The sequence below is a fragment of the Chrysemys picta genome, chromosome 12 (assembly GCF_011386835.1).
Source record: "Chrysemys picta bellii isolate R12L10 chromosome 12, ASM1138683v2, whole genome shotgun sequence".
In the NCBI taxonomy this organism is placed as follows: domain Eukaryota; kingdom Metazoa; phylum Chordata; order Testudines; family Emydidae; genus Chrysemys; species Chrysemys picta.
The window spans coordinates 28,493,176-28,564,198 of NC_088802.1; the positions used below are offsets into that span (position 1 = coordinate 28,493,176).

Consider the following 71,023-nt stretch of genomic DNA (forward strand, 5'->3'; position numbering starts at 1 on the left):
ATAGGTCTTCTCTCCTGTGTGGATTTTATGATGTGTGACAAGGTTTGATCTCCAACTGAAGCTTTTCCCACAGTGAGGGCAATTATAGGGTTTTTGTCCTGTGTGGACTCTCTGATGTTGAATAAGGTATGAGCTCCTACTGAAGCTTTTCCTGCAGTCAGGGCAGTTATAGGTCCTCTCTCCTGTGTGGACTGTGTGATGCGTGATAAGGTTTGAGCTCTGACTGAATCTCTTCCCGCAGTCGGGACATCTGTAAGGTTTCTCTGCTGTGTGGATTCTTTGATGTTATAAATTCCTAGTGATGTTTTTCCCACAGTCAGGGCAGCTATGGAGTTTCTCTCCTGTGTGAATCCTGTGATGCAAAATAAGCTGCGAGCTCTGACTAAAGCTTTTGTCACAGTCACCACAGTTATAGGGTTTCTCTCCTGTATGAACTCTCTGATGTGTAATCAGAATTGACCTCCGACTGAAGCTTTTCCCACAGTGAGGGCATTCATAGGGTCTCTCCCTCCTGTGAGTTCTCTGATGTGACAAAAGGTTTGAGCTACGACTGAAGCTTTTCCCACAATCTGGGCAGTTATAGGGTTTGTGACGGGTTGGATCACAGAAACCCCCTTGGGAGCTGCCACCCAATGTGCAAAGACTACCCCTGCTTCTGCTTTCCCTGCCAGCTCAGGACTCCAGCACCCTGTCTTGCTGAGCCAGACACTCCCGTCTGGCTCCAGACACAGATCCAGGATCTGAATCACTTGTCCCAAAGCTGCAAGTTTACCTGAAAACAGCTCACAGTAGTGTGCTTGTCTTTAGCACTCAGATGTCCAACTCCCAATGGGGTCTAATCCCAGATAAATCCGTTTTACCCTGCATAAAGCTTATGCAGGGCAAACTCATAAATTGTTCGCCCTCTATAACACTGATAGAGAGATATGCACAGCTGTTTGCTCCCCCAGGTATTAATACATACTCTGAGTAAATTATTAAATAGAAAGTGATTTTATTAAATACAGACAGTAGGATTTAAGTGGTTCAAAGTAGTAACAGACAGAACAAAGTAAGTCACCAAGCAAAAATAAAATAAAATGCGCAAATCTATGCCTAATCAAACTGAATACAGATAATCTCACCCTCAGAGATGCTTTAGTAAGTTTTTTCTCAGACTGGACTTCTTCCAGGCCTGGGCACAATTCTTTCCCCTGGTACAGCTCTTGTTGCAGCTCAGGTGGTAGCTAGGGGATTCTTCATGATGGCTCCTCTCCCCCTCTGTTCTCTTCCCCCCTTTATATATCTTTTGCATAAGGCGGGAACTCTTTGTCTCTCTGGGTTTCCACCCCCACCTCACTGGAAAAGCACCAGGTTAAAGATGGATTCCAGTTCAGGTGACATGATCACATGTCACTGCAAGACTTCATTACTCACTTGCCAGCACACACATATACAGGAAGACTCCCAGGTAAATACAGCCATCTGCAGACAATGGGAGTCATCAAGATTCCAAACCATCATTAATGGTCCACACTTTACACAATTACAATAGGCCCTCAGAGTTACATTTTATATTTCTAGTTTTAGATACAAGAGTGGTACATTTATACAAATCAGATCATCATACTCAGTTGATTATAAGCTTTGTAATGATACCTTACAAGAGACCTTTTGCATGAAGCATATCCCAGTTACGTTACATTCACTTATTACCGTATTTTCTCTAAAACTATCTCAGTTACATTATATTGACTTATTATCAAGTTTTTATAAAACCATATAGACTGCACAACGTCACAGGGTTTTTCTCCCATGTGGATTCTCTGGTGAGTAATAAGAACTGATCTCCAAGGGAAGTTTCTCCCACAGTCATCGCAGATGTAGGGTCCCTCTCCTGAGGGGACAGTTTCTTTGATTTTCTTGACCTGTCTGCTCCTGTGAGTGGATTTACCCTGACTCTCCCCTGTATGATTTGTCAGCTGCCTCACTGGTCTGTGCTGACTGTCATGGGCTTCTCTCTGCTCAGAACTCTCAGAAACATTCTCTTCAGCTGTTTCCAATATAATCCCATTGGATTCCACTTGCTCAGAATCTTCCTGCTGAAGATTCTCCTCCTTGTTCACACTCACCATCCCATCACCTGATGGGTTTGAGAGAGAACCTCAGAAAGGGGAACAGGAACGGGGGAAACAAACCCAAATAACTGCTGGAGAGAAATACTAGGAGCTGATTCCACTCTCTTCCCCACAAAACCCTTCCCCAGAGAAGAGAGGAAGGGATCTATCTGTCCTTCCTCCCTATCTTTTGAATACAGATAAAGGCAGGGGCTGAAGGCTCAGACAGACTTGATGAAAATGCACAAGTGACATTGTCATGAGGATACAGTAATTGGTTTCCGAGTCAGTTTAGCTGACTCCTCACCTGTGTGAACAACTTTCAAGTTCTCCCTTTCCTCATAGCCCCAGAGGTCTGGGACCCACGGCTCCTTTCCTAATTCCAGCTGGGAGATCACATGTGGTTTGGATATTGAAAATCCTGCATGGGGGCAAGGGAACAAATGTTGATCTTTTTCATTAGGGTCAATGCTATTACTCCTTGCAGACCCAGAATATAAGTAGCCCACCTAGAGAGGATTTTTCCTCTCCACACCCCCACCATCTCAGTACAAGATCCCATGATGCATGCATCTGGAGCCATGGCTGGGGGCACATCTCCTTTCCTCAAGGTTCACCTCCCCCCTCCCTCTGCCAGGCAGAGCCAGGGCCCGGCTACAGCCCTCCAGGTATTAGAGAAAGCGCTGGGGTCACGGGGTGAAATCCTGGGGCTCCCAGGGTAGCAGTCAGAATCCCTCCCCGGGCAGTCAGAATCTCCCCCTTGGGAGATCATCTCTCTTTCTCAGGGTTCACCTTCCACCTCGAGTAGATTCTGAGTCCAAGACTGCTACCCTGGCAGCCCTGGGACTTTACCCCATGACCCCACTGCTGTGAGACTGCAGCTTGCGTTAACCCCAGAGGGCTGGAGGAGGGCCCTAGCGCTGCCTGTTAGAGGGAGTCAGGAGGTGAACTCTGAGGAAGGGAGATGAGCCTCCAGGGAGGAGATTCTGAGTCCGAGACTACTACCCTGGCAGTCCCGAGACCTGAACTCCTAACCCCGGCACTGTGAGACCGCGGACCCCAAAGGCCTGGAGGTGGGCCCTAGCGCTGCCTGGCAGTGGAAGGGGGGAGGTGAACACTGAGGAAGGGAGATGAATCCGCAGGGAGGATATTCTGAGTACATGACTGCTATTCTGGAAGCCCCGGGACTTGACTCTGTGTCCCTGGCGCTGTGCGACTGCAGCTCCCGGATGGCTGGAGGGGGGGGGGCCCTAGCTCTCCCTGGTAGAGGCAGGGGAGGTGAATCCTGAGGAAGGGAGATGAGCGCCCAGGGAGGAGGTTCTGATTCTGAGACTGTAACCCTGGCAGCCCTGGGACTTGACCCTATGACCCCACCAATGTGAGACTGCGGCTTGCACTAACCCCCCAGAGGGCTGGAGGCAGGCCCCGGCGCTGCCTGGCCAGGGGATGTGAACCCTGAGGAAGAGAGATGAGCACCCAGGGAGGAGATTCTGAGTGTGAGACTGTAACCCTGGCAGCCCTGGGACTTGACCCCGTGACCCCAGTGCTGTGAGACCACCGATTGTGCTAACCTAGTAATTCTCAAACTTTTGTATTGGTGACCTGTAATGACCACACCGACTCACTACTGTGGGAACAAGCAGTCAGTTAGTCCCGAAGCTCCGGCTCTTTGGTGCAGGGGCGGAGCAACGCCGACAGTCAGCTCAGGGCTCAGGCCCTCAGGTGCAGGGACTGAGCAAGCAAACAGGTCAGGAGCCCAGGCCCTGGATCAGGGCGGGGCACACACACAGGGGTAGCTCAGGCCCTTGACTGCAGGGGCGGAGCAAACACAGTAAAGCTCAGGCCCTTGACTGCAGGGGCGGAGCAAACAGTAAAGCTCAGGCCCTTGACTGCAGGGGCGGAGCGAGCAAACAGTTCAGAGCCCAGGCCCTGGATCAGGGCAGGGCAAACACAGTTAAGCTCAGGCCCTTGGTTGCAGGGGCTGAGCGAGCAAGCAGTTCAGGAGCCCAGGCCCTGGATCAGGGCGGGGCAAACACAGTTCAGGTAAGGCACGCCTAGGCTTTCTGTAGCCGAGCGTTGGGTGAGGGGGAAGCCTGCCACCCGTGAGCGGGGGTGGCAGGGGGGAACGCAGGCCCACCCACTCCACTGCGTTCCAGCCCGGGGCCCTAGCAGCGGTTACTGCCGCTGCTGGTCAGTGGGGTATCCAGACCGCAACACACTGACATTGGCTCACACTCGGTTGCAGCCGGACCGGGGTCGGCTACCCCCGGGCTACTTCCACGATCCCCCTCAGAGCCTACCTCGTTTGCCGCGCCGGGCTCGGGCCAGTCCAACTGCATAGGCGCCTCTCGTCCAGGGCTCGGTGGCAGGTCCGGTAGCTCTGCCGGGAAGTCCAGCCAACGGTCCTCTGGCGGCTCCTCTGGATAGCAGCAGGGGCGGAGGGGTTCGGGTGCAGTCTCACCCTCAGGTGGGGTGGGTGGGGTGGGGTTCCCAGGGATTCTCCCAGTGACGGGAGCGGACGGGCTCCGGCGGCTCCTCCTCGTAGCGTGCCCGGGGTAGCTCAGGCCAGCTAGGGTCTAGGCCTCGGTCTTCGGCGGTCTCCTGGCCGGGAGCTCCCGGCCGCACGTCTGCTCCCTGTGGTGGCTGGCCGCAGACTGAGCTCTGGCGGCCGGCCTTTATACTTCCTGTCCCGCCCCTTGACTTCCGGGGGGCGGGGACAGGCGGTGGTGGTCCCACCCACTCTGGTGCCCGCACGTGGGATCCCTCTTCTGGGTAGGAGGGGAGCCACACCGACTCACTACACACACACACCCTTAAGACTGGCTCCCGCGTGTCGGGGCCAGGTCCTTCCATCTCCCCAATGCGGGATAGGAAGTCCGCGTTTGAATGGTCCTTGCCAGCCCGATGCTGAACCGTAAACGCATAGGGCTGTAAGGCGAGGTACCACTGCATAATGCGGGCGTTATTATCTTTCATCTGCATTAGCCACCGGAGGGGGGTGTGGTCTGTGATGAGGGTGAACGGGGCCCCGAGGAGGTAGAAGCGAAGGGCATCGCAGGCCCACTTCACAGCGAGGGCCTCTTTTTCCACACGGCGTAATTCCTCTCGCGGGGAAACAGTTTCCGGCTGAGATATAATACGGGGTGGTCTTTTCCCTCCACTTCTTGGGACAAGACTGCCTCTAACCCAACCGCGGAGGCGTCGGTCTGCAGGATGAATGGGCGTTTAAAGTCCGGGCTATAGAGAACCGGCTCCTGGCAGAGGCACTTCTGCAGTGTCCGGAAGGCAGCTTCACACTCTGGGGACCACTGTATCTGCCGGGGACTGTCGTTCGTCAGAAGCCCAGTTAAGGGTGCGGCTATGGACGCGAACTGGGGGATGAACTGTCGGTAATACCCAACGAGGCCCAGGAACTGCCGAACGTGCCGTTTGGTCGACGGGGTGGGGCAGTCCAGGAGGGCCTGGACTTTTCTGACGAGGGGTTTGACCCGCCCGCCCCCGACGGTATAGCCGAGATAGGTGGTCTCTTGCCAGGCAATACGGCACTTTTTGGGGTTGGCGGTCAGGCCCACCTGTCGTAGGGACCTTAGGACCGCCGCAACCCGGGGCAGATGGTCCTCCCAGCTGCGGCTATAGATGACCACGTCGTCTAGGTACGCAGCCGCATAGTCCTGATGGGGCTGCAGAAGATGGTCCATCAGTCGCTGGAAGGTGGCTGGGGCCCCATGGAGACCAAATGGCATTCGCGTGAATTGGTACAGCCCCGTTGGGGTGGCAAAGGCGGTTTTCTCCTTCGAGGTCTCTTCGAGGGGGATCTGCCAATAGCCTTTGCTGAGGTCCAGGGTGGGGATATACTGGGCCTCCCCCAGGCGGCCCAGTAACTCGTCCACACGGGGCATCGGGTAGGCATCGAAGTGCGAGATGGCGTTTACCCTTCGAAAGTCGATGCAGAAGCGGCGGGTGCCGTCTGGCTTGGGCACCAGGACCACCGGACTACGCCACTCGCTCTGGGACGGCTCAATGACGCCCAGAGCCAGCATGGCTCTTACTTCCTCCTCGACCGCATCCCGCATCCGATAGGGCAGGGGCCGGGTCGTCTCTCGAACCACTTTCCCCGGCTCGGTCTGGATTGAGTGTTTGACTAGGGACGTGTAGCCCGGTACGGCCGTGAAGGTTCTCTTGAAGGCCTGCAGAAGGCAGTTGGTTTGTTTACATTGCTCCTCCGTGAGCGATTGTCCTAACAGGGTGCTGGGGGGGTCATCCGTCGAGGGTACGCGGGGTCCCAATTCCGGCTCGGGCGGACACGGGTTAATTAAGAGGCCCTCCCGGTCTTGCCACCGTTTCAGCAGGTTTACATGATACCGTTGGGTCCCCTTCCGCTTGTCTGGTTGCCGCACCTCGTAGGTGACAGGACCTACTTTACGCACGACGTCGTAAGGCTAACAATTTTGACTCACTGGATGGGAGGAGGAGTAGGACACGGTCTCCTGGTTGGAACTCCCGGACTTGGGCTCCCTGATCATAGGTTCGTTTCTGCCGCTCCTGCGCCGTCTTCAAATTTTCGCGTGCCAGGGCTCCGGCCTGGGCAAGGTATTCCTGTAACTGGATGACATATTTCAGGAGGCCCTGGGCTGGGGAGGCCGACTGTTCCCAGGTCTCTCTCATCAGGTCTAAGAGGCCCCGTGGTCTGCGTCCATACAGCAGCTCGAATGGGGAAAATTTCGTTGAGGTCTGCGGGACTTCTCGGATGGCTAACAGCAAGGGTGGAAGGAATTGGTCCCAGTGGCGGAGGTCCTCTGCTGGGAATTTCCGCAACATGCCTTTCAAAGTGCGGTTAAACCGCTCCACCAACCCGTCCGTCTGCGGGTGGTAAACGGACGTCCGGAGTTGTTTGATGCCTAAGAGGGCACAGACCTGTCGCAACAATTGGGACGTGAAGTTCGTTCCCTGGTCGGTTAGGATCTCTCTAGGCAGTCCTACTCAGGCGAAGATTTTCAGCAATTCCCCCGCGATGGTCCGGGCGGTAATACTCCGCAAGGGGATGGCTTCCGGGAATCGAGAGGCATAGTCCACCAGAACCAGAATGTATTGAAACCCCGCGGCGCTTTTCGGGAGGGGGCCCACGAGGTCCATGGCGACCCGTTCAAAGGGCGTCTCCATCACTGGCATGGGGACCAGGGGTGCCTTGGAGATCCCGGGCGGGGCGACCAGCTGACAGTCTGGGTAGAAGGCGCAATACTCCTTCACCTCCTGAGAGATTCACGGCCAAAAGAAGCGCGCCAGGATTCGAGCGAGGGTCTTCTCTCGCCCCAGGTGCCCGGCGGCTGGCACATCGTGGGCCAGCTTCATTACCGCCCGCCGGTGACACAGGGGCACCAACAGTTGGGTTTGTGGTTCCCGGGTGCGGGGATCACGGTCCACGCGGTAGAGCCGGTCCCGGCGCAGCTCAAAGTGGGGCCATAGGGTGGCCCGCTGGGGGTCCACAACACTCCCGTCTACTGCTGTGAGCTGCTCGTAGAAGCGGCTGAGGGTGGGGTCCTCTCGCTGGTCCCGACAGAATCGGTGTCGAAGCGGGGCTGAGGGGCGGGCTCCGGCTGCGGCCCCACTGCGTCCGTGTCGTCTATCTCGGTCGCCGGGCCCTGCTCGGGGGTCTCGGATGAGGACCCCAGCCGATCAGCCTCCAGGGCCGGCGTGGAACATAGGACTTCCTCGAAGGCCGGCCAGTCCCAACCGAGGATCACAGGATATGCAAGATGGGGAGCTACCCCAACCACCAGGTGTCGGGTGACCCCCGCGATTGTAAGGGGGACCCGGGCGCTGGGGTATGGTCGGACATCCCCATGGATGCACTGTAGATGGATGCACCCGAGGCGGGTATCGCCCTGCGGTACCAGGTCCTTACGGACCAACGTCTGGCCACAGCCTGAGTCGATCAAGGCCCGTGTAGTCCGCCCTCCGACGGCTGCCAGGACGGTCAGCTTGGGGTTCATGGCTGGCTGGGCTCGAGTGTGGCCCGCCCACACTTGCCCATAGCTACAATCCATCTCCGGACAGTCTCGCTGGAGGTGCCCCATCTTCCCACAACCGAAGCAGGGACCGAGTTCAGGTAGTCTGCTCCGGGGGCCCTCTCGGCTTGGGCTCCGGGGGGGCTTCGCCGAGCCCTTGGGGGCCCCTGGCCCGGGGCCATTGGTCCGGTCCGAGGAGCCGGGTCCGTGTGCCGGATCCGGGTCTCACAGCGGGAGTCGGGCCTAGGTGCGGGGTGTCGTGGTCCGCTCGGGGGTTCCCCTTTCTTTTCGCCACGGGCTGGTTCGGGCCCGGGCCTGGGGCGTCGGAAGGTGGGCCCCACTGCATTTTCGGCGGCTAGGAAGTCCTCCATTAGCGACACTGCCTGGGCCAGCGTCGCCGGCCGGTGGCGAACCACCCAGGCGCGCCCTCGGGAGGGTAGAGTGTGCACAAACTGTTCTAGCACAACCTGCTCGGTTACCTCCTCCGCCGTCCAGGTGTCGGGCTGTAGCCACCGTCGGCAAGCCTCTTTTAAGGTCTGGGCCACTACCCGCGGTCAGGCCCCGGCGGGGTAAGTCTGGCTCCGGAACCTTTGTCGGAAGGTCTCGGGACTGACGTCAAGGGCGTCCAATATCGCGGCCTTTACCAGGTCGTAGTCCCGGGCTTCCTCAGCCGCCAACCCACGATAGGCCACCTGGGCCGCCCCCGTCAGGTAGGGGGCTAAGAGGGTAGCCCACTGGTCCCTGGGCCACCCGGCGACGAGGGCTACCCGCTCGAACGTGACCAGGAAGGCCTCAGGGTCATCGTCTGGGCCCATTTTAGTCAAACGAAGGGGGGCAGCTAACCGCGGCAACTCCGCAGCCTCCCCCGCCGGCCCCGGCGCGGGGCGAGGGAGCGTAACCAGCAGCTGCTGCAGCTGGACCCCCAACTGCCGCACCAGCTGCTGCTGTTGCTCGAGCTGGGCCGTGTGCTGCTCCTGCTGTAACTGGAGTTGGGCGGCATCTCGCTGCTGTTGCTGCGCGAGCTGAGCGGCCTGCTGTTGCTGTTGCTGCTGCAACTGGGCCGTCTGCTGCCGCTCCTGGCTCTCCGCGAGCAGCTGCAACAACCGCTTCATATCCATTCCTTAGAACGGAGGGGGTGCAACGGCCACTCCCTCTCTAGCCCCTTCTCACAGGGGCAGGGGCTCGTGCCCCACGTTGGGTGCCAAATGTAATAGGTCCTAGCCGGGGCTCGACCCTTCCGGGTAGGAGGGGAGCCACACCGACTCACTACTGTGGGAACAAGCAGTCAGTTAGTCCCGAAGCTCCGGCTCTTTGGTGCAGGGGCAGAGCAACGCCGACAGTCAGCTCAGGGCTCAGGCCCTCAGGTGCAGGGACTGAGCAAGCAAACAGGTCAGGAGCCCAGGCCCTGGATCAGGGCGGGGCACACACACAGGGGTAGCTCAGGCCCTTGACTGCAGGGGCGGAGCAAACACAGTTAAAGCTCAGGCCCTTGACTGCAGGGGCGGAGCGAGCAAACAGTTCAGAGCCCAGGCCCTGGATGAGGGCGGGGCAAACACAGTTAAGCTCTGGCCCTTGTTTGCAGGGGGCTGAGCGAGCAAGCAGTTCAGGAGCCCAGGCCCTGGATCAGGGCAGGGCAAACACAGTTAAGCTCAGGCCCTTGTTTGCAGGGGGCTGAGTGAGCAAGCAGTTCAGGAGCCCAGGCCCTGGATCAGGGCGGGGCAAACACAGTTAAGCTCAGGCCCTTGTTTGCAGGGGGCTGAGCGAGCAAGCAGTTCAGGAGCCCAGGCCCTGGATCAGGGCGGGGCAAACACAGTTCAGGTAAGGCACGCCTAGGCTTTCTGTAGCCGAGCGCTGGGTGAGGGGGAAGCCTGCCACCCGTGAGCGGGGGTGGCAGGGGAGAACGCAGGCCCACCCACTCCACTGCGTTCCAGCCCGGGGCCCTAGCAGCGGTTACTGCCGCTGCTGGTCAGTGGGGTATCCAGACCGCAACACACTGACATTGGCTCACACTCGGTTGCAGCCGGACCGGGGTCGGCTACCCCCGGGCTACTTCCACGATCCCCCTCAGAGCCTACCTCGTTCGCCGCGCCAGGCTCGGGCCAGTCCAACTGCATAGGCGCCTCTCGGCCAGGGCTCAGTGGCAGGTCCGGTAGCTCTGCCGGGAAGTCCGGCCAACGGTCCTCTGGCGGCTCCTCTGGGTAGCAGCAGGGGCGGAGGGGTTCGGGTGCAGTCTCACCCTCAGGTGGGGTGGGTGGGGTGGGGTTCCCAGGGATTCTCCCAGTGACGGGAGCGGACGGGCTCCGGCGGCTCCTCCTCGTAGCGTGCCCGGGGTAGCTCAGGCCAGCTAGGGTCTAGGCCTCGGTCTTCGGCGGTCTCCTGGCCGGGAGCTCCCGGCCGCACGTCTGCTCCCTGTGGTGGCTGGCCGCAGACTGAGCTCTGGCGGCCGGCCTTTATACTTCCTGTCCCACCCCTTGACTTCCGGGGGGCGGGGACAGGCGGTGGTGGTCCCACCCACTCTGGTGCCTGCACGTGGGCTCCCTCTTCTGGGTAGGAGGGGAGCCACACCGTCTCACTACAGGGTGGGATCGGTTGCCTGGTGCTGGAGCTCTCTGTGCTCCCTTCTCCCTCCCTCCCTCCCTGGCCCTCTCCTGCTGTTGCTGTTGCTGTTGCTGTTGCTGCTGCTGCGTGAGTGAGTGAGTGAGTGAGTGCGGTGGGGGGGGCCTTGCCAGCCTGCCCCCCCCTCGCCTCCGGAGGGAGAAGCACCGGCCCCCCAACACCAACACCAACTGGGGGCCCACCTGCCTGCCTGCTTGCCTGCCTGCTTGCCTGCCTGGCCGGCCGCCTGCCACTTGCTGCTGCTGCTGTTCCTGTATGGGAGCTGCTACCTTCGTCGCGGAGTGCGAAGAGACTGCGTTCCTGAATCGGGAGATTGTGGAGGGGATTGTTTAAGAACTGTGTTTTGAGTGACTTTGCCATCTTTGCTCCTGGGGTGGTGGTGCCTCCAGTTGCGTTCGGAGTGTGGACAGACGTGAGCCACTCGCTCGTAATTCCTCGGAGTGGAAGCCATCGCTTGCCAGGAAGCTCTGAGGTCAACTTGGGATCCTTCTGTCCCGTCCCCTGTAGCGGACTGTTGAAGGGGGCGCGGGGGGGGGGGGGGCGCGGTGCCCTCCCCCCCCTTCGTCCATCTGCTCCCCCTCTGCCACCACCCCCACCGCCGACAACCCCTCCACCGCCCCGCGTGCCACCTGGACCTGCTCTTCGCCCCTCGGCGGGGCTGTTTGCTCCCCCCGCCCTCTTCCACCGTCCGGGACTGTTTATCTGCAGCAGTGAGCGGCAGAGCCTACGCTTCACGAGCGCCGTGGGTGCACCTTTTCCCCCGCCCTGGCCTTCTCCTGCCCCCCAACTGCGTTTAGCTGGTGGGGTCCCCTCCCTGTAGCCCCCCTGTATTAGTTGGCCCTACCCTACCCCGCCCCTTTTAAGCCCCTTCGGTTTGTTCTTTTGGTGCCCCTTCCCTCCCCCTCTTCCCCCCCTCGGTTCCTAGCCTGCTAGCTGTGCTCCCAGCCCTGTCCTTGGGCTGCGGCTGGCTGGAGTTTTTCCTCCTACCCCCGTCCTTGGGCTGCAGCTGGCTGGAATTTTGTTCTGTTCCTGAGCCGCTGCTCTGGTGTGCCCACCCCCCCCTCCCCCCGCGCGCGCTTGCGCCCCCGTTTCGTTGCCCCCTTTTGCACTGTTCACGCCCCCTTTTACTGTTGTTGTGGTTCCCCCCCCCAGTGCAGCCGGAGGAGCCGGCATTCCTTTCTGGCACCTGTGCCCCCCCCCTCTTTTTTTGCCCCTGTGCGCCCCCTCCGTTGGCACCCTCCTCCCCAGCCTGCAACCTAGCGGGGAGGAGTGGTTGCTTTTTCCTCGTTCCCCCATTACCCACCCCAGGGGCGCCCTCCTCCCCTTCCTGTAGCCTTGTAGGAGGGAGTGGTTAGCCCCCTTCCCCTTCTTCCCCATTTTCCCCGCCCCGTTTGCTGGACCCTCTTACTCTGTCTTTTGCCTAGAGGGGGGGAGCAGCTGCAGGTTGTAATGGCAGGGGACTCTGCCCCTGTCCCTTCCCCTGCCCCCGCCCCTGCCCCGCTCCCTTCCTCTGCCCTGTTGCCCCCGCCCGCCCCAGTGGCCGGCCCCTCGGCTGGCCCTGTCCTGGACACTGCCGCTGCCACGGCTGCCCCCTCCACCGGCAGGAAGGGCCAAGGGAGGAAGAAGGGCAAGGGCCCCGCCCGTGGAGCCAGGCCTCCTGCGGGCGGGGCTGCGATCCCCGCCGCGGCCCCGACACCGGCCGCGACCCCTCCCTCTCCTGCCGTCCCTTCCACCAGCTCTGGTGGCGCTCCGTCTCGGGCCCCCAGAGCGTACGCCCAGGTGGCTGCTGCCCCTCTGCATGCCGCCGTCTCGTCCGCCCCGACCTCCGCCTCCGGACCCGTCCCTGGTGACCGCGGCCCCTTCCCCTCACTGACTAGGAGGCACGGCGTCCGTTGCCACTTGGTGCCTGCCTCGCCCCACATTGAAACTTACGTGCGGGCGTTGGCGAGGGTGGTGGGGCCTAAGGCCATCGTGGCGGCCTCCAAAATGTACGGGAAGGCCGTGTTCTTCCTGGCGTCGGAGGCCGCCGCGCAGGAGGCGGTGGAAAGAGGCCTGGCGGTGGGAGCCGTGTTTGTTCCCTTGGAACCCCTGGAGGACCTGGGTGTGCGGGTGGTCTTGACCTCCGTCCCGCCCTACCTCCCCAACCCCGCCCTGTTGCCTGCCCTCTCCACCCTGGGGAAGCCAATTTCTATTCTGAGCCCTCTCTCGTTGGGCTGTAAGGACCCCGCCCTCCGGCACATCCTGTCTTTCCGCCGGCAGGTCCAGCTCCAGCTGCCGCCGGCGGCGGGTGCCGGAGTGGCGCTCGAGGGGTCCTTCCTGGTGCCCTACCGGGGGGCCCACTACCGGGTCCACTATTCGACGGGGGAGGCCCGGTGCTTCCTCTGCCGGGCGCCGGGGCATGTCCGGAGGGACTGTCCCCTGGCCCGGCCAGGAGGGGCGTCTGGGACCCCCGGGGCCCGGGAGGGTGCTGGCCCTGTCATCGCCAGCGACCCTGGCGGTTCGGCCACTGCTGCTGCTGCCACCCCTCCTCCTTCTGCCGCGACTCCTGCTCTGGCCACGGAGACGGCCGAGCGGGCGGGCCTTGCCGTCGCCGACCCTAGTTCGGCGGGGCATGTGGAGGAGAGGGCGGGGCGGCTTCCGCCAGCCACGGGGAAGAGCCCGCCCCAGGGGGAGGTTTTTCTCCCCCCGCTGTCCCGCCCCTGCCACCCCAAGCCCCAAAACCATCGCCCTTGCCCTCTGGCCCTGCCCCTGCTGACTGGCCCTCCACCTCCTCTTCCACCTCGGGGGGCTGGGTGACCGTCCGGGGGAAGCGCAGCGCCCGCAGGTCGCGGGCTCTCTCCCTCCCCTCCGATGAAGAGGGAGAGCAGGCCCCCCAAAAGATGTTGCGGGGGGCCGAAGTTGCTAGTTCTGTTACCGCGCCCCCGGACGGTGCCCAGCAGGAGGCGCTGGCCATGGAGACCGTGGATGCCGTGGCAGCGGCTGGGGAAACTCCTGTCCCTTTTGTTGAGCCCACACCTGAGGAGGCTTCGGTAGCGGTTCTCCCAGCCCTTGCTCCGTCCGTGCCCCCCGCCGCCGCTGCCGGGGCGGCCTTTGTCTCCGTGACTGGCGGGGAGGTCGCCGGGGCCGAGGGGACCGCTTTCGCCTCCATCTTCGATGAGATCGAGGCCCTGGGTCTGACCCCGGTTACCCAGGGGGAGGACAACCCTCCGCCAGCAGGCCCCGATCCGGGCGCTGGCTTGGTCCCGCCCCCCTCTCCTGGTCCCTGTTCTTCGCCCCACTTAGTCCTGGGGGAACCCTTGGCTCTACCTGCCAGCCCGGCCGCGACTACCATCTCGTGCACAGCCGCCGAGCCCCTTGGGGCGACGGCTGTTGCTGAGCGGCCGGTTCCTGCCCCCGATCCCGCCCCTTCCCCCGTTCCTGCCCCTGAGGCTTCCCCTGTCCCTGCTGCCTCCGTCCCCTCGGCTGCAGACCCTAGCCGAGGGGAGCCGCAGTCTAGCGGCTTGGCAGCGGGAGATGGGGAGCCCGTTCCCATCCCTGGTCCTGTCCCCTCTCCTGCCCAAGTCCCTGTTCCCGCTTTGAGCCCCGCCCCTACTCCCGCCCTTATCCCTGTTCCTGTCCCCAAGGTGTCTCCTTCTGCCACCTCTGGTTTTACTGCTGCCCCCGGGGTTGTCACATTTCCGATGTCTGCAGATGACCCTCAGGGGGCGGTTTTCGTGTCTCCCCTTTCCGCCACTGTAGGGGCTGTGTTGTTCCCTCAGCCGCCCTCTCCTTTGCCGGGGATGGGGACGGGCTGCCCGGCGCAGCAGCGCCGGAGCTCGGCCCCTTGTTTGTCCGTCACCGTGGGCCGCGAGGACCCTTCAGGGGCCCCGCCGGAGGATGGCGGCGGCTTGGCCGCTGCCTCCCCCTCCGCGCTGCGGGATGAGCTGCGCCTCTTTCTATCGGATACCCGTGGTTCAAAGGGTAAGGTGCAGCTCGCCCTTCAGCGCTGGGGGGACTTCCATCTCGTCCTCCGGGCCGTGAAGGCGCTTTTGGGGGAGGGGCGGGGGTCCGGTCGGCGGGACATCGCGGCCTATCGGCGGGCCCACAAATTCCGCGACTCCCTTTTGACCTTCGGAGTTGAGACCGGGATCTTGCGGGGAGCGCTGGGGGCCGATGATCCCTCTGCCCGTGAGGATCTGCCCCAGCCCTCCGCATGACAGCTACCACCTTTGCATCGTTGAATGCCCGGGGCTGTAGGGTGGGTCTCCGTAGGAGCCAGGTGCTCTCCTTCCTTCGGGAGGGGGGGTACTCTGTGATTTTCCTGCAGGAGACCCACACGGCTCCGGCCGTCGAGGCTAGCTGGTGGCTGGAGTGGGGAAACGGGGTTTATTTTAGCCACCTCAGCGCCCATTCGGCTGGGGTGGCCACCCTGTTCTCCCCGGGGCTGCGGCCTGAGGTGCTGGGGGTTGCCGAGGTTGTGCCGGGCCGCCTGCTGCACGTCCGGGCCCGTGTGGAGGGGCTGGTTCTGAACTTGGTCAACGTCTATGCCCCGAACACGGGCCCGGAACGAGTGCCTTTCTATCAGCGGGCGGCGGCCTTCCTCGGCACTCTGGATTCTCGCGAGTGCCTGGTCCTTGGCGGGGACTTAAACACCACCCTCGAGGACCGGGACCGCTCCGGGCTTGAGACTTCCCAGGCAGCCGCGGGCGTCCTCAGGGAGATCATAGACCATCACTCCCTGGTGGACGTCTGGCGCGAACACCACCCGGACGACGACACCACCTTCACCTATGTCCGGGTGGAGGACGACCGGTCGCACCACTCCCGGTTGGACCGAATCTACCTGTCCCGTTTTCATCTGGTGCGGGCTGATGCCTCCAGCGTCCGGCCGGCCCCGTTCTCGGATCACCATCTGGTGACCGTGACGGCCTCTCTCAGTTCTGAGCGGCCGGGGCCGGCCTATTGGCATTTTAATAATAGTTTGCTGGAGGACGTGGGCTTCGTGGCGTCCTTCCGGGAGTTCTGGCTGGCCTGGCGGGGGCAGCAGCGCGCCTTTCCCTCGGCGCGGCGGTGGTGGGACGTGGGGAAGGTCCGTGCGCGGCTCTTCTGCCGGAACTACGCCCGGGGCGCCAGCCGGCAGCGGGATGCGTTGATAGGGCAGTTGGAGCGGGAGGTCTTGGAGCTGGAGAGGCGTCTGGTCTCCGGCCCCGAGGATCCACCCCTCTGCGCGGCGTACCGGGAGAAGCGGGAGGAGCTCCGAGCCCTGGAAGACCACCGGGCCCGGGGCGCGTTCGTTCAATTCCGCATCCGTCTCCTTCGGGAGATGGATCGCGGCTCCCGCTTCTTCTACGCCCTGGAGAAAAGGAGGGGGGCCAAAAAGCATGTCACCTGCCTCCTGGCGGAGGACGGCGTCCCCCTCACGGATCCGGAGGAGATGCGTGGCAGGGCCAGGGCCTTCTACGCCGCTCTTTTCTCCCCGGATCTGACCGACGCCGAGGCCCGCAGGGTGCTCTGGACCGGGCTCCCAATGGTCAGCGCGGGCGACCGAGACCGGCTGGAGCTGCCTCTTTCTCTGGCCGAGTTCTCGGCAGCCCTCCGGCTCATGCCCACTAACAAATCTCCGGGCATGGACGGGCTGACCGTGGAGTTCTACCGCGTGTTCTGGGACGTCCTCGGCCCAGACCTCGTCACTGTCTGGGCCGAGTCCTTGCAAAGCGGGGTCCTCCCTCTCTCATGCAGGCGAGCCGTGCTCGCCCTGTTGCCGAAGAAGGGGGACCTCCGCGATTTACGAAACTGGCGTCCCATCTCGCTCCTCAGCACGGACTATAAGGTCATGGCGAAGGCCATCTCCCTGCGGCTGGGGTCCGTGCTGGCGGACGTGGTCCACCACGACCAGACCTACACCGTCCCGGGCCGGAGCATCTTTAACAACCTGTACTTGGTCCGGGACCTGTTAGAGCTGGGACGTAGGGATGATCTGTCGTTCGCCCTCCTGTCTCTGGACCAGGAGAAGGCGTTCGACAGGATGGACCACGGGTACCTCCTGAGCACTCTGCGGGCGTTCGGCTTCGGGCCCCAGTTTGTGGGCTTTCTCCAGGTGCTGTACGCTGAGGCGGAGTGTCTGGTCAGGCTCAACTGGACCCTGACCGAGCCGGTCAGCTTCAGGCGGGGAGTACGGCAGGGGTGCCCCCTCTCGGGCCAGCTGTACGCTCTGGCGATCGAGCCCTTCCTCTGCCTCCTCCGCCGGAGGTTGGCGGGGTTGGTGCTTCGGGAGCCGGAGCTGCGGCTGGTCCTGTCGGCGTACGCTGATGACGTGCTCCTCGTGGTCCAGGACCCAGAGGATCTAGTGCAGATGGAGGCCTGCCAGGCCGTTTATTCGGCCGCCTCCTCCGCCCGGGCCAACTGGGTCAAGAGCTCTGGCCTGGTGGTCAGGGACGGTTGGCAGGCGGGCTCCCTCCCACCCGCGCTTCAAGCCATTCGGTGGAGCGCGGGTCCGCTGCTCTATCTAGGCATTTACCTTTCCGCCACGCATCCTTCTCCGCCGGAGAACTGGCAGGATTTGGAGGCCAGGGTGGGTGAGCGGTTGCGGAGATGGACAGGACTGCTCCGGTGTCCTCTCCCTGCGGGGGAGGGCGTTGGTGCTGAACCAGCTCGTCCTGTCCATGCTCTGGCACCGGCTCAACACCCTGAGCCCGACCCCGGGACTCCTGGCCAGGCTCCAGAGGATAGCCCTGGAGTTTTTCTGGCCAGGACTGCACTGGGTCTCTGCAGGGGTTCTGAGTCTTCCCCTGGAGGAGGGGGGACAGGGCCTGGTCTGCCTTCGTAGCCAGGTCCATGTCTTCTGCCTCCAGGCCCTGCAGAGGCTCCTTTATGGTGCAGGTAGTCCGGCATGGAGCACGTTAGCGCGCGCCTTCCTCCGCCACCTCCGAGGGCTCCGATACGACCGGCAGCTCCTTTTTCTTCACCCGAGAGGTCTTCCGCGAGACCTCTCGGAGCTGCCGGTCTTCTACCAGGACCTTCTCCGGACCTGGAAGCTTTTCTCGGCGACCAGGTCCACTGTGGCCACCGAGGGCGCGGATCTCCTCGCGGAGCCCCTGCTGCACAATCCCGATCTTCGTGTGCAGGTGGCGGAGTCACCCTCGGTGAGCCGGAGGTTGGTCCTGGTGGAAACCACCAGGGTCGGAGACCTCCTGGACTACACCAGGGGGGACTGGGTGGATCCCCGCGCGCTTGGGCGGCGCATGGGGCTCTCCACCCTCGCGACCCCTCTGCGTGTACTCCAGGAGGTGGGCGCTGCATTGTCACCTTCTGCTCTCGGCTTCCTGTGGCGGGCCCTGCGGGAGGGCGCTCCCCACCCACCCGTCACCCCGGGCCCTCCGGATCTTTTTCTCGGGCCCCTGTTCCGTGAGCCCCCCCGGCTCCCCCGTTCCCATAATCCGAGCCGGCTGCACGCTCTGCAGCCGGTCCGGTTTCAAACCGCACCCAGAGACCACCTGTACACGCTCGTGCTCCACACGTTGCATCACCTCACCCTCGTGTCCCGCCCCGACACCAAGTGGAGGGACTATCTGCTACCTGTGGAGGGTGAGGAGCCCCGGTGGGCCGGCCTTTATTCCACCTTAGTTCCAAGGCCCGCCGGGGACATTGGTTGGTGGCTCCTTCACGGAGCCGTGAGCACGGGCGTGTACTTGGCGCGGTTCACCCCTATTCCCGAGGCCTGTCCATTCTGCGGCATCAGGGAGACCCTGGCGCACGCTTACCTTGAGTGCGCCAGGCTGCAGCCCCTTTTCCGGCTCCTCCAGAACCTCTTGTTGAGGTTCTGGCTGCACTTTTCCCCACACTTGTTCATTAATGCACACCCTATCCATGGCCCCACTAAGTCGCGAGACCTCCTCGTCAACCTCTTCCTGGCCCTGGCCAAACTTACCATCTATAATACCAGGGAGAGGATGTTGGACGAGGGGGTGCTCTGCGACTGTGGGGCCTACTTCCGTACCTCTTTGGTCTCACGTCTCCGGGCGGAGTTCCACTGGGCAGCGTCCGCTGGCTCCCTTGCCACCTTCGAGGAGCAGTGGGCGCTGTCCGGGGTTCTCTGCTCGGTGTCCCCATCCGGTTCCCTGATTTTGAACCTTTGACCGTCACCTTGCTCCCTGTTTTTTTATTAGTTGTCCCAAGTAATCATTTGGTACTGGGTCCAGTGGTCCCTCCCGCTAGGTTGAGGGAGGGGCCTTTAGTAGTGGGCGGGTGAGCCCGCCCACTTCCCGGTTCGCCAATACCGACTCACTACATGACCCCTTTCACACAGCAAGCCTCTCAGTGCGACACCCCCCCGCCTTATAAATTTAAACCTTTTTTTTTTTATATTTAACACTATTATAAATGCTGGAGGCAAAACGGGGGTTTGGGGTGGAGGCGGAGAGCTCACATCCCCCCATGTAATAACCTCATGACCCCTTGAGGGGTCATGACCCCACTTTGAGAACCCCTGTGCTAATCTCTGGAGGTGGCCCCTGGCGCTGCCTGGCTGAGGGAGTGGGGAGGTGAACTCTGAGGAAGGGAGATGAGCGCCCAGGGAGGAGATTCTGAGTTCGACACTGCTACACTGGCAGCCCCGGGACTTGATCCCGTTGCTATGAGACTGTGGCTTGTGCTAACATGCAGAGGGCTGGAGGCGGGTGTGACGTTATTGACATAAACTGGGACCGTATAGATCATTGTTGCAACCAAGGTCCTGTAGTGGCACCCAAATCTTGTATAAAGGGGGTCAAATGGGGTGTCTAGGACAAGGTTATGGTTTACTGGTTATGATTATGCTGTCTATATGTGTGTATCAGTTTTGTAGTTGAAGTTATGAATATTGGCTCTATACTGTCTGTATGGCAAACTTATGCTATGCTTCTGGGTGACATCCCAGACAAGCTGAGATTAGCTCTGCCTAGCCTGCTTGATGGCCCATTAAGGACCATCAGCTATACAATGGACCCATTGAGAGAAGGCAGATAAGCCTTGTAACTCAGCAAAGTATGCAGGGACTGGCCCATGTGACTCCAGACTCCATTTTGCTGTAATTTTCCACAGTAAGAACAAAGAGGTGTTCTTACACCTGGAAAAGACTATATAAGGCTGATGCCTCATCTCCATCGGGTCTTCAATCCTGCTTCATACCTCTGGAGGAACTTTGCTACAAGCTGAAGCTTTGAACAAAGGACTGAGGACCCATCCCAGCGGGGGATGTATTCCAGAGACTTGATTTGAACCTGCAGTTTATTCCATCGCTGCTGCAAGCCTGAACCAAGAACTTTGCCATTACTGTATGTAATTGATTCCATTTAACCAATCCTAACTCTCATCTCTATCTTTTTCCTTTTACGAATAAACCTTTAGATTTTAGATTCTAAAGGATTGGCAGCAGCGTGATTTGTGGGTAATACCTGATTTGTATATTGACCTGGGTCTGGGGCTTGGACCTTTGGGATCAGGAGAACCTTTTTTCTTTTACTGGGGTATTGGTTTTCATAACCATTTGTCCCCATAACGAGTGGCACTGGTGGGAGTACTGGGAAACTGGAGTGTCTAAGGAGATTGCTTGTGAGACTTGCGGTTAGCCAGTGGGGTGAGACCGAAGGCCTCCTAGTCTGGCTGGTTTGGTTTGCCTTAGAGGTGGAAAAAACCCCAGCCTTGGGCTGTAACTGCCCTATTTGAGCAATTTGTCCTGAGTTGGCACTCTCAGTTGGGTTCCGCCAGAACCGCATTGTCACAGCGGGCCCTGGCGCTGCCTGGCAGACCTCTTCTTAGGGAATGGTCCTAACATATTTCCCAGGAGAGCTGAGCAGAGTCACTACTTTCTCCCAGTATCTGAGGTACAATTGTATCTCCACTACTGCTAACTATCCCTGCCCCCCCCCGCCCCCACCTCCCTCCGCAACACAGAGCGGAACAGGTCTCAAACCCCAAGGACTCCACCCACAAAACTCCTGATTGGGGGAGGATGACATTGCGGGGTGCAATCCAGACAGTGAGGGGCTGTGTCACCACTTGCCCTGCAACCTGGGGTGCCTCTCAGTCATTTGCTGCTCTAGTTCTCAACGTGGGCTCCTCCTAAACAGCCAAACAACCTGCAGATCACACCCTGAGTGTGTGTGTATAGTCACAGCCCTGGTCCAACAACTCTGACCCAAGCAACCTGGCAGAAAATACCACCACACTCTGGCTCCCAGCAGCCTTGGTTACTACTTGTAGGGTGACCCCCCCCACACACACACACACTCCCACTCCCATATTTTCACCCCAAAAAACTGTGTTCTGCACTGTCCATCCCTCTTCTGGCCACAGTGAGAAGAGCACAGTGTGATGAGGTGATTGCGTCCATCCTGGCGACATGGCTGAAGACAATGCAACACTGCTTTTGAATATCATGATCAACTGAACACCAGCTCAGCTCACTGCAGTGCTAAGAACCATGGGACAGGCCCCTAGAAGTTTCAGAAAGACACGTGGGAGACCACAGCATCAGTGAGGTCACAGTAACTCGGGCAGGGTTTTGGAGGGTGGCTGCTCACATCCCAAGTGCTCAGACCTGATGATCATCTGAGTTAAATCCACAGTGAGAGCATATCCTGAGTTTCTCACATACAATATACATTTGCACACACACAGCCAGCCACACCCTGGACTGGACACAAATGTCAGAAACACCAGATCTGCACTGTCCTCAGCCCAGAAGTGCCACTTCCTACTTCAGGCACAAACCAGAACTCTCCCTTTCACAAGAATTGCTCAGTTCATCCACTCACACTACCCTGTGCGCCACAGACAAGGAAACATGGAGGCGCTGCTTTATTCCCCCATAGGCTTAAAACCAGACACAGAGTCCTGCTAATCCATGAAGAAGCACTGGCAACAGCTACAAAGGAATGGAGAAAGGTAGGGATGGGTTACTGATGAGCAGAGAGAGAGGCTTGAGAATAAGGGTTTGTCTACACTTCCAGCGCTGCAGCAGAGCAGCAGCCCCTGCTCAGCTGCGCCATTATAGCACTTAGCAAAGATGCCCCTACACCAATGGGAGAGCTTCTCCTGTCGGCACAGGCACTCCTTCTCCCTGAGAGTTAAGTCGATGGGAGAAGCCTTCCGGTCAACATAGCACTGTCTACCCCAGGGGTTAGGTATAATGATGTCAGCTCCTATCACAATGAAGAAGCATCATTTCACAGAGATCTACCAGAACTAGGAAAAGACACTAGGAACACCATCATCTTTCCAAGAATTCAGCACACGAGCATGAGAGGTAGCCTCGGAGGCACTAATGGCAGCTGGACCCAGCCCCATGACACTGGTCCGTGCCCTTCCTGACTGGCAGAACAGTAGAGAACATCCATAGACTCCTGCTAACACAGCTGCCCAATATGGAACAACAGGAAGATGGAGGTGAAGGGCATTTGAAAACCTTGGTTCTGGGAAGAGCAGCACCATAGTTATGTCCCTGAATCTCCTGTCCCACGGGAGGAGGTGTGGAGGGCACAGTCTCTCACTCACAGGATCTGGGGACTTTTGGGGCTGATTCCCCTGAAATCTGGGGGACCAATGAAAATATCTGCACAGAAGCTGATGCAGATGATTCAGAGCCCGCACAGCCCCTGATACCCAAGGGGACAGGAATCCTTACCTAGTGAGGTCAGAGTCTCATAATTCTCTTGCATGACGTCCTGGTAGAGGGCTCTCTGACCTGCGTCCAGAAAAGCCCATTCACCCTCCATGAAATACACAGCCACATCCTCAAAGGTCACCAGATCCACTGCAGCCACTTCCTTTCCCTGCATCTTGAGGGGATGGGATAACCTGGAGCAAAACGTGGATGTTATTCTGCATCTGTCAAGGTCAGAAGGGAAACTGGCATGGGGTCAGAAGGGTTTTAGCCCTTTTCACACCACAATTCCCCCTAGACTCTTTCCCTTCTGGCAGATATTCTAGACTGTCATTTTTGAGAACTATTTGAGTCAAGATATTTAAAAACGACCTAATGTTAGATCCCAAATCCATATTCATTTATCTCAATTAGTGGCTTGAGTTTCAAAAATACCAAGCATGCAACATTGCAATCGGGTTCTGCATGTTCTGCTCAAGATTCCCCTGTTTATGCATCCCAGGATCGCACTAGCTTTTTTGACCACAGCATCACGCTAGGAGCTCATGTTCAGCTGATTATTCACCACCATCCCCAAATCTTTTTCAGAGTCACTGCTTCCCTGGATAGCGTCCCCACCTTATAAGTAACATTCTTTGCTCCTAGATGGATACATTTACATGTACCTGTATCAAAATGCATATTGTTTGCTTCCCTCCAGCTTACCAAGCAATCCAAATTGCTCTGAATCAGTGTCCTGTCCTCTTCATTATTCACCACTCTCCCAATTTGTGTCATCTGTAAACTTTATCAGTGATGATTTTATGTTTTCTTCCAGACATTGACAATAATGTTAAATAGAGTAGGGCCAAGAATTGCTCCTGTGGGACCCAATGGAAATATTCCAAGACCATTCCCCTTTTACAGTTACATTTTGAGACCTATCAGTAAGCCAGTTTTGAATCCATTTAATGTGTGCCATGTTAATTTTAGATCGTTCTAATTTTTTAATAAAAAATGCCAGGTGGTACCACGTCAAATGCCTTACAGAAGTCAAAACTATTCCTTTATCTACCAAATGGTAATCCCAACAACAAGGATATCAAGTTAGTTTGACAGGATCTATTTTCCACAAACCCATGTTTATTTGCATTAATTACATTACCATCCTTTAGTTCTTTATTAACTGAATCCTATATCAGACGTTCCATTATCTTGCCCAAGATCGATGTCAAGCTGACAGGCCTATAATTACCAGGGTCATCCTGTTTCCCCTTTTTAAAGATGGGCACATTTGCTTTCTTCCGGTCTTCTGGAACTTCCCCAGAAGTGCAAGACTTATTGAAAATCAACATTAATGATCCCATGAGCTCCGCTGCCAGTTCTTTTAGAAAGCTTCAATGCAAGTTTTCTCAACCTGCTAGTTTAAAACGTCTAACTTCAGCAACTTCTGTCTGACATCCTTCACAGCTACTAGGGGAATGGAAAGAGTGTTGTCATCACCATCTGAGACTATATCATGTGCTTCCCCCCCCCCAAATACTGAACAAAAATATTTATCAAACACTTCTGTCTTTTCAGCATTATTATTAACAATTCCACCAATGGATCAATCCCATTGTCAGGATTCTTTTTGTTCCCAATATATTTTTTAAAAACTCCTTCTTATTTGGTGTCAAGTATCAGGGGGTAGCCGTGTTAGTCTGGATCTGTAAAAAGCAACAAAGAGTCCTGTGGCACTTTATAGACTAACAGATGTATTGGAGCATAAGCTTTTGTGGGTGAATACCTACTTGTGTCCAGGGATGCCCGGGGGGGGGAATGGGGGCGGCAAGTGGGGCAATTTGCCCCAGGCCCCGAGAGCCCTGGCGAGAATCCCTTCCCTGGCTACTCACCCGGCGGCAGTCCGGGTCTTCGGCGGCACTTCGGGAGCGGGTCCTTCAGTGTTGCCGAAGATGCGGAGCGCCGCAGACTCGGAGCGCCGCCCAGTGAGTACAAGTGCTGCAGCGTGGCGCCTTTTTTTATGTCCGCTCCCCTTCTTTTCCCCAGGCCCCCTGAATCCTCTGGGCGGCCCTGCTTGCGTCTGACGAAGTGGGTATTCACCCACGAAAGCTTATGCTCCAATACGTCTGTTAGTCTATAAGGTGCCACAGGACTCATTGTTGCTTCCTTCTTATTGTCATTAACTCTGTTGACCAGAGATTTCTCTTTGTCTCCCTTGGCTTCACATATCAATTTTCTTCAGTTGCTAACTTCTGATTTGTATTCCCCTTTTCCTATATTTGTTATATACACAGTACTTAATTTGTAATGAAAGAGGTGCTGGGACTCAAGCAATTAGGTGCCGGAGCTCGACAATTTTTTAACATTCATAATTCATGTAGCAAGCCCAGAGATGCCGGGGCTATGAACTGCCAAGCCTAAAGGTGCTGGGGCTCAGCGGTGGCATAAATTAAGCACGATATATACAGCTGCTTTCATTCCTCCTCCAAACCAGGCTGGTTTTTAACAAGCACAGCCTTCTTCCCTTTGTAGCATTTTGGGCATCTAATAAGGCCCAATTTTTAAATGATTCCCAATTATCATTCGTATTTTTCTGATTCAATTCTTCCTTCCAGGTGACTTGGTTCATAATTGTTTTCAGCTCTGTAAAATTGGCCTAATTAAAGCAGCAAGAATATAACTGAGCAGGACTTTGTTCTTCTAGCACATTAGAAATGTGATCAAGACAAGATCACTTGTACCTAAACTACCATTAATTTTTAGTTCTATTATCTGTTCATGTTTATCCATTAGGACAAGATCTAACACAGAATTCCTCAGTGTTAGCTGCAACATTTTTTGAGTTAGGAAACTGTCATCTGTTATGATTTTTTCCTGCACATTGTAGATAGCTACATAAGGAGGCAGTCATCCTGTTCTGTAGAGTAATTTGATGGTCTGTAGCAGACACTAACTAGTACTCCATTTTGTGCTTTCTGTATTAGGACACTGATCCATAAGCATTCAAGATCATTTTCTTCTGAGTTATCAGTGACTCAGAAAAAGGTACTGCCATTTTGACAGAAAACACTACTCCCCCTTTGCCCACTGGATCCTTCCTAAATATATTAAAAACAATTATTATAACCTTTCAATTCAGGGAATCATCTCACCTGGGTTCAGTAATATCAACTACATCAAATTTATGTTCACAAATGAGCAATTTCAACTCTGTTGTGTATTACCCAGGCTCCTACCACTGGTGCATAGGCAATTCAAAAATTTCTTCTCTTCATGTCCTTTCATTCTTTGATTAATTTTCTTCTCCACATTTCAAATTTGTGCTGAATGCTCATATCTTCCCTCCTTCTCACCTCTCCTTTTGCTAGTAGTTTAATCCTTCTCTCCTTCCTGAAAAAAAGAACCTTAAGAGCAAATAAACCAGAGACAGAGTCCCAGAGAAATGTGCCCCGCAAGCATATGTTGCTAAAAAAGTGGAGCAGAGCTGGAAAATGAGAAGAGAGAGATGGACAGAATATGTGGAGGGGGTAAAAATGTGTCCAGAGGAAGGTAAAACTGGTGGAGGCAAGAGAAGGGGAGGTGTAGATGGGAAAAATCAAGGCCAAGCAGCAAAAGCCCTCTTATCTGCTGTTCTGATTGCCTGAGTTTGAGGTTGTTGGTCCCGCCTGTGTTCACGGAAACAGGACTTGGTAAATGAACAGAACTGCATCAAAGGTGTCAGACTCCATCATGAAATTCTCCTCCCACCTGAAAACCACAGGCCCTGAACTTTAGCTATTCACTCAGGTCAAAAGGGGTAACACTACCTTACATGAAATGCCTCTCAAAGACAAATTTCTACTGTCATTTTTGCTAACCATAGATATACAGTATTGATAACCCCAGGAATTCAAATAGGAAGTCATGACCTAGCCCGGCTGCCGTTGCTGCGGCAGGGATTTAAAGGGCTCGGGCAGTGGCGGGCGCTCCAGGCCCTTTAAATCCTGGCCCCAGCCCAGCTGCTGGAGCTGCGGCAGGGATTTAAAGGGCCCGGAGCTCCGCGGCGGCCAGAGCCCCAGGCCCTTTAATTTGCCCCTGAGCCCCAGGGGCTCCCAGCCACCTCTGCAGCTGGGAGCTCCGGGGTGATTTAAAGGCCCTGGGGCTCCCAGCCACAGCCGGTGCCCCAGGGCCTTTAAATCTTGAGAGGCCCCGCCTCTTCCGGTTGAGGCCATGCCTCTTCTGGGTGAGGCCACGCCCCCGCTCAGGACTCCAGCCATACCGGTAAGTCCTGTAAGTTACTTTCACCCCTGGTTAGCAATAAAACAAGTATGTGGGGGTAGCTCTTTCCTCTCCCTCCTGAAACAGTTTGGACTCCGCACAAATTCTTCATCTCCCTCCCCTCCAATTTGTTCCTTCTGCCTCCCTTTTACCTCTGATTTTCAAGAGATAGCAGAGTCTGATGGGAAGTAAGGGCAGGGTGAGGGCAGTGGCTTCAGAAGATATTACTGAGCATCCTCAGATCATTGCAGCCCACTCAGTAAAACAAGGCAGCTAAGCCTGCTGGGGAGCTGACTTTGACACTCTACCCACCTGGCCCCTGGCAGCCTTTGTCTGGACATACCCAAGGAAAAGGCCCCCCCCTAGGTGCACAGTGACCAGGAATGTGGCATCCTTTCCCCAAACCTCCTGCCCCTCTCCATCCCTGGAGTCCTACCACAGCTGTTCTTGATACCTGGAGTCCTGCTCCCCATATCCTAACCCTCACCTTATACTTCTTTCCCCCATATGCCCCATGTCCTAGCCTACCTCCCACCCCAACCCCCATGGGTCTGCCCCTTTTACCCCACAGGGTCCAGCCCTACCATGTCCAAACCTTCACCCTATCTGCACCTGAGATCCTGCCTTCTCATGCCTGTGGCCCCCTTCTCTAGCATCCTGCCCCATCTGTCTCCTGTGTCTTATCCCCCCATCCTATCTGCCCCATGATCTCCTCCTTACCCAGCTGCTTCCTATGTTCTAGTGCCCCCAACCCTATCTGTCTCCTGTGTCCTGGTTTCTCTCCCTGGATCCTGACCCCCACCTCCACCCCATGTCCAGACTTCAGTCCCCCCTGTATTATCTGCCCCATTGTTCCACCCATGTATTGCATGGCATCCCCTCCCTCCAGTCTTATGCTGGGGACCCCCTTCTGGTCTAGTGCAGCTGTCACTGCAGCCTAGGGGGCCTTTGGATTGACACCCAGGGGGCTTCAGTCAGGATAGGGGGCAGATGGATCCTCACAGCATAGACACTCAATGCAGTGCTGGCAGGGCCGCCCGGGGGGGGGGGGGGCAAGTGGGGCAATTTGCCCCAGGCCCCGGGACCCACAGGGGCCCCGCGAGCCCTGGCCTGGTGGTGGTCCGGGTCTTTGGCAGCATTTCGGCGGCGGGTCCTTCAGTGCTGCCAAAGACGCGGAGCGACTGAAGGGCCCCCCACCGCCGAAATGCCGCCAAAGACCCAGACCGCCGCCGGGTGAGTACAAGCGCCGCAGCTCCCCCGCTTTGCCACAGGCCCCCTGAATCCTCTGGGTGGCCCTGAGTGCTGGGCAGGGATGCTGGCTGCTTGGGGTGGGGGATCCCAGTGGGGTCCTTCCAGAGGAGCCTGTTTATGGAGAAGCATGTTGCTATATTTGCTGCTCTGTCACACCCCGACAGGGGAACTGACTTGGGGGGTCAGGAAGCCACAGGGGTCACTCCTATCTTCATGTGCGATCCCCTTTGAAATGTGGGTGCTGTTGTAAAGGAGACGCTTTAATCCTATACACTTTTACATCAGATCCCAGGAGGGAAGGGAGGTCCCTGGGGTCCCTCAAAAACTTTTACAAACCCAGAGCCTATGGAGACCGGTTGGGCTGAGACCTATGGGGCAGGCTGGGCTGGGGTCCCTAATCACTGTGCTGTCAGTATCGCCCCCCTCTTCCTGCCTGCTGGACAGGCAGCAGCAGCAATGGACTGGGACAAAACTGAGCATAAAGCCCTGGGCTGGCCATTAGTAAGACACCCCTCTAGACCTCCCACTTACGCCTCAGGATAGGATGGGCCACCACCACCTCCAGGTTGAGACTGGCCTGGGAGCCCCCCACAAGCAGCCACGGCCTCAGTGAGGAGGCTGAAGCAGGGAGGCTGACACAACTTTGCCAGACCCGCCAAAATTTTCTTAAATGATGCCCCTGCTTTGAAAATCCACGGATTTTTGTTTACTGGCCATCCCCTTGCTCCTTTGCATTGGTCAGGAAACCCTCGTTCCACTGCTGTGTCTGCAGTGATTCTAACCCACGTCCCCACAACATGACACACGGGCGGGGCTAGTGACAATTCCTCAATACCATCATTAATAACAATATCCCTGTCCTGTTGTCCCACAGTTCTCCCCCACCCCCTTCTCACAGCCCCCTCCCCACTCTAGCCCTGCAGATTCCCTGCTTTTCATTTCCATAACGTAGTGTGGGTCTCACTTCCCTTCCCTGTTCCCGGGGCGTTCTCTCTCCCGGAGCTGGCTCGGCTCCTGCAGGCGCTCAGGGGGGCAGAGCCTGGGGGGGTCAGGGAGGGCAGCAGCTCTGGGACTCGCAGACCCCGCCCCCCCTGGGAGCGGAGCTAAGGCGAGGAGGGGCTGTTGAGTGACGAAAGAGTCACTTTCCTGCCCGGCCCCAGCCCTTCCCCGGGGTCTCTCCCCTCACCTGCAGGCTCCGGCTCAGGGGCTGGTGTCGACAGAGCCCGGGGCTGCCCCAGGGGCTGGTTCCAGCCCCAGGAGAAAGTCCCCCCGGCTGGGCACAGAGGGGCGTAGGGAAGGGGCTCTCCCCGCACACACTCCGCTGGGGAGCAGCAGCGTGTGACCTGGGAAGTTCAGCCCCGGATCTGCGGAGCAGTAACAGCTGCTGAAGCCGCTGCCCTCACTCTGCCCTTGCTACCACCAGACTCTGCTTCTAACAGGGGAAAAACAGAAAGGGGAGTGGAGGAGGAAATCAGAGGGGCGGGATGGGCACGGCGTGTGCAGGGCAGACTGGTAAAATCCGGGGACAGGAGCTGGGGCTAAGTAAGGGGGAGGCGCCGCTCTCAGAACCCCCTACCCCGTGGGGCTTGCCTTTTGGCAGTAAATGGTGTATTACGACTGTTAGCCGTCCTATTACAAGTCGGGTCATCGCACGTTAGCAGAGTCTTTCCTGAGCAGCCAATTGTGCAATAGGCCTGAAGACCATCGTCATACACCGCCCTGTATTTGCTGCCAAGCACCCAGAAAGATGCCGAGGGCTATCAGTCACGCTGCACCGTCGTCTTAAGATGTAAAAAATAGATTTGCTCTGTATTCATTTGCTTCCCCCTCCCTCCGTCAAATCAACGGCCTGCTAAACCCAGGGTTTTCAGTTTAATCTTTGGGGGGGACCATTCTGTGTGACAGTTCTTTGTGTCTCTCCCTGATGCACAGCCACCGTTCTTGATTTTAATTCCCTGTACCTGTACGCCATGTCGTCACTCGGCCCGCCCTCCCTCCTTCCCCTAGTCCGTCAGATACTACGTTTGCGCCACAGCTCAGAGAGCCGAGAAGCGGTTCGCGCCTTTTCTTTGAATTCTGGGTTGAGATCCCAATGCCCGGATGATGCAAAACAGTGTCGCGGGCGGTTCTGGGTACATGTCGTCAGGCCCCTCCCCCCTCGTCACAGCAATGGCAGACAATAGATTCGCTCCTTTTTACCTGGGTTACCTGTGCAGACAACATACCACGGCAAGCATGGAGCCCGCTTAGCTCAGCTGAGCTCACCGTCACCATATGTCCTCTGGGTGCCGGCAGACGTGGGACTGCATTGCTACACAGCAGCAGCTGCTAACTGCCTTTTGGCGGTAGACGGTGTAGCATGAGTGATAGTCGTGGGGCTGGCAGCCGTAGGGCTGCATTGCACCAGCCCCTTGCAGGCGATGGTATATTATGATTGGTACCCATCGTCGTCATACTGGTATGGCTGTCAATCATGGCCACCTGGGCAGACATGCTACTGTTTTGATGATGATGGTTACCAGTCGTAATATACTATTTTCTGCCAATTGCCCAGTATTGTCTGCTAAGCACCCAGAAGAGTCCGAGGGCGATGCTGGGTGCTGGCGGACGTGGGGCTGGCAGACGTGGGGCTGCATTGCTACACAGCAGCAGCCCCTTGCCTTTTTGCAGATGATGGTATTTTATGACTGGTATCCGTCATCATCATACTGGAGAGGCTATCACTCATGCTGCACCGTCGGCTGCCAGCTTAAGATGTAAAAAATAGATTTGTTCTGTATTCATTTGCTTCCCCTTCCTCCGTGAAATCAATGGCCTGCTAAGCCCAGGGTTTCCAGTTTAATCTTTGGGGGGACCATTCTGTGTGACAGTTGTTTGTGTTTCTCCCTGTTCCTGTACCTGTATGCCATGTCGTCACTCGGCCCTCCCTCCCTCCCGCCCTCCCTCCTTCTCCTGGTCCATCAGATACTACTTTCGCGCCTTTTTTCTGACCAGGCGCCATAGCTAGCACTGGGATCATGGAGCCCGCTCAGATCACCGCGGCAATTATGAGCACTATGAACACCACGCGCATTGTCCTAGAGTATATGCAGAGCCAGGACATGCCAAGGCGAAACCCGGACCAGCCGAGGAGGCGATTGCAGCGCGGCGACGAGAGTGATGAGGAAATTGACATGGACATAGACCTCTCACAAGGCACAGGCCCCAGCAATGTGGAAATCATGGTGTCACTGGGGCAGGTTGATGCCGTGGAACGCCGATTCTGGGCCCGGGAAACAAGCACAGACTGGTGGGACAGCATCGTGCTGCAGGTATGGGACGATTCCCAGTGGCTGCGAAACTTTCGCATGCGTAAGGGCACTTTCATGGAACTTTGTGACTTGCTTTCCCTTGCCCTGAAACGCCAGGATACCAAGATGAGAGCAGCCCTCACAGTTGAGAAGCGAGTGGCGATAGCCCTGTGGAAGCTTGCAACGCCAGACAGCTACCGGTCAGTCGGGAATCAATTTGGAGTGGGCAAATCTACGGTGGGGGCTGCTGTGATCCAATTTGCCAGGGCAATGAAAGACCTGGTGATAGCAAGGGTGGTGACTCTGGGCAACATGCAGTCAATAGTGGATGGTTTTGCTGAAATGGGATTCCCAAACTGTGGTGGGGCCATAGACGGAACCCATATCCCTATCTTGTCACCGGAGCACCAAGCCACCGACTACGTAAACCGCAAGGGGTACTTTTCAATGCTGCTGCAAGCCCTGGTGGATCACAAGGGACGTTTCACCAACATCAACGTGGGATGGCCGGGAAAGGTACATGATGCTCGCGTCTTCAGGAACTCTGGTCTGTTTCGACAGCTGGAGGAAGGGACTTTCTTCCCGGACCAGAAAGTGACCATTGGCGATGTTGAAATGCCTATCGTGATCCTTGGGGACCCAGCCTACCCCTTAATGCCATGGCTCATGAAGCCGTACACAGGCAGCCTGGACAGGAGTCAGGACCTGTTCAACTACAGGCTGAGCAAGTGCCGAATGGTGGTGGAATGTGCATTTGGACGTTTAAAAGCGCGCTGGCGCAGCTTACTGACTCGCTCAGACCTCAGCGAAAAGAATATCCCCATTGTTATTGCTGCTTGCTGTGCGCTCCACAATATCTGTGAGAGTAAGTGGGAGACCTTTATGGCGGGGTGGGAGGTTGAGGCAACTCGCCTGGCCGCTGATTACGCGCAGCCAGACACCAGGGCAGTTAGAGGAGCACAGCAGGGCGCGGTGCGCATCAGAGAAGCTTTGAAAACGAGTTTTGTGACTGGCCAGGCTACTGTGTGAAACTTCTGTTTGTTTCTCCTTGATGAGCCCTCCAACCCCCCCCCCCGACCCGGTTCACTCTACTTCCCTGTAAACCAACCACCCCACCCCACCCTCCCCTCCCGCTTGCAGAGGCAATAAAGTCATTGTTTTTTCACATTCATGCATTCTTTATTAGTTCCTTACAGAGGTAGGGGGATAATTGCCAAGGTAGCCTGGGATGGGTGGGGGAGGAGGGATGGAAAAGGACACACTGCATTTTAAAACTTTAAGTCTTATTGAAGGCCAGCCTTCTGATGCTTGGGCGATCATCTGGGGTGGAGTGACTGGGTGGACGGAGGCCCCCCACCGTGTTCTTGGGCGTCTTGGTGAGGAGGCTATGGAACTTGGGGAGGAGGGCTGTTGGTTACACAGGGGCTGTACAGGCGGTCTCTGCTCCTGCTGCCTTTCCTGCAACTCAACCATACGCTCGAGCATATCAGTTTGATGCTCCAGCAGACGGAGCATTGCCTCTTGCCGTCTGTCTGCAAGCTGACGCCACCTATCGTCTTCAGCCCGCCACTTGCTCTGTTCATCCCGCGATTCAGCCCGCCACCTCTCCTCTCGTTCATATTGGGCTTTTCTCATCTCCGACATTGACTGCCTCCACGCATTCTGCTGTGCTCTATCAGCCTGGGCGGACATCTGCAGCTCCGTGAACATCTCGTCCCTCGTCCTACGTTTTCTCTTTCTAATGTTCACGAGCCTCTGCGAAGGAGAAACATTTCCAGCTGGCGGAGGAGAAGGGAGAGGTGGTTAAAAAAGACACATTTTAGGGAACAATGGGTACACTCTTTCATTACAAGGTCGCATATTTTGGCTTGCAGGCAGCCATGGTAGGCCACAGTGTTTTGGCTTTTTTAACCTTCTTAACATGCGGGAAAGGTTGCAAACAGCAGCGCATTTCCCATATCAAGGATGAATTGGGTTGTCCATTTAAAATGGGGTTTCAATGTAAAAGGAGGGGGCTGCGGTTTCCCGGTTAACATGCGGCACAAACACAAGTAAACCACCCCCCCCCCCCCCCACACACACACACACGATTCTCTGGGATGATCACTTCACCCCTCCCCCCACCGCGTGGTTAACAGCGGGGAACATTTCTGGTCAGAAGAGCGGGAACGGGCGCCTCTGAATGTCCCCTTAATAAAATCACCCCTTTTCAACCAGGAGAGCTTTCTGGAGATGTCCCTGGAGGATTTACGCTCCATCCCCATACACGTTAACAGACTTTTCCAGTAGATGTACTGGCCGCGATTGCCAGGGCAAAGTAATCATTAAACACGCTTGCTTTTTTTTTGTAATGTTTACAAATAGTTACAAAGTTACACTCACCAGAGGTCTCCTGTGTGCCCTGAGGGTCTTGGGTGAGTTCGGGGGTTACTGGTTCCAGGTCCAGGGTCACAAACATATCCTGGCTGTTGGGGAAACCGGTTTCTCTGCTTCCTTGCTGCTGTGAGCTACCTACAGTACCTCCATCGTCATCTTCCTCGTTCCCTGAACCGTCTTCCCTGTGTGTTTCTCCAGTGAGAGAGTCATAGCACACGGTTGGGGTAGTGGTGGCTGCACCCCCTAGGATCGCATGCAGCCCCGCGTAGTAGCGGCAAGTTTGCGGCTCTGCCCCGGACCTTCCGTTTGCTTCTCTGGCTTTGTGGTAAGCTTGCCGTAGCTCCTTAATTTTCACGCGGCACTGCTGTGTGTCCCTGTTATGGCCTCGGTCCTTCATGGCCTTGGAGATCTTTTCTAATACTTTTCCATTTCTTTTACTGCTACGGAGTTCAGCTAGCACTGATTCATCTCCCCATATGGCGAGCAGATCTCGTACCTCCCGTTCGGTCCATGCTGGAGCTCTTTTGCGATCCTGGGACCTGTGCTGATGAGCTCTGCGGGGTCACCTGTGCTCTCCACGCTGGGCAAACAGGAAATGAAATTCAAACCTTCGCGGGTCTTTTCCTGTCTACCTGGTCAGTGCATCTGAGTTGAGAGTGCTGTCCAGAGCGGTCACAATGAAGCACTGTGGGATAGCTCCCGGAGGCCAATAATGTCGAATTCCGTCCACACTACCCCAATTCCGACCCGCAAAGACCGGTTTTATCGCTAATCCCCTCGTCAGAGGTGGTGTAAAGAAACCGGTTTAAAGGACCCTTTAAGTCGAAAGAAAGGGCTTCGTTGTGTGGATGTGTCCAGGCTTAATTCGGTTTAACGCTGCTAAAGTCGACCTAAACCCGTAGTGTAGACCAGGCCTTATTGTTCTTAGCGCTCTATCATTTACCTTGGTTAGCATTGTGCAGATGGATGTCAGTTTGCTCTGTTCTTTTAACAATAAATCATCATTAACAATGTTATTAGCATTAATAATATTAATGGATACTAGTAGCTTCAGCAATCACATCTCAAAGGCATCTGTGCCCATCGTTATTTTGAGTGACCCAGCCTATCCTCCCATGCCCTGATGTGAGAGCACCTGGCTGAAGCAAAGAGGAACAGGTACAGAGAAGGGCTGGTAGGATGCTCAGGGGAGTGGAGAGGCTAGCTTATAATAAGGATAAAAGAGCTGCAAAGCACGCAGGTTGCCAGCCAGACTGAAGTACCTATATGGAAAGAAGATTTCTGACAGCACAAGGCACCTTCATCTAGTAAACAAAGTCAGAATGAGATCCCATTGCTAGAAGCTGAAGCTGGATAAATTCAAGCTGGTGATAAGGTGCAAATCTTTAACAATGAGGTGAGTTAACCATTGAAGTAACTTACCCAGGGATGTGGTGGATTCTCCATCACTAGGTGTATTTAAATCAAAAATGGATGTCTCTTTCTAATAAATATAGCCAGTGTATGGCTCTTTGAGTCAGAGACCTGGATCCTCTTGCGGGTACATTTGCAGCTGACAGAGACATTCTGAATGCACTGTCAGCCCCAAATCCTGAGCATAAAGTGGTTTGACTTTGTATGAAATGTCAGACTTGCAAAGATTGCTCATTCTATTCAAAAGCAGCATTACATGCTCTTTGGCCATGTCTCCTGGATGACAAAACACTCACCAGCACATCAAGCTCTCAAACTCTCCAATGATGTACAAAGGTGCAAACACTGACTCTATTTGGCACCACACATGGGGCTACCCCAAAGATTCCTGTATTTGCAGACTGAGCCAGATCTGGGAACTTCACTACATGCCTGGTGTGATGCCACCGATGTCACTCTACTGGTGTGAAGATCCTTACTAGCATATGCATGTTTGATTACCTAGGCAGAGTGGGTGAACCCTCACCCCAGAGCAATGCACCATGGGATCTTTTATGATTTATAGCCCAGTCCCTGTATGACAAGGGTGGGGAGAGGCATATTTGACCCCCACGTTCATGATGGATCCATCTATTAAACCAAACACAACACACACACACACCCCGCAGAGAGGAAGGGCCAAAAAAGAACCAAGGGGATCAACTAATTCTGGGGGGAACTGTAGGGAGCCAGGGTGGCTTCCCTCCGAACCTGAGGGTAAAGTGCCTTTCCCTCAGCCTGAGTGGGCGGGGCCAGCCCAAGCTCGCTCCACCCCCCGGAAGGGGAGGGGTGGAACAGGAAGTATAAAGGGCAGGGCCCTTAGCTCAGTTAGGGCAGCACCAGGGAGGGAGGCAGACACAGACCGCGGGCTGCTCCCTTCAGAGCCTGCTGCCACACCAGGGGAGGCCCTGGACCCGTGGAAAGCTCACCTGGGGGACGGACTGGGGCTGCCAGGATTGCCTGCTGCCGAGTACCCAGAGGAACTGGAGGAACCGGAGGGGGAGCGGGAGCTGCCAGCAGCTGAGTACCCAGAGGAGCTGGAGGAGCCTGAGCCTGAGGGGGAGCCAGAGCTGCCAGCAGCAGACTACCCCGACGCACTCACGGGACCAGAGGGATTCGGGCGAGCAATCGGGTAGGAAGTAGCCCAGGGACAGAGCTGCACAGTGGTGAGTCTATGTAGCAGGACGACCCCGCTGACCCAGTGGTGGGACCCTCGTTCTGCCACTGTCAGGGCCCTGGGCTGGAGCGCAGTGGTGTAGGGTGGGCCTGCGTTCCCCTACCCGGCAGAGCCATGCCGGGACCTTTGCCGGCGCTCCCCTGCCTGAGGGGCGCGCTAATGACCTTAGCCGGCGCTCCCCTGCCTGAGGGGCGCGCTACTGACCTTAGCCGGCGCTCCCCTGCCTGAGGGGCGCGCTACTGACCTTTGCCGGCGCTCCCCTGCCTGAGGGGCGCGCTACTGACCTTTGCCGGCGCTCCCCTGCCTGAGGGGCGCGCTACTGACCTTTGCCGGCGCTCCCCTGCCTGAGGGGCGCGCTACTGACCTTTGCCGGCGCTCCCCTGCCTGAGGGGCGCGCTACTGACCTTAGCCGGCGCTCCCCTGCCTGAGGGGCGCGCTACTGACCTTTGCCGGCGCTCCCCTGCCTGAGGTGCGCGCTACAGACTCTGGCTGGCGGCCGCCCCGCCGCTAATTCCCCGCTGACGGAGGCGTGACCCAGGCCGGCCAGTGACCTCGTAGCTCCCCGCCGCCCCCTAGCGGGTAGGTGGGCCGACGCCGATCACAAGTGGTGGAGAATGCGGGCAGCGCCCCCAATCCCTGCCGGAAGGGATTAGAGCAAGGAGGCAGCGACAGCCCCTAAACAGAAGATGGAGATGGAAAGGCTTATCAAGGTGCTGGCCGAGACCCAGCAGCAGCAGCAGCAACAACTCATACAGCAGCTGGGTACCCACCAGCAGCAGTTGCTTCAAACCTTGGGGGCCCAGCACCGCGAACAACAGACTCAATGTTTCCAGCAACTTGCCACCCTGTGGCCGAGCCCCGGTGGAGCCCAGCCGGGCAGGTTGACCACCCCCAACCCTCCTGCTCCACCAATCCGTCTGGCCAAGATGGGGCCTGAGGATGACCCAGAGGCTTATCTCGTGACCTTCGAGCGGGTTGCTGCAGTAGCTGGTTGGGCGCCGGACCAATGGGCAACCCTGCTTGCCCCCTATCTAACGGGGCCGGCCCAGAAGGCTTACCGGGGGCTACCAGACGATGAAGCCCGTGTTTACGCCAGAGTAAAAGCGGCTATCCTGGATGCCTTCGACATCACCCCGGAGACTTTTTGGCGACGGTTTCGGGGAAAGCTGTACCCCCCGGGGGCCCGGCCCCGAGCCGTGGCACAGGAATTAAAGGATGCAGCATGCCGATGGCTACAACCCGAGCATCGAACTGTGGCTGAGGTGACAGAACAGATCATCCTCGAGCAATTCGTGCACATCCTTCCGACTCCAGGGAGGGCGTGGGTGTTGCGGCACCGACCTCAAACTCTAAGTGCAGCAGTCACACTTATGGAGAACTTTCTAGAGGCCGAGGCCCCAATAGGACCGACAGCCCGACCCCCAAGCTCTGGACCCGGCGCTCAGAAGCCGGAAAGGGGGTCCACCCCCAAAGTCAATGTGCCCGCTCGAGCCCGACGACCAAACGGCGGCGGCACTACTTTTCCCCGACGGCCCGAGGCCCCACAACCCGCACCGTCTGGACGTTTGGCCCATCCATCGGGCCCCGGCCAACCCCGCGGCCACCCGGGTGACCCGGCACGGCCGGGGCACACAGAGGTAGGACCTTGCTTTCGGTGTGGTGAGTACGGCCACCTGCAACGAGACTGTACGGCGATGGAATGCGATTTTGGCCAGGTGTACACCGGGGAGAGCCGGGACCGCACACCATCCGCGGCCAAATTGACAGCCCCCATGAGCATCGCCGGGACACCTGTGGTGGGTCTAATTGATTCGGGCTGTGGGCAGACTCTTGTCCGCCAGTCCCTCCTCCCGGACACCGAGCAGATCATCGGGGATGTACGGATACAGTGCATACATGGGGATGTGAAACCGTACCCCACCGTGCAGGTCCCTCTCACGGTAGACGGGGCGACTCAGGTAATGAATGTGGCGGTGGCCCCGTCCCTTGCCTACCCAATCATCCTGGGCTGGGACTGGTCAGAATTCGTCGAGCTGCTCCGGTCCCTATCTCCGGAAGAGGCATTCGAGGGAGCCTCCTCTGCGACGGACCCAGGCCCCAGGCGGAGCCCCGACCCCGACGGTGACCCATCCCTTTCACCCAGGCAGGACGGCCAGGAGACAGGGGACCCCCCGGTGGACATTCGGGACTTTAGCCGAGACCAAAGGGAGGACCCTACGCTCCGGTTTGCCTATGAACAGCTGGCACGGGTAGAGGGGAAGGTCGTGGAGGCCCAGCGGGCTACCCAATGGCCTAGATTTGAGCTTGACCAACTTCGTCTCTACCGTGTGGAGCGGGACCCTCAAACTCAAGAGGTCCGGACCCAACTCGTGGTTCCCCGCATTCATCGACGGGCGGTCCTAAAGCTAGCCCATGACATCCCAGCCGCAGGCCATTTAGGACCGGAGAAAACCGCAGCTAGGGTCCTGGCCAAGTTCTTCTGGCCCGGCATCCACCGCGAAGTGAAGGATTACTGTGGGTCATGCCCGGACTGCCAACGCGCCGCCCCGGCCGGGATCCAGAAGGCCCCCCTAGTTCCATTACCAACCGTGGGCGTTCCATTTGAACGAGTAGCGATGGACCTGGTCGGACCCTTCCCGAAAAGTCAGGCGGGCTACCAATACATCCTTGTCTTGATGGACTACGCCACCCGCTTCCCTGAGGCTGTCCCCTTAAGGAGTATCACTGCCCGCACTATTGCGGCAGAGGCTCGTGAAGATCTTCGCCAGGGTAGGCCTCCCTCGAGAGTTACTTACTGACCAAGGGACCAACTTCACATCTAAGTTGTTCCGTCAGGTATGTGCCCTGCTGGGGATTAAGAAGCTGCAGGCCTCAGTTTACCATCCCCAGACGGATGGGTTAGTCGAACGTTTTAATCGAACCCTGAAAGGAATGTTGCGACGCTTCCCCACCCAGGACCTCCGTCAGTGGGATCAACTACTTCCCCCTTTACTACTGGCGGTTCGGGAAGTTCCACAGGCTTCCACGAAGTTCTCTCCATTTGAGCTCCTCTATGGGCGACGGCCCCGCGGAGTGTTGGATCTCCTGAGAGAAACTTGGGAACATACACCATCCTCAACGCAGGGCCTTTTACAATACGTCCTGCAGCTGCAGGAACGGTTGGCCCGGGCGGGTGAACTCGCGAGGGAAAACTTAAACACGGCCCAAAGGGGCCAGGAGCAGCAATATAATCGGGGCACCCAGGTCCGATTATTTGCCCCCGGGGACCGAGTTCTCCTCCTGCTCCCCTCGGAGGAATCAAAGCTTTTTGCCTGCTGGCAGGGCCCGTATGAAGTCCTTCGCCAAGTGGGGCCTGTCAATTATGAAATCCGGCAGCCTGATCACCGGAAGGGAAAGCAGATCTATCACGTGAATCTTTTAAAACCCTGGCGGGAACGGGAAGGACTACTAATTGCCCCATACCCACCTGAACCAGACCTTGGGCCACAACCCCCCGAAGAGTCTGATAATGGGGAACCCCAGCTAGCCGAGACGCTCACGGCTGAGCAGCGGGAACAGGCCCTCTGCCTAGTGAAGGCATTCCCCAGGACCTTCACCACGAAGCCCAGACAGACTACGCTTGCCTACCATACAATCCAGACCGACCCCGGGGTGGTGGTCCGAGAGACGACCCGGCCATTGCCTAGGCGAATGCGAGAGGCTGTGGAGGAGGAAGTCCAGGCCATGTTGGGATTGGGTGTTATCGAGCATTCCCAGTGCGAATGGCGGAGCCCTGTCGTCCTGGTTCCGAAGCCAGATGGGAGCCGGCGGTTTTGTATTGACTTTCGGAGAGTCAATGCCATTTCAAAGTTTGATGCGTATCCAATGCCCCGCGTCGATGAGCTCCTTGACCGGCTTGGAGAAGCCTGCTACATAACCACCTTAGATCTCACCAAGGGGTACTGGCAGATCCCCTTGGAACCCCAATCCAAGGAGAAGACTGCGTTCGCCACCCCGTCAGGCTTGTACCAGTTTACTCGGATGCCTTTCGGCCTCCATGGGGCCCCAGCAACCTTCCAGCGCTTGATGGATCGGGTTTTGCAACCTCACACCAAGTACGCCGCCGCCTACCTGGATGATGTGGTCATCTATGGCAGCAACTGGGAGGAACATCTCAACCAAGTGGCGGCTGTCCTCCGGGACCTCCGCGCCGCCGGCCTCACAGCCAATCCTAAGAAATGCCGAGTCGGGCGCGAAGAAACCACTTATCTGGGGTACACCCTGGGGCGGGGACAGGTACGCCCCCTCATCGGGAAGGTTCAAGACCTCCAGGAATGTCAGGCGCCAACCACGAAGAGGCAGGTACGTCCATTCTTGGGCCTGGCCGGCTATTACCGGCGGTTCGTACCCCACTTTGCAACCATTACGGCCCCTCTGACAGAACTCCTGACCAAAGATAGCCCCCGTAGAGTGTGCTGGTCTGACGACTGCGAGAGGGCCTTTCAAACTGTCAAAGACCGCCTGTCTAGCGAGCCCGTTCTCTTCAGCCCGGACTTCGATCGGGACTTCATTGTCCAGACCGATGCCTCCGGCGTGGGGCTTGGGGCGGTCCTCTCACAGGAGGTGGACGGGGAGGAGCATCCTATTGTTTACATCAGTCGGAAACTGTTCCCCCGGGAGCGGAACTACTCCGTCCTGGAGAAGGAGGCCCTAGCTGTTAAGTGGGCGGTTGATGCTCTCCGCTACTACCTCCTCGGGGCCCCCTTTATACTGGTTACGGACCATGCACCCCTGAAGTGGCTCAACAAGATGAAGGACGCGAATGCCTGCCTGCAGCGGTGGTATCTTACACTACAAACCTACGCCTTCACGATCCGCCATCGGGCGGGACGGGACAACGCCAACGCGGACTTTTTCTCCCGTCTGGGGGAGGCTGAGGACGCCAGCTCCGAGGTTCGGGAGCTGGATTTGAGGGGTGGGGTGTGTAGGGAGCCAGGGTGGCTTCCCTCCGAACCTGAGGGTAAAGTGCCTTTCCCTCAGCCTGAGTGGGCGGGGCCAGCCCAAGCTCGCTCCACCCCCCGGAAGGGGAGGGGTGGAACAGGAAGTATAAAGGGCGGGGCCCTTAGCTCAGTTAGGGCAGCACCAGGGAGGGAGGCAGACACAGACCACGGGCTGCTCCCTTCAGAGCCTGCTGCCACACCAGGGGAGGCCCTGGACCCGTGGAAAGCTCACCTGGAGGACGGACTGGGGCTGCCAGGATTGCCTGCTGCCGAGTACCCAGAGGAACTGGAGGAACCGGAGGGGGAGCGGGAGCTGCCAGCAGCCGAGTACCCAGAGGAGCTGGAGGAGCCTGAGCCTGAGGGGGAGCCAGAGCTGCCAGCAGCAGACTACCCCGACGCACTCACGGGACCAGAGGGATTCGGGCGAGCAATCAGGTAGGAAGTAGCCCAGGGACAGAGCTGCACAGTGGTGAGTCTATGTAGCGGGACGACCCTGCTGACCCAGTGGTGGGACCCTCGTTCTGCCACTGTCAGGGCCCTGGGCTGGAGCGCAGTGGTGTAGGGTGGGCCTGCGTTCCCCTACCCGGCAGAGCCACGCCGGGACCTTTGCCGGCGCTCCCCTGCCTGAGGGGCGCGCTACTGACCTTAGCCGGCGCTCCCCTGCCTGAGGGGCGCGCTACTGACCTTAGCCGGCGCTCCCCTGCCTGAGGGGCGCGCTACTGACCTTAGCCGGCGCTCCCCTACCTGAGGGGCGCGCTACTGACCTTTGCCGGCGCTCCCCTGCCTGAGGGGCGCGCTACTGACCTTTGCCGGCGCTCCCCTGCCTGAGGGGCGCGCTACTGACCTTTGCCGGCGCTCCCCTGCCTGAGGGGCGCGCTACTGACCTTAGCCGGCGCTCCCCTGCCTGAGGGGCGCGCTACTGACCTTTGCCGGCGCTCCCCTGCCTGAGGGGCGCGCTACAGACTCTGGCTGGCGGCCGCCCCGCCGCTAATTCCCCGCTGACGGAGGCGTGACCCAGGCCGGCCAGTGACCTCGTAGCTCCCCACCGCCCCCTAGCGGGTAGGTGGGCCGACGCCGATCACAAGAACACATTAAAAAAACAACAACAGGAAGCGGGTTTGGGGTATAGGTTTGAAAGCCGAGAACACCACACAGTGTCCAATGCTCCCTTAAGCAGTCCAGGGAGCTTGTGGATGCTGCACAGAGGAACTCTGCCCAGAGATGTGAACAGAGAAGTCACCAAATTGGGCCCCAAGTCACCGTTGCAAAATACACCTTGTCCAGCTTCCTCCTCCTGGCTTGATATGGTCTTCTCCACCACGGCGAGGAGGGGGCTGACAAGGAGGTCCCAAGACTTTGTGGGGCCATGGATGGGCAATGAGCAAATAAAAATGCGCAGGGAAAAGTGTAACAAGAATCTCAACAAGGGGTTTCGAAGGAGGCAGAAAATGGGCTGCAACCTGGCACACTCCAGATATGCTTTGGATAGGGTGTCCCTCTCACCACAGAAGGAACAAGTGTCAGGGAAATCTGAAAGTTGCATCAGCAATATGCCCGTGTTCCCAGTTCCATGAAGAAGCCCAATCAACTTATATTCCTGATGGGCCATGGAACTAAGGTGAAGTTCAGGCTGACCCACCAGGGCTCCTGACCCTCTCCAAGTGGCAAAATGTCCAGCTATTTTGTATCGTTGCAGGACGCGAGGGGGAAGAAATGAGTAGAGGTTAGTGTGAGCTTGTATAGCTGCTCTTGTGATGTGGCTTAGAAGTTCACTGTTTAGATCTCTTTGAGTTGGCTCAAATGGGAGATTCAAAGTTCTGGGGGGTAGGAGAGGGCTGAGGGGGGCTTATGGGGCAGGAGCCAGACAGTAAGCTCCTGAGACCCAGGGCATATGGGCAGGTGGGGAATACCTTACTACAGGACTCACCCTAAAAAAGCCACAGAGGCATGGGTAGCCTTTACCTCCTGGAGCACACAGTGGGGGACACATGGGATGGGCAATCCCATATGCTGGGCAAGCATACTGGGGTCCACCAAGTTCTGCCAAGCATAATCCAGGAACTCACTGACTTTGGTGACACCAGCCCATGACCAGCAACAGATGCACCAAGGGATCTTCCACCACAGGGCTTAAATTCTCACAGAGTATTTCCTGGAGCCCTGGGCTTCCACCCCACGGGAGGGGCCGGGCTCAGGGCTTCAGCACCACGTGTTTGAAAATATTTACTGGAAAACTCTGGCTGAATTTAAGCCCTGCTCCACCTCCTGTGCCATAAAATGTGGATTATGCAACAGGGGTTCAGAACTGGTTGTAGAGACCAACTTACAGCTCCCGAGGAGATCCTGATAAAAGACCAGCAGTTCGCAGAGATCTCAGGGGAGACCCTCTCAGATAGAAATACACAGGCTGCTGGTCATATCAGAACCCTTGGAGGAATCAGGGGAAGGTATGGACTAACTACGAGCATTTTAAGGTAGCCTCTGCAAGGCCTAAAGACAGACTGTACGGACATGACCGTTAATGCAAAGGCCAGTAAGGACCGTTACATGACCTAGTCAGATCATCTGTATGTCACAAGCCATTAAATTTAACCCAGTTACCCCTGTATAGATCTGTATTTCCCTAAAGCATATTTTTCAGAAAATAATTTGGTGTTGATATGAAGACATCAAGAGATGGAGAATCCATCACTTCCCTTGGCAATTTGTTTCAGTGGTTAATCAACTTCACTATTAAAATTTATGCCTAATTTCCAGTCGGAATTTGTCTAGTTTCAGCTTCTAACTCTTGGTTCATGTTAGGCCTTTATCTACTAGTTTAAACAGCCATTTAGCACCCATTATTTTTTCTCAAGGAAGGTATGTATACAGTTTAATTAAGTCAGCTCTCAGTTTTTCAACATATTTACTTTTTTAAACTAACCCTATATTTAAATTGAACAGATTGAACGATTTAAGTCTTTCACTGTAAGGATTTTTCTCCAGCCACTGAATCGTATTTGTGGCTATTTTTTACACTCTCTCCAACTTTACGTCAAAACACATTGTTAAACTACAGAGAGAAGTGTGTCTGACATAGGAATTCCTTCTCTGTCAAATGTAAAATTGCTAGTCCAAATTCTTAAGACACTAGAATTGATAAAAAAAACTATACTTTTTGAAATGGTAAAAATGTACTTTTTCTTTTTTCCATCCCCATCTCAGAAACAGGAGACATGTTTTTTCATCAAACTTCCAAAAATAAATTCAATCAGGATGGGGACTGCTTTCAAGATGAACGTCATAACTGCCAGGCTGCATTAAAACTGAGGTCCATCTAGTAACGTAACATTTTATAAGCAACTGAAAAGCAATTGAAGCTGTGCAGCCAACACTAACTGTCGGTGTCATTCTGTGCTCCAGCTGTAATGAAAGATGAGAATCAAGGGAGCCTCTTTGGGGATTCCCCTTACATTGTCCCCAAGGACAGCTCATTCCCTCAGCAGCGCGGGACTAGGCAGAGGCAGGAACTGGCTTTTCCTCTTTCTGCTCCTCACCCTCCCTCCCTCCCCACTTATAGCTTCTGGTGGCCCTTTCAGTTTCTCTCTCCCCGTCTTTTTCCTTCCTCTCCTCCTCTTCCTTCTTGGTCATAGTCCCATTCCCAGGGGCATTTGGTCTGCATGGGTTCTCTGATGTAATAGAAGGTTGGAACTCTGACTGAAGCTTTTTCTAGAGATGGGGCAGTTATAGGGTTTCTCTCTTGTATGAACTCTGTGATGTTTAATAAGGATTGATTTCCGACTGAAGCTTTTCCCAAAGTCAGGGCATTCATAGGGTCTCTCCCCACTGTGAGTTCTCTGATGTGATAGAAGATTTGCGCTCCGATGGAAGCTTTTCCCGCAATTGGGGCAGTTATAGGGTTTCTCTCCTGTGTGGATTCTCTGGTGTTCTATAAGGTATGCGTGCTGACTGAAGGTTTTCCCACAGTCAGGGCAGTTATAGGTCTTTTCTCCTGTGAGGATTGTGTAATGTGTGATGAGACTTGATCTCTGATTGAAGCTTTTACCGCAGTGAGGGCAGCTATAGGGTTTCTCTCCTTTGTGGATTCTCTGATATTCAATGAGGTTGGAATTCTGACTGAAGGTTTTCCTGCAGTTGGGGCAGATATGCAATTTCTCACTGGTGTGGATCCTCTGATGTTTAATGAGGTGTGAGTGCTGACTGAAGCTTTTCCCACAATTGGGCAGTTATAGGGTTTCTCTCCTGTGTGGATTCTCTGATGTTCTATAAGGCATGAGCTCCGAGTGAAGCTTTTTGCGCACTCAGGGCAGCTATGTGGTTTCTCACCTGTGAGAGTTCTCTGATGTCTAATAAGGTGTGAGCTTCGACTGAAGCTGTCCACACAGACCCAGCACTTGTAGGACCATTCACCCACGTGGATTCTCTGGTGTCTAACAAGGTCTGATCTCCACCCGAAGCTTTTCCCACAGTCACTGCAGATGTTGCATGGATTCTCTGTCGAACAGTTTCTTTGATTTTCTTGACCTTGCTGATCTTAAACGCAAAAAAGAAGCTTACAAGAAGTGGAAGATTGGACAAATGACCAGGGAGGAGTATAAAAATATTGCTCAGGCATGCAGGAGTGAAATCAGGAAGGCCAAATCACACTTGGAGTTGCAGTTAGCAAGAGATGTTAAGAGTAACAAGAAGGGTTTCTTCAGCTATGTTAGCAACAAGAAGAAAATCAAGGAAAGTGTGGGCCCCTTACTGAATGAGGGAGGCAACCTAGTGACCGAGGATGTGGAAAAAGCTAATGTACTCAATGATTTTTTTGCCTCTGTCTTCACGAACAAGGTCAGCTCCCAGATAGCTGCACTGGGCAGTACAGTATGGGGAGAAGGTGGCCAGCCCTCTGTGGAGAAAGAAGTGGTTCGGGACTATTTAGAAAAACTGGACGTGCACAAGTCCATGGGGCCGGATGCGCTGCATCCGAGGGTGCTAAAGGAGTTGGCGGGTGAGATTGCAGAGCCATTAGCCATTATTTTTGAAAACTCATGGCGATCGGGGGAGGTCCCAGATGACTCGAAAAAGGCTAATGTAGTGCCCATCTTTAAAAAAGGGAAGAAGGAGGATCCGGGGAACTACAGGCCAGTCAGCCTCACCTCAGTCCCTGGAAAAATCATGGAGCAGGTCCTCAAGGAATCAATTATGAAACATTTAGTGGAGAGGAAAGTGATCAGGAACAGTCAGCATGGATTCACGAAGGGGAAGTCGTGCCTGACTAACCTAATTGCCTCCTATGAGGAGATAACTGGCTCTGTGGATGAGGGGAAAGCAGTGGATGTGTTATTCCTTGACTTTAGCAAAGCTTTTGATACGGTCTCCCACAGTATTCTTGCCGCCAAGTTAAAGAAGTATGGGCTGGATGAATGGACTGTAAGGTGGATAGAAAGCTGCCTAGATCGTCGGGCTCAACGGGTAGTGATCAATGGCTCCATGTCTAGTTGGCAGCCGGTTTCAAGCGGAGTGCCCCAAGGGTCGGTCCTGGGGCCGGTTTTGTTTAATATCTTTAATGATCTGGAGGATGGTGTGGACTGCACTCTCAGCAAGTTTGCAGATGACACTAAACTAGGAGGCATGGTAGATACACTAGAGGGTAGGGATCGGATACAGAGGGACCTAGACAAATTAGAGGATTGGGCCGAAAAAAACCTGATGAGGTTCAACAAGGACAAGTGCAGAGTCCTGCACTTAGGACGGAAGAATCCCATTCACTGCTACAGACTACGGACCGAATGGCTAGGTAGCAGTTCTGCAGAAAAGGACCTAGGGGTCACAGTGGACGAGAAGCTGGATATGAGTCAACAGTGTGCTCTTGTTGCCAAGAAGGCTAACGGCATTTTGGGCTGTATAAATAGGGGCATTGCCAGCAGATCGAGGAACATGATCCTTCCCCTTTATTCGACATTGGTGAGGCCTCATCTGGAATACTGTGTCCAGTTTTGGGCCCCAAATTACAAGAAGGATGTGGAAAAATTGGAAAGAGTCCAGCGGAGGGCAACAAAAATGATTAGGGGTCTGGAGCACATGACTTATGAGGAGAGGCTGAGGGAACTGGGATTGTTTAGTCTCCAGAAGAGAAGAATGAGGGGGGATTTGATAGCAGCCTTCAACTACCTGAAGGGGGGTTCCAAAGAGGATGCAGCTCGGCTGTTTTCAGTGGTGGCAGATGACAGAACAAGGAGCAATGGTCTCAAGTTGCAGTGGGGGAGGTCCAGGTTGGATATCAGGAAAAACTATTTCACTAGGAGGGTGGTGAAACACTGGAATGCGTTACCTAGGGAGGTGGTGGAGTCTCCTTCCTTGGAGGTTTTTAAGGCCCGGCTTGACAAAGCCCTGGCTGGGATGATTTAGCTGGGAATTGGTCCTGCTTTGAGCAGGGGGTTGGACTAGATGACCTCTTGAGGTCCCTTCCAACCCTGATATTCTATGATTCTATGATTCTATGATTAAGAATCCCTGTTGCCATGGTGGCCCATCCCAACAATGTCTCCGACCAATTGTGTTCTGAATCTCTGTTCTTCTTCGAGAGATGTCCCTGTGGGTGCTCCAGTCTAGGAGTTGGTCTCAGGCACCCTGCGCCTTCACTCGGAGATTTTTCGTAGCAGTACTCGTACTGGCCACGCATGCGCAGAGGCTGCCCCCCCGCAGTGAGTCTAGGATAATAGTGCGCATGCGTGGCCAATCTCCTCAGTTCCTTCTCTACCGTCCCCGGCCTGAGATGGAGCTCAGCAGACTCGTTAGGAAATCCCTCACTTTGTTACAATTATCTGTTATAGTAGTTAGTTTGTTGTCAGTTCTTGTTAGTGTAGCTCATTAGTTCTTTTATCTGTTTTAAAAAAAAAAATTCTCTCAGCCGCAGCCGCTTCTACCATGCCTGGCTCCACAGGCTTTAAGTGCTGCTCTACGTGTAAGGATGCTATTCCGCTCTCTGATGGCCACTCTCATTGTATAAAATGCCTGGGGGAAACACACATTCCCCAAAAATGTGCCCACTGTACCAAACTCAGTTCCAGGGCACCAAAGGACAGGGAGCTTAAACTGAAACTGCTCCTCCTGCAGAAGTCTATCGGGTCAGTTTCAGACCCAGGCGCTGACTCCAGCTCTACTGCCCGCCACAGCCCCCCTGCTTCAAAAAAACTGAAGAAAGCTACAAAAAAGGGGCAGCCCTCTCCAACAAAGAAGTTGGTGAGGCACAAAAGTGCCTCAGGCAGGTCAACAGTTTCCCTGCCTGTGTTTCCTTGCCTCAGCACTTTTGAAGAGCCGGGCTCCTCAGGCACCGCACGAAAGCCGCCTCAGGCTGCGGCGGCGGCGCGAAGCTCCGGTGCCGAGGCTTCAGGCTTTCAGTTGCCTGCCTTGTTTATGGCACCGTTCGGCACCGAGACGGACGCGGTGCCGACATTTCCAGCCTTGCCTGACCCTCTGCGGGCTGATGTTGCCCCCCCGGCACCTACCACGGCACTGGCAACCGCGGCACAGGCTGACAGGGAGATCAAAGGAAAAACCCCTGCTCAGAGGAATGTTCCCTCAGGGCAACCTCCTCCTCCACAGTTTTCACCTCACGCAGGAGTCTCACCTTTTCAATTTACTCAGACAGCAGATCTATTGGTCTCATCTATTCTGCAGTCTCCCCTGATAAATGCCTGTTTTTCTCCAATGCTGGACTCAGGATCAGAACAACCTTCCTCCAGTGAGGAGGAAACTGATCCACAGGCAGTTTTTTCTCCTTATCAAGACTCCCAGACCCAGATCAACAGGGGTTACAAAAAAACTACCTCAGCCTGTTCTCAGTATCCTGCCCCATGGGTAGTGAACCCTTGGATGTCATCACCTATGCCCTACCCACCACCTTGGCAATGTTGGGCACCATGGGCATCGTACCCCTGAGAACACATGCGCCACGGCACTTCGACCAGGCGCAACACCGGTTTAGTACTGCCTCGTGACGGACCTGCCAGTGACATAAGATACCAGGCAGCACCGTCACACTCCCAGGAGCAACTGAGTCCTGCTCCTATTCCAGCAGAGTCCGACGTAACGCCTGAGGAAGCCTTACTTCCCCTTCCTCCAACCCCGTCGGATGACTATGCTAAATTCCAAGACCTCTTTAAAAGAGCTGCAGGTGACTTGAAAATTAACTTAGAGGAAGTCACTGAACAACGGCATGAACTGACAGACATTTTGCAGCCCTCTTCTTCCTCTAGAGTGGCATTACCAATCAACATAGCCCTTTTAGAACCCGCTAAATCCATCTGGCAGAATCCAGCCACTAGCCTACCTACCTGTAAACAAGCGGACAGGAAGTACTTTATTCCTTCAAAGGGCTCTAAATTCCTTTTTACCCATCCGGCGCCAAACTCATTGGTAGTGGATGCAGCAAACCAGAGGGCCAAACAACAGTACGCCCGCTCCACCCCAGCCAACAAGGACAGTAAACGCCTGGACCTCTTCGGCCGTAAAGTATATGTATCCTCGACGCTACAATTTCTCATAGCTAATTATACCGCAGTCCTTGCAAAATATGACCACAAAAACTATAATAAATTCATGGATTTTATTGATCACATCCCAGAACAGAAGAAACAACAATTCACAGCTCTGGTTTCCGAGGGACAAACCATATCACGCACCGCTCTCCAAGCGGCCCTCGATGTAGCTAACACTGCAGCAAGGTCGACCGCCACAGCAGTGGTCATGCGATGGGGTTCATGGCTCTCTTCCTCCTTCTTCCCTCGAGAGGTCCAGAGCACCATTGAAGATCTTCCCTTCGACGGGGAAAAACTTTTTGCCTCCACCACAAACAACATGCATTCGATGAAGGATGCAAGAGCAACCCTCCGGTCCCTAGGCCTCCAGCCACCTGCGACCAGAAGACGACAATATAGATATCAACCTTATCACCGACCACACTACCCCACATTTTCACAACACTCCTATAGACCACAGGAACAATAACAGCAACAACAACGCCAAAGACCAAGATTCCTGCGTCGTCGTCCTAACTCTACAGGGGCGCTGCAACCCCCTCCAACTAATAGGCAGATTTGAAGCATTGGTCGAGGGTTTAGAAAACAGCGTTCCCACTTCAGCCGGCACACCTATCTTTGGACACTGCCTACAACCATTCTCTCATCAATGGCAGAAAATTACATCCGACAAATGGGTCACAGAGGTAGTTACAATTGGATACGCCATCCCCTTCCTCTCCCTCCCACCCACCCACCCTCCCCGTCCCTCTTCAGGGACCCATCTCACGAGTGACTACTCTTCCAAGAAGTGCAGCATCTCCTTCAACTGGGAGCAGTAGAAACTGTGCCAGAACGACACAGAGGGAAGGGTTTTTACTCCCATTATTTCTTAACAGAGAAGAAAAATGGGGGATGGCGACCAATCCTCGACCTCAGGCGGCTCAACAAATTTGTCAAAAAGCAAAAGTTCAAGATGGTCACTCTCACCACTATAATCCCAGCGCTGGAGCAGGGCGACTGGTTTTCAGCCCTCGACCTACAGGATGCCTATTTTCATGTGACTATACACCCATCCCACAGACGATTCCTATGCTTTACTCTCGGCTCCACACATTTCCAATACAGGGTTCTCCCTTTCAGACTGTCCACGGCCCCCCGTGTTTTTTCCAAGATCCTAGCCGTAGTTACAGCCTACCTCAGAAAACAAGGGGTCGTAATATTTCCTTACCTAGACGATTGCCTCCTCAAAGCTTCAACGTTCGACGAAACTCTCCGATCCATACGGCTTACCATCGATTGTTTCCTATCTTTAGGCCTGCAAGTAAAAAAAAACAAATCCACATTATACCCCACCCAACATCTGGAGTTCATAGGGGCATACCTCGACTCCCGGACAGGGTTGGCATCTCTCCCACCAGCCTGCTTCAATTCTATAAGTCAACTAGCCACAAGGATTCGCAACAGTCCCCAGGTGACTGTCCGGGACTGCCTACAAATACTAGGTCACATGGCCTCGTGCACCTCCGTCGTTCAAAATGAACATCTATATATGAGGTGCTTCCAAGCGTGGTTGGCCACGGTGTACAGACCGAATGTGCACCCTCTAAACAAGACTCTCTCCATACCTGCCCGAGTCAAAGAATCTCTACAGTGGTGGACAATTCACTCCAAACTCTGCTCTGGAGTCCCCTTTCTTCAGCAGGCTCCATCCCTCATACTGACGACCGATGCATCTCTGACAGGATGGGGTGCACACATGTCTCACCACACAGCCCAGGGGCTTTGGTCTTCAACCGAGACCTCTCTCCATATAAATGTCCTAGAACTTCGAGCCATTCGCAATGCGTGCCGTCAATTCCTACCACTGATCAAGAACCAACACGTACGCATAATGACAGACAATATTGCATGCATGTTCTACGTGAACAGGCAAGGGGGAGCTCGATCCCAGTCTCTGTGCACAGAGGCTATGAAACTCTGGAACTGGTGCATTGCGAACAACATTCGGGTATCAGCGGCCTATCTTCCTGGAGTGATGAATACCACAGCGGACGAACTAAGCAGACATTTCCCGTGGGATCACGAATGGGAATTAAACGAGCACACCATTCACAACATATTCCTCATTTGGGGCTACCCAGCAATAGACCTCTTTGCAACTGCAAAAAACAAGAAATGTCCCAATTTTTGCTCCAGAGCAGGGCTAAACATTCCCTGGGAGACGCATTCATGATCCCATGGCACCAAAACTTACTGTATGCGTTTCCCCCGATACCGGTTCTGAACAGGGTCCTGATAAAAATACGAACAGATGGAGCCAAGGTGATCCTAATTGCCCCATCATGGCCCAGACAGCCCTGGTTTCCGTATCTCACCAAAATGTCCATTCGACCACCAATCCCCTTGCCTCTCATTCCGAACCTCCTATCACAACAACACAGCCGTTTTCTCCACCCCAACTTATCCATGCTCCACCTCAAAGCATGGTTCCTACATGGTTCTCCCAAAATGAACTAGATTGTTCTGAACAAGTTCAAAGAGTGCTCCTGCATAGCAGAACACAATCTACTCTCACCACCTATCTATGTAAGTGGAAACGATTCACACTCTGGTGTTCAACTAAACAACTTAGTCCCACGTCAGCACCTCTTCCGCTCATACTTGACTACCTATTGGACCTTAAGCAATCCGGCCTTTCTTCCAGTTCCATCAGGGTCCATTTAGCTGCTATTACAACTTTTCATGACAAAATTGATGATACTTCTGTATTTGCTCATCCTATCACCAAGCACTTCCTCAAGGGACTCCAAACCCTATACCCAGACATAAAACCACCCACCACCCCGTGGGACCTTCATCTAGTTCTCTCTTGCCTAACCCAACAACCATTTGAACCCCTAGCCACATGTTCCCTTTTACACCTTTCGATGAAAACAGCATTTTTAGTGGCAATTACCTCCGCCAGGCGGGCAGGAGAAATAGCAGCTCTTATGGCAGACCCACCATATACGATATTTTTCAAAGACAAGGTTACCCTCAGGTTACACCCCAATTTTCTTCCTAAGGTACACTCCTCATTCCACATTAATGAGCCGATTCACTTACCAACCTTTTTCCCGAAGCCACATGTGAACTCGTTCGAAGCCTCAATGCATACACTAGACGTACGCAGGGCCTTGTCCTTCTATTTGGATAGAACCAAACCTTTTAGAAATTCTTCCAGACTTTTTGTTTCCATCGCGGAGCGTTCCAGAGGTACACCTATTTCTACCCAGAGACATTCGAACTGGATTTCTCAGTGCATCCGGTTGTGCTATCAGATGAAGAAAGTTACACCTCCAGAGGGAATCAGAACACACTCCACTAGATCTATGGCTGCCTCTGTAGCATTCTTACGCAAAGTTCCCCTGGCTGATATCTGTAAAGCAGCTACCTGGTCCTCTGAGCACACATTTGTTAAACACTATGCCCTTACTCAAGGCCCTCTATCTGATATACATTTGGGCAAGGCTGTACTATCAACAGCGTTCCTATCAGATCCGAAGTCCCTACCGCCTTAAGATACACGGCTTTTAAGTCACCTAGAGTGGAGCACCCACCGGGACATCTCTCTCGAAGAAGAGGAGGTTACTCACCCTGAGCAGTAACTGACGTTCTTCGAGATGAGTGTCCCTATGGGTGCTCCACTACCCACCCTCCTCCCCTCTACTTCGGAGTTGGGGTAGCCTCCGTTGTAGAGAAGGAACTGAGGAGATTGGCCACGCATGTTCACTATTATCCTAGACTCACTGCGGGGGGGGGGGCAGCCTCTGCGCATGCGTGGCCAGTACGAGTACTGCTACGAAAAATCTCCGAGTGAAGGCGCAGGGACGCACCAACACCTAGAGTGGAGCACCCACAGGGACACTCATCTCGAAGAACGTCAGTTACTGCACAGGGTGAGTAACCTCCTCTTAACCCTCTCTTGTTTAATCTCATTAGTAGCATGATGGATGGTAACCATGACCACGTGTGCCTCCTGCCTCTCAACTTGCAAATAATTCCTTAAATAGGGATGTTCAAATAACATTTTACAACAACTAGATTCATTCCAATGGGTACAGGCATTACATTAGAGTATAAGGTGTATTTTACTCTTAATTGGCTGTATTTCAGTTCAGACACTTGAAATTCAAAATCACATCCCTTAATAACAACAATTTGACAAAACACTTCTTTTCATGAGGATCATGAATTATATTGTGCACATAATTAATTATGAGCACAGGGCACCAACTTCTAAGGCATACACAATTATTACCCACGTAAACAACCACAGATTCATTTGCAAATGGATTAATAGCAAAATGACATTTTCCCTCTGTTACATCTAAACATACATACTGTGGCTGCAAAGCATTTTTGGTACATTCATATCCAACCCCCAGTTCCTCTAAACAGGCTTCCAATTCTACTGTTTTTCATCCCTGGGCCTCTTTTATGGCTCTTGTTTTATAATTAATGGATTCCATCACTGTTTGATTAATATTGAAGCCTAGAGTCACAACAGGAAAAACCCACCTTATATCTGCTTCTGACATTAACAAAATAAATGTAGTAATTTCTCCAAATTCCTGATCATAAGTAAAATTTACCATTTTCCACCAGGATTGCAAATCTCTCTCAGTCTGGGTGGAATTATTCCAAATAATGCTCCTAATTTCCAATGGGAGTATCCCACTCATACCATCTTGAATCACATTCTTTACCACATCAGTAATCCACATCTGCATTTCATAGAATCATAGAATCATAGAATATCAGAGTTGGAAGGGACCTCCAGAGGTCATCTAGTCCAACCCCCTGCTCAAAGCAGGACCAATTCCCAGCTAAATCATCCCAGCCAGGGCTTTGTCAAGCCGGGCCTTAAAAACCTCCAAGGAAGGAGACTCCACCACCTCCCTAGGTAACGCATTCCAGTGTTTCACCACCCTCCTAGTGAAATAGTTTTTCCTGATATCCAACCTGGACCTCCCCCACCGCAACTTGAGACCATTGCTCCTTGTTCTGTCATCTGCCACCACTGAGAACAGCCGAGCTCCATCCTCTTTGGAACCCCCCTTCAGGTAGTTGAAGGCTGCTATCAAATCCCCCCTCATTCTTCTCTTCTGGAGACTAAACAATCCCAGTTCTCTCAGCCTCTCCTCATAAGTCATGTGCTCCAGACCCCTAATCATTTTTGTTGCCCTCCGCTGGACTCTTTCCAATTTTTCCACATCCTTCTTGTAGTGTGGGGCCCAAAACTGGACACAGTATTCCAGATGAGGCCTCACCAATGTCGAATAAAGGGGAACGATCACGTTCCTCGATCTGCTGGCAATGCCCCTACTTATACAGCCCAAAATGCCGTTAGCCTTCTTGGCAACAAGAGCACACTGTTGACTCATATCCAGCTTCTCGTCCACTGTGACCCCTAGGTCCTTTTCAGCAGAACTGCTACCTAGCCATTCGGTCCCTAGTCTGTAGCAGTGCATGGGATTCTTCCGTCCTAAGTGCAGGACTCTGCACTTGTCCTTGTTGAACCTCATCAGGTTTTTTTCTGCCCAATCCTCTAATTTGTCTAGGTCCCTCTGTATCCGATCCCTACCCTCTAGTGTATCTACCACGCCTCCTAGTTTAGTGTCATCTGCAAACTTGCTGAGAGTGCAGTCCACACCATCCTCCAGATCATTAATAAAGATATTAAACAAAACCGGCCCCAGGATCGACCCTTGGGGCACTCCACTTGAAACCGGCTGCCAACTAGACATGGAGCCATTGATCACTACCCGTTGAGCCCGACGATCTAGCCAGCTTTCTATCCACCTTACAGTCCATTCATCCAGCCCATACTTCTTTAACTTGGTGGCAAGAATACTGTGGGAGACAGTATCAAAAGCTTTGCTAAAGTCAAAAAATAACACATCCACTGCTTTCCCCTCATCCACAGAGCCAGTTATCTCATCATAGAAGGCAATTAGGTTAGTCAGGCACGACTTCCCCTTCGTGAATCCATGCTGACTGTTCCTGATCACTTTCCTTTCCTCTAAATGTTTCATAATTGATTCCTTGAGGACCTGCTCCATAATTTTTCCAGGGACTGAGGTGAGGCTGACTGGCCTGTAGTTCCCCGGATCCTCCTTCTTCCCTTTTTTAAAGATGGGCACTACATTAGCCTTTTTCCAGTCATCTGGGACCTCCCCCGATCGCCATGAGTTTTCAAAAATAATGGCTAATGGCTCTGCAATCTCACCCGCCAACTCCTTTAGCACCCTCGGATGCAGCGCATCCGGCCCCATGGACTTGTGCACGTCCAGTTTTTCTAAATAGTCCCGAACCACTTCTTTCTCCACAGAGGGCTGGTCACCTTCTCCCCATGCTGTACTGCCCAGTGCAGCAATCTGGGAGCTGACCTTGTGCGTGAAGACAGAGGCAAAAAAATCATTGAGTACATTAGCTTTTTCCATATCCTCGGTCACTAGGTTGCCTCCCTCATTCAGTAAGGGGCCCACACTTTCCTTGATTTTCTTCTTGTTGCTAACATAGCTGAAGAAACCCTTCTTGTTACTCTTAACATCTCTTGCTAACTGCAACTCCAAGTGTGATTTGGCCTTCCTGATTTCACTCCTGCACGCCTGAGCAATATTTTTATACTCCTCCCTGGTCATTTGTCCAATCTTCCACTTCTTATAAGCCTCTTTTTTGCGTTTAAGATCAGCAAGGATTTCACTGTTTAGCCAAGCTGGTCGCCTGCCATATTTACTATTCTTTCTACACATCGGGATGGTTTGTTCCTGCAACCTCAATAAGGATTCTTTAAAATACAGCCAGCTCTCCTGGACCCCTTTGCCCTTCATGTTATTCTCCCAGGGGATCCTGCCCATCTGTTCCCTGAGGGAGTCAAAGTCTGCTTTTCTGAAGTCCAGGGTCCATATTCTGCTGCTCTCCTTTCTTCCTTGTGTCAGGATCCTGAACTCGACCATCTCATGGTCACTGCCTCCCAGGTTCCCATCCACTTTTGCTTCCCCTACTAGTTCTTCCCTGTTTGTGAGCAGCAGGTCAAGAAAAGCTTTGCCCCTAGTTGGTTCCTCCAGCACTTGCACCAGGAAATTGTCCCCTACGCTTTCCAAAAATTTCCTGGATTGCCTGTGCACCGCTGTATTGCTCTCCCAGCAGATATCAGGGTGATTAAAGTCTCCCATGAGAACCAGGGCCTGCGATCTAGCAACTTCTGCTAGTTGCCAGAAGAAAGCCTCGTCCACCTCATCCGTCTGGTCTGGTGGTCTATAGCAGACTCCAACCACGACATCACCCTTGTTGCTCCCACTTCTCAACTTTATCCAGAGACTCTCAGGTTTTTCTGCAGTATCATACCGGAGCTCTGAGCAGTCATACTCCTCTCTTACATACAACGCAACTCCCCCACCTTTTCTGCCCTGCCTGTCCTTCCTGAACAGTTTATATCCATCCATGACAGTACTCCAGTCATGTGAGTTATCCCACCAAGTCTCTGTTATTCCAATCACATCATAGTTCCCTGACTGTGCCAGGACTTCCAGTTCTCCCTGCTTGTTTCCCAGGCTTCTTGCATTTGTGTATAGGCACTTAAGATAACTCAATGATCGTCCCTCTTTCTCAGCATGAGACAGGAGTCCTCCCCTCTTGCGCTCTCCTGCTTGTGCTTCCTCCCAGGATCCCATTTCCCCACTTACCTCAGGGCTTTGGTCTCCTTCCCCCGGTGAACCTAGTTTAAAGCCCTCCTCACTAGGTTAGCCAGCCTGCTGGCAAAGATGCTCTTCCCTCTCTTTGTTAGGTGGAGCCCGTCTCTGCCTAGCACTCCTTCTTCTTGGAACACCATCCCATGGTCGAAGAATCCAAAGCCTTCTCTCCGACACCACCTGCGTAGCCATTCGTTGACTTCCACGATTCGACGGTCTCTACCCCGGCCTTTTCCTTGCACAGGGAGGATGGACGAGAACACCACTTGCGCCTCAAACTCCTTTATCCTTCTTCCCAGAGCCACGTAGTCTGCAGTGATCCGCTCAAGGTCATTCTTTGCAGTATCATTGGTGCCCACGTGGAGAAGCAGGAAGGGGTAGCGATCCGAGGGCTTGATGAGTCTCGGCAGTCTCTCCGTCACATCGTGTATCCTAGCTCCTGGCAAGCAGCAGACCTCTCGGTTTTCCCGGTCAGGGCGGCAGATAGATGACTCAGTCCCCCTGAGGAGGGAGTCCCCGACCACCACCACCCTCCTCCTCCTCTTGGGAGTGGTGGTCGTGGAACCCCCATCCCTAGGACAGTGCATCTTTTGCCTTCCAATCGGTGGAGTCTCCTTCTGCTCCCTTCCCTCAGATGGGCCATCTAGTCCACTCTCCGCATTAGCACCTGTAGAGAGAACATGGAAACGATTGCTCACCTGTATCTCCATTGCTGGTGCATGGACGCTCCTCTTTCTTCTTCTGGAGGTCACATGCTGCCAAACCTCCTCACAATCCTTCTGTCCCTGCTGCGCCTGCTCTGAATCTTCAGAACATTGTGGCCGTAGAAGCATCTCCTGACGTCTGTCCAGGAAATCTTCATTTTCCCTTATGCAACGCAGAGTCGATACTTGTTTCTCCAGCCCTCGAACCTTCTCCTCCAATATGAAGACCAGCTTGCACTTTGTACAGACAAAGTCACTTCTGTCCTGCGGAAGAAAGACAAACATGGCACAACCTGTGCAGGTTACAACAGCTGATCGCTCACCTTCCATATCACCGTCCTCTTAGGAGCTTCCTCAACTGTTGCAGGAACTACTCGGAGAAACCTGCAGATGAAAGCCTCAGTGCGCTCTCCCCACGCGAACTCCCAGGCAAACTCCTGCTGTTAGCCTCTGCTGTTCGCCGCATGCATCTCAGGGCCAAGGAAACATTACTCTGGAAGGCACCAACAGACTGTGGGAGGCAGAGGTGATCCTCTTCTTGGAATTGCTCCCATTCATCTAAAACCTGTGCCACCCCATCCTGTATGGCACTTAGCTGATCTAAGGATGCCCTCAGGAACGTTGCTACATCCTTTAGGTGTTGATGCATTGCATTCATTTTATTCACAACCACCTTATTATTTATGCTATTAAGCACTCCAACTCCAGTACCAACTATTCCCAAAATATCCATTTTCATTCAGTCCTTGTGGAGTCTGGCAATATTATGAAAATTTATCCAATTCCTCCAACCCTTATATAATGGTTTGACAAACTTTCCACAGTGGGGTTCTATTACTGAGATGTTTGCTAAGGTGAGGTCCACAATACCCTTTTTCAGGGTGTTGTTACCTATCAGCTCTGTGTTCTTGGGGAACCAGGGTGCAGTATCCAGCCTGTCTGACTCACGAAAGACACCCCTGACCTCTGCTTGATAGACTTACCAACCCCACTTCCCACACCCCAGAAGACTATCCCTAATAAGTGAGCAGACCCCAAAGTAATGGGCAAATCTGGTAACAAATTGGTGGAGAATGTGGGCAGCACGTGACCCTAATCGTGTGGTACTTGATGAGTAGTTGCTGCAGAGTGGGGAAACTGAGGCAGAGACCTGTGCAAACTATCTCTTCTTTTTTCAGACAAAGGTTCTTTAGCGAGGTCTCTCTCTCATAGAATATTTGGTAACATCCTGTAACATTTAAGTTAAGAATTGTGCTTAGAATAACTGTAGGACCATGCAATAGGGAGTTAAGAGTTCTGCCTTAAAAGTGAAGGTTTTAGAGCAATACTGTGACTGCATGAAAGGACTTTTGGTAGAGATCATTAGTGAGATAAGGGAAGTAGAGATGGCTGAAAAAAACCCCTTGGCTACTCACTTGAGACAGGAGAAAACCAACAGGTTAGAGAGATGGGTAATGAAGAAGGGGAAAATGCTCCTGGGAAAGGTGGTGCTTCATGGGTGAGAATCCCCTGATTGAAACGAGTCTGAGCTTTGAATAATATTGCACAACCATTAAGCCACGGGGTAGTGCAATGGATGCAGCTGCTGCATGGACATTATTTTATGCATCTGGACCTGGTTGAAATGGTAAAGGGAAAGCAGAAACTGGAGCTGGAGAAAAAGCAGTTACAACAGCGTTTGAACAAATGTGAGACAGATGGGTGTGAATTTATAGCAGAAAAGCTTAAAATGGTGACTGTACTTAGAAATATGCAAGAGGAGAGAGACAAGGCCAGCAGGGATGCAGAACAGTATAGGAAAGAGTTAACACACACAAAAATTTTGTTAGAAGAAGTGAGAGCAGCAACTCGCTTCCTGGCAGATGAGAATAAGGCAGCCAAGGCAGCAGCAGGCCATCAGAAGTGTGAGGCAGAGATTAGTAAATTGCATGCCCAACTTAGCGCCCGTAAGAGGCTGGTAGTGGCTGTAAGGTTGAGAGAGGATTGCAATTTGGAGCCCTCTGGGAAAATAGGGATACCCCCTGACGCTGACCCCAAAAACCCATTCAACCCTGATTGGTCACACATGCATAATGTTGCCCCTGTTTCCACAAGGGAGGTTAAAAACATAGTTGCAGGAGCTGATCTTCCCACAATGGAGCTGGTCATGGATGTAGTAAGATGGTCTCTTAGTCAGGCCAAGGCTATTGCTGAGAGACTGGGGCCACTGAACCATGACACTGACGTGACATGGCTGGCTCACATTTGGTAAATGTACCCCTCTACTGATGGCATGGACTTAACCCAATTGGCTCAGTTATGAACCTCTCCTTGTGATGCAGATGCTCTGGACATAGGCATAGATTCTTGGGAGCGAACTGCTGCTGAACTCCGGGGATGGATGATAAGTGCTCTCAAAATCTTGCTGCCTGCTTCTTCCCTTAAGAAATTATATATAATGGAAGAGCAGAAACCAGGAGAGGCCCCCAAAGCTTAACTAATTTGAAATAAGATGCTGGCAGCTCTCTCTAATTCATTACCCCAGACAGAAGAGAATGGGATTATCACTTTCCATTATCAGGGATCTGAATTAGTACAGAAGTACAGAGCACTTATGCAGACTAAATTCTCAGACAAAAATGACCATGGGAGTGGTGAATATAGAACACCCAACCTGGAATGAATTAGTGGCAAAAATCAAACAGGCAGGGGATTTGCTGCGAGAGACTGGCATCTTAAAAAGATAAATCAGCAAAAAAATTACCTCAGAGCCCATACAGGCTATCACATTTGCGAATAATGGTCCTCATTCTACCAGTCCCTCCCAATTATCCCCTATCTCCCACAACCCTGGGGAGCACCGACCTAAGGAGACCCTTAGGAACATGATTTGGATGGAGCTGGTGAAGTTAGGGGAGGATGTGAGAAAATATGATTGTCAGCCCATTAGCATTCTGATTAATGCTTTGTCTCAGGTCATGCAGAGAACTGAGCTAATGCAGGGAGTCCCCCCACTCAGCCCACTGCCCTAGTACGTAGTGCGTCCCCCATACTCACTCCCTGTCAAAACCAGATCCCTGACCCCTCTTCTAAGTGGAGGCTTTCGAGGGAGTCGGCCGATCAGTAGGTGTGCCCGGTTCCCCGCAGTTCTCCCCAGCTGATCGCAAGACTTCAGTGTGATGTATGGGGGATACCCACTGTGAGAGCTGTAGTGGGCAACCCAGGGATATTAGCCCAATTGCTAGTGGACCGGAGCATCAGTAAACATTCTAAGTCCTCAGTGGATCTCCGGAGGGAGACCCCCCCATAAACAGGTTCAGCTCAGCAGGTATGTGGAAGAAATCCAGAAATCTGGTCTGGCAGGACCTTGGAAATTGACAGATTGCAGGGGCAAGTAAAATGCTGTGATCATGAGGGAAATGAGAAGGGAATGCTAGGTGTTCCTTTCCTCCGAACATTTCAGTTAACTGTGGATCTAGCTAACAATGTGTTATGGAGGTTAGAAGGGGGGGTCTGCAGAGATCTCTTCTGTGCATTGTTGTGCTGCTATAAAGGCACCCACAGCCACTGTAACCTCTGTTAGTGATCCATGGGTACAAGAAATTCCCAGGATATGGACTAAAAATAAGGCGGAGTGTGGAAAAATAGATGCTGAAGTTTTGATTGAAGGGAAAAATCCCCCTCCTCAAAGGCAATATAAGTTCCCAGCTGCAGCAGAGGAAGGCATTAAAAATACTATAGACTGTCTCTTGGAACAAGAGGTGCTCATGCCTATGCAGAGTATCTGCAATTCACCAGTATGGCCAATCCTTAAGGGGGATGGTGTCACTTACAGAATGACAATAGACTTCTGTGCAGTAAAGACGGCCACCCCTGCAGCAGTAGCGCTACCCCACTAAGCATGTTGTCAAGAAGTGGCGCCTTAGGGGTTACCATGGCGCCAACGGTGCCAGCCAGGCCCACGCTCCACTCTGAAGCTTGGCGCTGCCGCGCTGGGCTCCTGCAGCAAGGCAGGTTTTGCCGGCAGCAGCCAAGCTCCTTTCCCACCTCTTCCCCCAGCATGTTGCGTACCCGCCCCGTCCCTCCCTGCCGCCGATCAGCTGTCTCCCAGTAGGAGGGAGGGCCTCCCTCCTGCTGGGAGACAGCTGATCAGAGGCAGGGAGGGGAGGGGGAAGAGCTGAGCTCCAGCAAGCTGGCCACTCCTGGGAGGAGGCGAGGCGGGGACAGGGCCTTGGGGAGGAAGGGGGTTGTGGAATCGGTCGGGGCATGCCCCTCCAGCCATAGGGGGCAGGGACACCCACCCACCCACCAGTCAACTGTTTATGGGGCCCGTGGGGGCCCGCGAGCCATCAGCTGTTCAGCCAGGGCGGGGGCAGTAGGGTAGCCAGGGGAGTGCTGTTTAGCTGGTTTTTGGCCACCAGCCAATCAGCAAGTGGAACTCTGCTCCTGGAGCAGGGGCAGAGCTGAGCGACCCCACCTCCTTCTCCTACCTGCTTCTTGTGGCAGGTGTGCTTTCTCTGGCTCTGCAGCTCCTAAGCTCTTGTGGTGAGGGTGGCTGTGGGGGGGGGGAGGGGTGTGAACTGAAACCCCGTCCCAGGTGGCTGTGCTGAGAGCCGGCACCTGGCTGCTGGCAGGGTGGCCATCTGCATGGGGGGGGCACCAGCTGCCACCCAGCTCTCTGCATCTGGCAGGGGGCTCAGCCAGAGGCATCTTCAAAAACATCCCCTACACCCCTGCAGCACAGAGAGACTGAGAGTACCAGCCCCTGCCAGGCAGCTGGACCAGGACGGGCACGGTGGCCGGGGGGGCATCTCCTGGTCTCCTGCAGGGTGTGGTGCCCCCCCCCCCCCTGCTTGCCCTCCCTGCCCAGGCAGAGATGCCTGCCTCTCAGAGACAGTGGCCATGTCCAAGTAGTGCGCTTAGTCCCCCCCACCCCCATGGCATCTGGGTGACTGCCTCTTAGGGCATGGGGGATGGAAGGGAAGAGGCAGTGGGGAAGAGATAGGAGTTGGGTGGTGGGGTAGGAGAGGGGAACTGAGGCTATCAGGGGAAACCTTCCTAGCAGTGCAATCTCTGCCTTGGGGGTGTGGATGGAATTGTCTCCCAAGGGAAGGCTGGAACTATCTCCTGTTGTATGTGTTTAGTCCGTGTGCTCTGGCAAACACAAGTCCAGGCACCATGTTGGGGGGGAGGTAGGAGGGGGAAACCTGAATTGTCTCCTAAGGGAAGGGCTAGTGATCATGTTGGGGGCAGGGGGCATTGCTGAGTCCCAGGGTTGAGTAATTCTCTGGTGATGGTGGTCATTGAATTGCTAATTGTCATTCACTTGCAGCACAATGGCTGGTGATGGTTGTTTAACATCCACCCAGCCATTTGGTCAAGTGCCTTGTTGATTCTTGGGAGTTGCCTTCTGTAACTTGTATAATTCCATCCTGGGAGCACAAATTCTGGTACTAAAGACCTGGTGCCTGGAGCCCATATTGCCTTGCACTGGGATTGGGAATTAGTGCCCTGACATGCAACTCCTCCTATTGTGCCAGTGTAGATCCTGCTGTTCTCTTGTGGTTAGGTGAACCTTTGGACTCAGTCCCTGAGTGTATCCCGACTAAGCTGAGAGCTAAACTGACACTACTATCCTGCTGTGTGGATCCCAGTGTGCCTGTACTGTGAATTTTTAGCATGCACATGTGGCTATATTTATCTCATTGTGCTGATAGAGCTACTTCCTTGGTGTGATGATGACATTATGCTAAGATGAATCCTGAAAATAGTGTCCTGGTGTGATGGTGGTCACTCTGTGCTGTTCATGTGAATCTTGCATTTTTGTATGCTGTGTTGGTATAGCCCTGTTGTTCCCAGGAAATTAGAGCCACAAGGTCGGTGAGGTAATATCTTTTATTGGAGCAACTTTTGTTGGTGAGAGAGAGAAACAAGCTTTGGAACTTTCACTGAGTTCTTTCTTCTTCCTGAAGAAGAGTTCTGTGAAAGCTCAAAAGCTTGTCTCTCTCACCAACAGAAGCTGGTCCAACAAAATATATTACCTCACCCACCTTGATATATATTACCCCCCCACTCCATATTACCTCACCCATCTTTCCAGGAGTGAGTTTTCATGATGACATGGGAAGTGCTCTGACTGGTCCTGACTTCTCTGTATCAGCCCCTCTAGCTTGCACTGCAGCCCCGTACCTGGGGGCTGGGTGCCTGCAGCGCTGAGACTCTGTGAGATCAGGGACTCACAGACCCAGCTGGGAGGGGAAGGGCACCTCCTCCTCGGCCTCTCTCTCTTGCTGCCTCCTTTTCCCGAGTGGCCTCATGATGCATAGAGCCAGCGTGGCTAGGTGCTGCATTGGAGAGTCTCCCAGTGCAGCCCTCCACCCCGTCTCCGCTGCCTCCACCATGCGAACCCCCAACAGACCCTGCCCACCTCTGTCCGATTGTCTCTCTCATGCGGGGGACTGTGCCACTCCCTTGCTCCTGTGTGCTGCCTGCTTCCAGGGGCCACAGATTGCAGAGCAGCCCCCTCAGGAAAGATGAGAGGGGCTGTCCCACCGGGTGCGTGCGAGCAATGGCCCCCTCACAGCGAGATGCTGCGCTGCCCCTGCCTCTGTCTGGGTGGTGGCCCCAGCCTCAGGAGTGCGAGGCAGTGTGAGCTGAGCATGGGGGCTGGGGCCCAGGCCAGCAAGCCTGATCACTGACACTCCAGGTGTGCCCAAGTGCGGAGCTAGTGCTCCAGGTTTCTCCTTCATTCAATGACACATCAGTTGGACTTGCTTTTTTTGAGCAGAATTTGCCTTTCAGAAAGCAAACCAGCCCCCCCCCCCCAGCCCTTTTTATTGGGATCCTGGGGCTCAGGTCCCTTGGGGAGGCAGCATTGGGATTGCATTAAGGGGAGGGTGGTACTGCTGCCTTTGCAAGCCAGGGCGCTTGGGGGCTTGGAGCGGATCTGGGCGCTGAGCTGAGAATAGGGGCAGAGCCCAAAGGATCAAGTCAGCGGCTGGTCATCCCCAGACCCCAGCCCACTGCTGGGTTTGCTGCTCGCCTGGCACGAGCAATCTGCTTCTCCTTTGGAGCTTTTAATTAAAAAAAGGCGGAAATCTGGTAGCTCCAGACAATATGGGGTCTTTTTTTCACATGGGGGGTAAGCTCCCAGTTTCCCCCCCCCCCGCCTCAGAGGCTCCCTGCCCCGCTTTGGGGGCTTTCCTCTTACAGCGCTTACCTGCCAGGAGGTTGCAATTTGAGGCTGGGGCTTTGGAGAGACGGACCCCTGGTGGTGTCACTCCCCACACAAACCCCAGCTGGTCTCAGCTGATCCCTTTGCTACAGTGTGTGTACGGGCCAGAGAGTGGGGGCAGCAGGGGCTGGGCCAGCTTCGCAGTGCTTAGCTCTGGTGGCTCTCCCGAGCTGGCAGAGGGGTTTGCGGAGTGCGGTGGGGTGCCCCCCCCCCGCTTGGACCCAGCCTTGGGCTTGTGACACAGCAAATCTGGCGTTGTGGGGGGTATAGTGCATGGGGGGAGGAAAGTCCCTGGTATCGGGCAGTAGCTTCCATCAAATAATCAAATGTGGTAGAAACGTTGTCCGTACACTTATAACACTTACCACTACAGCATTAATGAGTCTTGTAACATGTGAATCCCTTGCAAGAGCCAAGAGGCCCACATTTTTTTAAACATTTTGTCTGCGCCCTTTTGTCGGCGCTTTTTTTATTGGTTGACGTGTACACTCACTCACCCAGGCACCCACACAAGCACGCGTACTCATAAGAATTGTTTCCTGCAGTATAAACAAATGCTGAACCCTTTGGATTCATAGATTCATAGATTCATAGATTATAGGACTGGAAGGGACCTCGAGAGGTCATCGAGTCCAGTCCCCTGCCCGCATGGCAGGACCAAATACTGTCTAGACCATCCCTGATAGACATTTATCTAACCTACTCTTAAATATCTCCAGAGACGGAGATTCCACAACCTCCCTAGGCAATTTGTTCCAGTGTTTAATCACCCTGACAGTTAGGAACTTTTTCCTAATGTCCAACCTAGACCTCCCTTGCTGCAGTTTAAACCCATTGTTTCTGGTTCTATCCTTAGAGGCTAAGGTGAACAAGTTCTCTCCCTCCTCCTTATGACACCCTTTTAGATACCTGAAAACTGCTATCATGTCCCCTCTCAGTCTTCTCTTTTCCAAACTAAACAAACCCAGTTCTTTCAGCCTTCCTTCATAGGTCATGTTCTCAAGACCTTTAATCATTCTTGTTGCTCTTCTTTGGACCCTTTCCAATTTCTCCACATCTTTTTTAAAATGCAGAGCCCAGAACTGGACACAATACTCCAGCTGAGGCCTAACCAGAGCAGAGTAGAGCGGAAGAATGACTTCTCGTGTCTTGTTCACAACACACCTGTTAATGCATCCCAGAATCATGTTTGCTTTTTTTGCAACAGCATCACACTGTTGACTCATATTTAGCTTGTGGTCCATTATAACCCCTAGATCCCTTTCTGCCGTACTCCTTCCTAGACAGTCTTTTCCCATTCTGTATGTGTGAAATTGATTTTTCCTTCCTAAGTGGAGCACTTTGCATTTGTCTTTGTTAAACTTCATCCTGTTTAACTCAGACCACTTCTCCAATTTGTCCAGATCATTTTGAATTATGACCCTGTCCTCCTAAGTAGTTGCAATCCCTCCCAGTTTGGTATCATCCGCAAACTTAATAAGCGTACTTTCTATGCCAATATCTAAGTCGTTGATGAAGATATTGAACAGAGCCGGTCCCAAAACAGACCCCTGCGGTACCCCACTCGTTACGCCTTTCCAGCAGGATTGGGAACCATTAATAACAACACTCTGAGTACGGTTATGCAGCCAGTTATGCACCCACCTTATAGTAGCCCCATCTAATTTGTATTTGCCTAGTTTATCGATAAGAATATCATGCGAGACCGTATCAAATGCCTTACTAAAGTCTAGGTATACCACATCCACCGCTTCACCCTTATCCACAAGGCTCGTTATCCTATCAAAGAAAGCTATCAGATTGGTTTGACATGATTTGTTCTTCACAAATCCATGCTGGCTGTTCCCTATCACCTTACCACCTTCCAAGTGTTTGCAGATGATTTCCTTAATTACTTGCTCCATTATCTTCCCTGGCACAGAAGTTAAACTAACTGGTCTGTAGTTACCTGGGTTGTTTTTATTTCCCTTTTTATAGATGGGCACTATATTTGCCCTTTTCCAGTCTTCTGGAATCTCTCCCGTCTCCCATGACTTTCCAAAGATAATAGCTAGAGGCTCAGATACCTCCTCTATTAGCTCCTTGAGTATTCTCGGATGCATTTCATCAGGCCCGGGTGACTTGCAGGCATCTAACTTTTCTAAGTGATTTTTAACTTGTTCTTTTTTTATTTTATCTGCTAAACCTACCCCCTTCCCATTAGTATTCACTATGTTAGGCATTCCTTCAGACTTCTCGGTGAAGACCGAAACAAAGAAGTCATTAAGCATCTCTGCCATTTCCAAGTTTCCTGTTACTGTTTCTCCCTCTTCACTAAGCAGTGGGCCTACCCTGTCTTTGGTCTTCCTCTTGCTTCTAATGTATTGATAAAAAGTCTTCTTGTTTCCTTTTATTCCCGTAGCTAGTTTGAGCTCATTTTCTGCCCTTGCCTTTCTAATCTTGCCCCTGCATTCCTGTGTTGTTTGCCTATATTCATCCTTTGTTATCTGTCCTAATTTCCATTTTTTATATGACTCCTTTTTATTTTTTAGATCGTGCAAGATCTCGTGGTTAAGCCAAGGTGGTCTTTTGCCACATTTTCTATCTTTCCTAACCAGCGGAATAGCTTGCTTTTGGGCCCTTAATAGTGTCCCTTTGAAAAACTGCCAACTCTCCTCAGTTGTTTTTCCCTTCTGTCTTGATTCCCATGGGACCTTACCTATCAGCTCTCTGAGCTTCCCAAAATCTGCCTTCCTGAAATCCATTGTCTCTATTTTGCTGTTCTCCCTTCTACCCTTCCTTAGAATTGCAAACTCTATGATTTCATGATCACTTTCACCCAGGCTGCCTTCTACTTTCACATTCTCAACGAGTTCCTCCCTATTTGGATAATTTCAAATAGTTCAGTCTGTTTGATTACTTCTTAGTGTGCGGATTGTTTTCGCTTCTCCTCTAGTTTTGAATAAAGTGGCGCCTTTTCAACAAATCATTTAACATTTTGCTGACCAAATTCGACGGGCGTCAAATTCATAGAGCTGTGAAATTGACCTGGCTGCCGTGTGTACAGTTTTTTTAAATAAATCACATTTTAAAAACAATCGTATATTGTTCATATTTATTTTATTTGTTTCTGATAAGGGATAGATAAGCGCACTAAGAAGAAGAAACTATCCAGGTGGGACAGAAAGAAGATGAAGGAAGATGCATAGGGTTACCATACTTAACAAATAAAAAAAGAGGACCCTCCACGGGGTCCTGGCCCCGCCCATTTCCCCACCCCCAGCCCCGCCCCAACTCCGCCCCTTCCCCACCCCAACCCCGCCCTAACTCCGCCCCCTCCTCCCTCCCACTCCCAGCCACGCGGAAAGGGCTGCCGGAGCGCTACCGGCTTCACGGTTTGCCGGGCAGCCCCCAGACCCTGCGCCCCCGGCTGGCGCTTCCCCAGTGCAGCTGGAGCCCGGGAGGGGAAGCGCCCAGCCAGGGGCGCAGGGTCTGGAGGCTGCCCGGCAAACCGTGAAGCTGGTAGCGCTTGGGCTTCGGGCAGCCCCCTTGCCTCTGGACCCTGTGCCCCCAGCCGGGCACTTCCCCTCCCGGGCTCCGGCGGTGCAGGGTCCGGAGGCATGGGGGCTGCCCAAAGCCGGTAGTGCTCGGTCAGTCCGGCTCTTAAACAGAGCCGAAGAGTCAGGGGAGGAGCAGAGCCGCCGCGGCCGGAGGCTCTGCTCTTCTCCTGACTCTTCGGCTCTGTTTAAGAGCTGGGCTGCCCAAGCGCTACCGGCTTCGGGCAGCCCCCATGCCTCCGGACCCTGCGCCCCCCGCCGGGCACTTCCCCTCCCGGGCTCCGGCGACACATGGTCCGGAGGTATGGGGGCTGCCCAAAGCCCGTAGCGCTTGGCTCTTAAACAGAGCCGAAGAGTCGGGGAGGAGCAGAGCCGCTGCGGCCGGAGGCTCTGCTCCTCCCCTGACACTTCGGCTCTGTTTAAGAGCTGAGCTGCCCCAGCGCTACCGGCTTCGGGCAGCCCCCATGCCTCCGGACCCTGCACCGCCAGAGCCCGGGAGGGGAAGTGCCAGGCCGGCGGCTGGGGTCCAGAGGCAAGGGGGCTGCCCGAAGCCGGTAGCGCTCGGGCAGCTCGGCTCTTAAACAGAGCCGAAGAGTCAGGGGAGGAGCAGAGCCGCCGTGGGAGGGGAAGTGCCTGGCCGGCATTTTCCTGGACATGTTCGGCTTTTTGGCAATTCCCCCCGGACGGGGGTTTGAGTGCCGAAAAGCCGGACATGTCCGGAGAAAACCGGACGTATGGTAACCCTATGTAAAAGAATCGTCAAAATATGTGAAGTTGGAGGCCTACTTTTCGTTCGACACGCCCATGACGCCATGACGTCTTTTTCACCAGAGGTGGAACATTCTGAAGACTTGCTAGTACCTACCTTCAACCTAGGAGCTGGTTACAGCATCCGGGCTGCTGTGGCTGCACAGGTAGTGGAAGTGGAGTCCTCAGAAGACCTGATTACTTCAGCAGACTATCATGCAGAGGACAAGAATGACACAGTAAGACTCCATGCTATCGTTGACACACATAGGGAATACCCAACAGATCCACACTTGTTTTGTGACACACCTGTAACACCTGATCTAGTACATGCTCTGCTTGAGTTAGGCCCTTGTCAGCCAGGACTTAAAGATAATTTTGACAATTTTCCAAAAGATGAAGCTGGACATCATTTCAGTGCAACTTGGTACAAACAAAAACAAGTGAAAAGTGTTCGTACAATCGACCGGCGCTGGCTGGTTTACTCACCAAGAGCAAACACTATGATTTGTTTTGCTTGTTGGCTTTTTGCAAATCGGTTGGATGCTTCGAGCGATCCAACAACTGGTTGCAAGAAATTTGCTAAAGGTACGCACAAAATTGAAAAACATGAAAAAAGTGAAAGTCACAAAAAAGCAGAGAGAGAACTTTTCCTTACCAAATTCCATTTGTTCAGCAATAGAACAGTCTTGGTTGGTCTTCTAACGGCGGAAAGGAAAGCGATAGAAAAAAATAGGATGATTTTACAACATATTACAGATGCAGTTCTCTTTTTAGGAATTCAGGGATTGGCATTCCGCGGTCATCGTGAGTATTGAGGTTTAGGTTCCCCAAGTACAAATGAAGGCAATTTTTTGGAACTTATTAAGCTGTTGGCTAAAAATGATACATTACTGGAACAACATTTATTACTGAGTGATCGAAATGCAACATATCTCAGTCCTGACATACAAAAGGATCTGATACAGTCCTTATCAGCCGAGCTTCTATCAAAGATAGTAGCTGAAATCAAAGTAGCTAAGTACTTTGCCATAATTGTTGACTCTACTATTGATAACAGCAGAACTGATCAATTTTCTTTATCCTTACGATATGTAACAGTAAACGGTGATGCAGTGGAACGATTTATACAATTCAGCAAATTACCTGGAGCAAGTGCTGAAGATTTTTTTCAACATTCTTCTTTCAGCAATCAAAAACTTGGGGCTGTCAATAACTATGTGTTACGGTCAGTCTTACGATGGATCAAGCACCATGTCGAGTGAAATATCAGGACTCCAAACTAGGATACGGGAAATTGCTCCAAATGCACTCTTTACGCACTGCTGTGCACATAATTTTAATTTAATTCTGATTGATGAATTAACTTCCAATATTCAAACTCGGTTGTTTTTTGGAACTCTAGAAAGTCTGTATACCTTTTTTTCTGGCAGTCTACCTCGTCTTTCAATACTAAAAGAAGAACAATGCAATCTTATT

General features: G+C 54.0%; 1 protein-coding gene across 1 annotated transcript; it reads right to left on the reverse strand.

Moving 5' to 3' along the window:
• Positions 1-32,182: 32,182 nt before the first annotated feature.
• LOC135974450 (uncharacterized) lies at positions 32,183-35,856 on the reverse strand. Its single transcript, XM_065562609.1, has 2 exons — positions 33,500-35,856; positions 32,183-32,895 (listed from the first exon to the last, which is right to left on the reverse strand). Exons 1-2 carry the CDS (start codon positions 33,888-33,890, stop codon positions 32,300-32,302), a joined length of 987 nt encoding a protein of 328 aa, XP_065418681.1. The 5' UTR covers positions 33,891-35,856; the 3' UTR covers positions 32,183-32,299.
• Positions 35,857-71,023: the final 35,167 nt, after the last annotated feature.

What these genes read in the sequence shown, in the direction of transcription:
- LOC135974450 (XM_065562609.1), bottom strand. Translation starts at nt 33,890, where the DNA reads ATGAAGGACCGAGGCCATAACAGGGACACACAGCAGTGCCGCGTGAAA. An exon ending in GGGCACACAGGAGACCTCTG is followed by an intron (nt 32,896 to 33,499) that starts GTGAGTGTAACT and finishes CTCCTCCGCCAG; the next exon opens with CTGGAAATGTTTCTCCTTCG.